The 72,089-nt window shown below is 36.9% G+C and overlaps 2 protein-coding genes across 2 annotated transcripts; one reads left to right on the top strand and one right to left on the bottom strand.

Moving 5' to 3' along the window:
• Nucleotides 1–27,849: 27,849 nt before the first annotated feature.
• LOC108203400 (uncharacterized) lies at nt 27,850–34,957 on the top strand. The gene is made up of 2 exons (XM_064091952.1): nt 27,850–29,041; nt 34,667–34,957. The coding sequence occupies exons 1-2, from the start codon at nt 27,850–27,852 to the stop codon at nt 34,678–34,680; spliced, it is 1,206 nt and encodes a 401-aa protein (XP_063948022.1). The 3' UTR covers nt 34,681–34,957.
• Nucleotides 34,958–40,833: 5,876 nt separating this feature from the next.
• Nucleotides 40,834–42,075, bottom strand: LOC135152117 (uncharacterized). Its single transcript, XM_064091953.1, has one exon. The coding sequence runs from the start codon at nt 42,073–42,075 to the stop codon at nt 40,834–40,836; it is 1,242 nt and encodes a 413-aa protein (XP_063948023.1).
• Between the last annotated feature and the right edge of the window lie 30,014 nt (nt 42,076–72,089).

Below are 72,089 nucleotides of genomic sequence, written 5' to 3' on the forward strand. Positions count from 1 at the left end.
ACTTCCCTTTTTCACAAGCATCGCAGAGTCCTTCTTGACAGAATTCTTTCTGCGGCAGTCTTCTCATAAGTTCTCTTTTGACTAAAGAATTCATAGTCTTAAAGTTCAAGTGTGAGAGCTTCCGATGCCATAACCAACTATCATCAGCAGAGGCCTTGCTGTAGAAACACTTGACTTCCCTCTTACTTGCTGAATCTATGTCGGCTATAAACTAACTTGATTTTCTTACACCACGGAGTGTAAGATCCTTATTCTTCCGGATCTAGATCAAGCAAACCTCTTTCTGAAAGATTACGTCATATCCTTTGTCACAGAACTGACTGATACTTAGTAAATTGTGCTTGAGTCCTTCTACCAGAGAAATATGTTCAATGATGACATTTCTAACTTTCAGCTTACCATATCCCATTGTGAATCCTTTGCTGTCATCTCCAAAGACTACAATCGGGCCGGTTCTCATAACCGCATCTGTGAGCAGGGACTTTTCGCCAGTCATGTGTCTTGAACAACCACTATCAAGAACCCACACAACTTTGCCTTTCTTTCATGTGCCCTGCATTCAAAAATGGATTAAACTTTCTTTAGTACCCAGACGTTCTTGGGTCCAAGTGGTTTAGTAGAAACAGGAGTATCAACAAAATCTGTTTTAACATATGCTTGTTCAGGAGTGACTGGACTCTTCTCCTTTTTAGTCTTAGCAGAAGTGCCTTTAGACTTGGAGTTTGGAGTCTCCTTCTTCTTAGAAGGAATAGCAGTCTTTGCCACAGGGGCAACAAAAGGTGCAGGTATATTCATATTCATAGCAGGTGATGCAGAAAAAGATGCATTTAACATGGTAAAACATGCAGACATCATATTCATAGCACATTGCATGCAACCTACTCTACCACATGGCAAATGAACAGCATTCATGTTAACAGTATTAGGCATGCTAGTAACATGAGTATCTACTCTAGTCATTTTACATGCATGAGTAAGATGATTAGTAGAATTGCAATTGTTACAAACCTTTCTAGCATTAGGAGTCCTAGAGTTGGTTTTCTTAGCTTCTAGCTTGCCATTCCTGTTGTTCTTCTTTTTGTTGGAACTAGTACTTCCTAATCCAGTTTTATCAGAATCTTCTCTAACTTGGGGATTAGAAGGTACGTCTTGTGTTTCCTGTTTTACTTGAGGCTCAACAACGTCCTCATTTTTCAACTCTTCCTTAATGACAAGGTTTTCTTCTATCAGAGGTTCTGTTTGTGCCTTTCTAAAGATATAGGTCTTGGTGTTCTTTAGAATTTTAGGTATATTTGTTCCTTCAAGAGCATTCTCAGTTCCAGCAGAAACAAATACACCTTCATTTTCTTTTCTCTTCTTTCTTTTAGAACTTTCCAAAGAACTATAGTCAAGGCCAATAGCAACCTTCTTATTGTAGGAACAATCGGACCTTGGCCCTGCGTTTTATGATACTAATTAAAAGTTCGAACGAGATATTAACCTTAATCGCTACGGCGCAAGCGATTCAAATCCACGTCTTCTACTGTATTCCTTGATTCTCCTTGGACGAAGTGTGGCCTTCAATCTCCCAAGGTGTGCCTCTCCTTAAAGCTCCGAAAACCCAAAACCCTAGCTGTCTCCTTGAGAAAAACGTCTGCCTCTCTCAAACTCTAGGATGAATTCGTTTGGTGTGTCTTTCAGCTTTAAGAGAACGAGAATATATATAGGCTACAGTAGGGATCATAGACATTAGGTCAGGCCTTCCAATGACATTCCGGGCCAGGCCCAATGTCATTAAATATTAATTCTATCCACTAAAGAACTAATATTTGCACTACCTTTTCTAATTTCGTAAATTAATTATTTAATTCGGTTCCCATATTAATTGCTTATAAATTCCCCATGTTTAAGATATCGCATGTCCATTAATTAAATTAATTTCTGACAATTAATTTAATCAATATCTTTTATCCTTGATCATCCACTCAACCTTATAATTATGCAAGAACAAATCTGCCTGCAGGACTAAAGCATAATTATCTTTATGAGCTTTCAAGAGGACATCATCACCCGAATATATTTTTCGGACACGGTTTCCTACTATAGTCAATATCCCACTCTGTATATAATGGGGATAAATATCAAGTTGGTGACTCGTTTCGTCCAAATATATCAATTGAGTCGCTGATTTCCAAATTAACTCAAATGAGACACCCATTAGAAAAATTTATATCAAAAATATCACTCTATCGTTAGTCGAAATTTTGAAAGTATTATATATTGAGTTTCGCACATTCTTTATCAATGGTATTACATCTAAATGAAAGATTATGAGTTCTAGTATTTTAGATAATATTTTTAGATTTTTAAAAATTTATCTCCTATTTATTTTTATTTAAATCAAATAAAACAATCAAAAAATTAAAAATAAATAGTTGATAAAATTTTAAAAATCTAAAAATATTAGCAAAAATAGTAGGACTCGGAATCTTTCGTTTGGATGTAATATCATTCATAAAAAATGTGCGAAACTCCATATATAATACTTTTAAAATTTCAACTAACGATAGAGTGATATTTCTGATACAAATTTTTCTAATGAGTGTCTCATTTGAGTCAAATTGGAAACCAGTGACTCAATTGATACATTTGGACGAAACGAGTCACCAACTTGATATTTATCCCGTATATAATGTCATTGCCCAATACATAAATTCGTAATTTAAAAAACATTACTTAATTTATGAGTCAAGGCATGTGCATTAAATACAAGTGTCAATCACTATATCGGGATTAAGAACTTAAGCATTAATAACATCATAGAATCTTAGTTCTTTATTGTCAGAATTAAAGAAACAGTTATTCTACTATTTTGATCCCATTCAATATACACAAAGTATATAAGTATTATTCAATAGTCAAGACAAACTATTTCCAAATAATACTTCAGCCGTTCCAGTGGTTTGTCTAACACCACCTCGGCTGTGAACCTTTATTATATTATATAAGGAGTTTGACAATCTAATCTTCTTCTATCCCATTTGATACTAGATTGTCTACAATATATAATATACAGACAATGTGAAAACATGCATTGAAGATTCTCAAATAATTGTTATATACTTCAAACGAATATTTCAGTATAACCCTAATAATCTCCCACTTATACTCAAGATTTTCTTTGAGTATATCAGTGTTTATTACAAGCAATCCACTACCAACTATAATAACTATGTGACCAAGTATTTGACTCCTATCACTTCCACGTGCTCCTGAAAAGCCTTAGCGGGTAAGCTCTTCGTGAAAGGATCTGCCCGATTATCCTTCGATGATATGTCAGCCACAATGATATCTCCTCGCTTAACGAACTGTTGTATGAGGTGATACTTACGCTCTATGTGTTCCGCTGCCTTATGGGCCCGTGGTTCCTTGGTATTTGCCACAGCACCAGTGTTATCACAATAAATCGTGATTTGCTGTGGCAGATTAGGAACCACATCCAAATCCAGCAGGAAGTTTCGGAACCATATAGCCTCTTTGGTTGCCTCAGAGGCTGCCACATATTCGGCTTCCATGGTTAAGGCTGCCACATATCAGGCCTCGTACATAACATTGCATACATTAGGCTCCTACATGCCGAAGCATAAGGAACTGCCTTCATGTTTTCAATCTCCTTAGGTGTCGAAGGACACTGCCTCTTTGATAGAGTAACTCCATTTCTGAAGGCTAAATTACCCTTCTCGCTGTCTTGTATGTTAAAACGAGCTAATACGTTATCTATGTAGGGCTCCTGAGATAAAGCCAACATCATTTTCTTGCGATCTCTTATAAGTTTGATCCCAAGGATGTATGCTGCTTCACCTAAGTCCTTCATTTCAAATTGTTTGAACAACCATGCCTTTATTGAAGACAACATCTTAATATTGTTTCCAATAAGTAAAATGTCATCAACATAAAGCACTAGAAAAACCACTGCATTTCCCTCACATCTCTTATACACGCATGCTTCGCTTGGACATTGATCAAATCCATTCGACTGGACTGCCTGATCAAAGCGAATGTTCCAATACCTAGAAGCAGGTTTAAGTCCATAAATAGACCTCTTCAGCTTACATACAAGATGCTCTTGGCCTTCTTTAATGAATCCCTCTGGTTGCGGCATATAGATGGTTTCCTCAAGATTTCCATTAAGGAAAGCTGTCTTGACATCCATTTGCTAAATCTCATAATCGAGATGAGCTGCTATAGATAAAAGAATACGGATTGACTTAAGCATGACTACTGGGGAAAAGGTTTCCTCATAATCGATACCTTCTTTCTGAGTATACCCTTTCGCAACAAGTCTTGCTTTCCAGGCTTTCACCTTTTTGTCTGATCCCCTCTTTTTCTTGTAGACCCACTTGCATCCAATAGGTTTTACACCTTTGCGTGGTTCCACGAGCTCCCAGACCTGATTAGAATACATTGATTCCATCTCAGAATCCATTGTCTTTTGCCAAAGACTTGCATCTTTGTCTTGTATTGCCTCTTCGTATGTCCGGGGATCATCATCATGTTCACCAGAGACAAAGTCCGAAGACTCCCCCAAAAATATGAATCTGTCGGGCTGTCGAACAACCCTCCCACTACGATGACGAACTGGTGCGGTATTAGTGACCGGTTGCACAGTCTGCTGTGGTTGTTCTACTTGTACTACAGGTTCATTATTCGTCCCTCCCACTAATTCCTCTAAAACGATACTACTCATGGGTTTGTGATTCATTATATAGTTTTCCTCTAAGAATCTTGCATTGGTGCTAACAGTGACATCCCGATCCTTAGGACTATAAAATAAATAACCTTTTGTTCCCATGGGGTAGCCTACAAACAGCTTTACTTCTGTACGAGATTCTAGCTTAGTCGTGTTCTTGTTCAGCACATGTGCTGGACAACCCCATATCCGAATGTGTCTCAGACTCGGTTTGTCCCCGGTCCACAATTCTAAAGGGGTTTTAGGAACCGACTTAGAAGGTACTAAGTTCAGAAGATAAGCTGCTGTCTCTAAGGCATGTCCCCAAAACGACTTGGGTAAATCCGAATAACTCATCATCGATCTAACACTCTCTAAAAGAGTCTGGTTCCTTCTCTCTGCTACACCGTTCTGCTGGGGTGTGCCTGGTGCAGTCAACTGGGATTCTATCCCATTCTCTGATAAATATTCCCTGAATTCCCCAAGCAAGTATTCGCCACCACGATCAGATCGTAGTGACTTTATACTTTTATTATGTTGCTTCTCCGTTTTAGCTTTGTACTCTTTGAATTTATCAAAGCACTCAGACTTACGGCGCAACAAATAAACGTACCCATATCTAGAATAATCATCAATAAAAGTGACGAAATACTCATAACCATCTCTTGCTTGGATATTCATAGGTCCACATAAATCAGAGTGAACCAATCCTAACACTTCTTTGGCTCTATTCCCCTTTGCCTTGAAAGGCCTATTCGTCATTTTACCTTCCAAGGAGGATTCACAAACTGGAAATGGCTCCACTGCCAATGAGCCTAAAGGCCCGTCTACTACCAGTCTTTGAATTCTCCTCAAGTTAATATGACCTAATCTCAAGTGCCAAAGATATGTTTGGTTCAAACTAGAAGGTTCTTTTCTTTTATTAGAGGTAGAAGATGTGTTGTTCAATACCCTATGTTGTAGTTGCAGTGCAGGTTGACCAAGATTAATTATATACAAATTGTCTTGCAATGTACCAAAACATATAATCCGTTTATTCATCATAATAGAAACATTACGATCCAAACAAACATTATAACCATCCAAAGCAAGTATAGAAACCGAAATCAAATTCCTTCTAAAAGAAGGTACATAAAGAATATTGTTCAAAACCAAAATCCTATCAGAACCAAAAGATAAATGAATAACTCCTACTGCAACTACTGCTACTATCGTAGCATCTCCCATGAACACGTATATCTCACCATCTCTAAGCATTCTGGATTGTTGGAACCCCTGCATAGAGTTACAAACATGATCAGTGGCTCCAGTATCTACACACCAAGTGCTCGTAGATATAGCCGCTATAAATGTTTCTGTAACTAGAGAAAGAGACATACCAGTATTGTTTGTCTTCTTAGGAAGAGGACAATCCTTTTTCCAGTGACCCGACTGCTTGCACCGGTAGCACTTCCCCTTAGGCTTTTTCACACCACCTTGAACTCCCACTGCCTTCACAACTTGCTGTGTCTGAGCCTTTTATTCTTCTTATTGCCTTTCGGCTTAGAGGAAGAACCTTTCTCAGCCACATTCACTTGAACACTCTGGCGAAATAATCCTTCAGCTGCCTGTAGTTCTGTCAGCAGTTCCGCAAGACTATACTGCCTCTTGTTCATGTTGTAATTCAAGCGGAACCCATAAGCAGTTCCAATATTCTTTGAATACCTTCCAATATTCTTTGAATAGAATACTTCAATTCAATATTCGTGTCTGGTTTGACTTCTAGGCAGTGGAGGAGTCACATCGGTCTCACTTAATACCCATAAGCCTTAGAAATCGCCCCAAATCAGAGATGAAGAAAATTCGTATCTATTCGTACTAATTTAAGAAGTTTGTTCCAGTAATATCTATAACATTCTAGACACCATAAATTACATGCCATGATGGGTGACGTATACATAATTTATATTCGTCTTTATGTTAAATTACATACAAACAATGATGGAGACCATGGGATTTAATGTCATATTAACTCCCTTTCCCACTTAGAATTTACTTTGAGGATTTTAATCTAGATGCATCGCCCTATGTTAGTTCTTCGAAGTCCACATGCGTACTATCATGGTCATAGCAACACAAAGAACACATAACATGGCATCATACTATCTTGATTAAAGCATTAATGAAAAACATCCCTATGTCCATGTCATACTAGCATGCGAAGGGTTAGTATCACATGGCATAACAACAAAGACAAGAAACACATAATAACAATAATCAAGGATTATGTAAATCATAATAAAACACATCCACTATTATGGCCCCAGAAAAACAGCTTCGAATTCATCCTTCGACAGAATCCAGAAAACTTCGAGAGCCCGTTTGAAGGCCTAAACGGCCTCAGAATGCCTCAAAAAATTCCGAAAACAGCCTCGAAAAAAATTGGATCGGGCTCCGTCTTGTTCTGCGGTTTCCGAAAAGTGCTCGTTCGCCCAAATCGGACACTGCAGCACCCCCGAAACCCTAATCGCAGCAGCGGAAGATCTCTGTTTCTTGCAGCCCCGTTGATCAAACAATTACATACAAATTGTACAGACGAACCAACCTATTCTATTACATCAGATCATAATCTAAAACAATTAAAAATTGAATTACAAGATTAAACTATCACGATCAACCCTCGTGATTTACAATAGCCACGATAAACCACGTGGAATCCAAACATAACAGAATAATTAAAACACGGCCATAATAGTGGACAACGACCTGCATCACAGAACCACTACATACGTGCATATGTAATCATGACATGGACTTTATATCATAAATCGCAGAACTTAATCGCTACGGCGCAAGCGATTCAAATCCACCTCTTCTACTGTATTCCTTGATTCTCCTTGGACGAAGTGTGGCCTTCGATCTCCCAAGGTGTGCCTCTCCTTAAAGCTCCGAAAACCCAAAACCCTAGCTGTCTCCTTGAGAAAAACGTCTGCCTCTCTCAAACTCTAGGATGAATTCGTTTTGGTGTGTCTTTCAGCTTTAGGTGAACGAGAATATATATAGGCTACAGTAGGGATCATGGACCATTAGGTCAGGCCTTCCAATGACATTCTGGGCCAGGCCCAATGTCATTAAATATTAATTCTATCCACTAAAGAACTAATATTTGCAGTACCTTTCCTAATTCCGTAACTTAATTATTTAATTCGGTTCCAATATTAATTGCTTATAAATTCCCCATGTTTAAGATATCGCATGTCCATTAATTAAATTAATTTCTGACAATTAATTTAATCAATATCTTTTATCCTTGATCATCCACTCAACCTTATAATTATGCAAGAACAAATCTGCCTGCAGGACTAAAGCATAATTATCTTTATGAGCTTTCAAGAGGACATCATCACCCGAATATATTTTTCGGACACGGTTTCCTTCTATAGTCAATATCCCACTCTGTATATAATGTCATTGCCCAATACATAAATTCGTAATTTAAAATAAATTACTTAATTTATGAGTCAAGGCATGTGCATTAAATACAAGTGTCAATCACTATATCTGGATTAAGAACTTAAGCATTAATAACATCATAGAATCTTAGTTCTTTATTGTTAGAATTAAAAAAACAGTTATTCTACTATTTTGATCCCGTTCAATATACACAAAGTATATATGTATTATTCAATAGTCAAGACAAACTATTTCCAAATAATACTTCAGCCGTTCCAGTGGTTTGTCTAACACCACCTCGGCTGTGAACCTTTATTATATTATATAAGGAGTCTGACAATCTAATCTTCTGCTATCCCATTTGATACTAGATTGTCTACAATATATAATATACAGACAATGTGAAAACATGCATTGAAGATTCTCAAATAATTGTTATATACTTCAAACGAATATTTCAGTATAACCCTAACACCAACGACCCTTTGACTATCCAAGATCTCTTTTTGTAGAAAAGCAGAATTCCGATAGGCCTTAAGCTTAGTTTCTAGGTCAGCTACTTGGGACCTAAGGGACTCCTCAATTTCTGCACTACACTTTTCCTTATTCTCTATATATTCAATTCCTTTCTTAAGTTTAGTGTTTAAGAGTTTCTCTAAAGCTAACTCGTCTATCCGTTCTTCAAGTTTAGCTATCTTTAGAGAGAGATTACAGTTATCTGATTCTGAAGCTAATAAACTAGTGTGCAAGTTATACATCTCTTGACCTAGTTCATTTATAGTCTTTTTATAATCAGCAGTAGTCATGTCATCAACAGAAATTTCAGGAGATACCTGAGATGGAGATTCCTCGATTGTGTCAGTCATTAATGCAAATGCATAGTTGCTTTGAACAGGTTCATCATCAGAATCCGTGTCATCCCAGCTTTTTCCCTCAGCAATGTATGCCCTTCCTTTATGTTTGGCAACCATTGCTTCCAACTTAGCTTTCAACTTTTCATTCTCTTTCTTTAGATCCTTATAAGAATTCTTCTTATCATATGAGTTGCTTCTTTCTTTTACAGGAGCCGCTTTGGGTTTCCTGCACTATGTTGCAAAGTGCCCTAAGTCATTGCAGTTGTAGCATCTGACTTTGAAAGGCATATGTTAAGCCTATTTGTATTTAAGAGGAATCAACCTAACTCTGATAAGCAAGCAAGTAAATAGCAAGTACTGTTATCCAGAATCCGTACGAAGAACGTCAAATGATTTATTGAAGATTTTATGTCAGAAGAATTTCAGGATGCTGCTGCAAACCAATGGAAGAAGTTCATTAATATGATCAAGCCTCAGTGTACAAATAATCTTTTGTAGCACGTCCATAAGATCAGAAGGTATAAAGTTTCAATACTTTATTTATTCAGAAGATTCCATCATTGTGTCTACAAATGAAGAAGAACTCAGAAGACGAAGAATCGACGAACAAGTCACAGCTTAATTGTTTAAATGACAAGGAATATTTAATTGAGCTAGTTACAGATGAACTAGATAGTACATTTGTGTATCAGCTCATCAGATTAAATATTCTACGTCAAAAGAAAGTGGCCGTTCAATCAAGTCGAAGATCTTAATTATTTATAGAAGACTGAAGACTCTGAAGAAGAAGAAAAGGGATAATTGATTATCTAATTATTTAATCCACTTCTCAAAATAATTATACAGGATGTGTAATTTATTTATTAAATTAATTCTATATCGAATTAATTTAATTTATGAATTTATGCATTTAATATAATTAAGTGGATATTAATTGGTTAATTAATTAAAGGAAAATAAGCAATTGTCTTGTTGGAATACAAGGTAAGACAATCAGGATGATTGTCTTGCAAAAACAACAAGGTAAGACAATCCTCCAGATTGTCTTACCGTGTTATTACACTTCCAACACACGGTAAGACAATCTGGCAGATTGTCTTACCGTCCCCTACAATTGTCTTGCCGCTTGTAGCTTCCAAGACAATCTTCCTGATTGTCTTACCGTGTGGCTTGTAAGACAATCTTGAAGATTGTCTTACCGTGTCCAGATTGTCTTACCGTGCCTTATAGATTGTCTTACCGCTTCTGATTGTCTTACTAGGCTATTGCTTAAGATTGTCTTGCCTTGAATTTTTCAGCAAGACAAAGTGCTTAATTGTCTTAGCAACCTATAGATTGTCTTTGCCACCATTGTCTTGCCTAGTTCTTGAGATTTGCCTATAAATATGGCTCATTCTCATTCATTTGAAAGTGTTCAAAGTTCTTGTAAGCTTTCAAGTTGTGCTAAACTTGCTATTCGTTAAATCCACAGTTTACTGTGCTTTGATCATTCGGTTGTTTTGTTCCGCTGAGTTAGAATACTTTCTGTCAAATTTATTCTACGAACTAGTGGACATTAAAACGAACCATATTAATTATATAACGACTTTCACATTGTTATATTAGTTAATTAAAATCCGATTAACAAATTTATATTCAATCAGATTATTCCGCCGCGATTATTTTTAAGTGACGATTGTATTCAACCCCCCCTTCTACAATCGTTCCAGGACCTAACAATTCGTATCAGAGCGGTTGATACCATTTTACCGTATCAGATCCTATACATACTCTGTAACGTCCAAATATTTTTTATTCGAATTAATTTTATTCCAAAAATTAATTTTGATTTAAAATATTTTTCTTTCAAAAATCCAAATCTCATCCAAACACAATTCACTTCAAATTCAAATATTTTTAATTCGAATTAATTTTTTTTAAATTAGTTTTGATTTAATGATAAGCAAGAGATCAAGAGAACTGTTGGAATGGGTTTTGACTATAACAAATCTGTAGGTAAGGCTAGTAACATTACTCCCTTTAAGAAGAGTGCTGAGGAGAGAGGAATTCCTTTTGTTTTGAAAGATTCCCCTCAACCATTGTTTAAATCCTCAGAAGCTGAACCTCTGTTAGAAACTCCTGTTGTCATTAGATATGAACTCAAACAGGAAGACCTTAAAATGAAAGAGAGTAATGAGAAGAGAGATGAGATCCTGACATCACTGAAACCAATCAAAGTGAAAGGCAATGTTAGGTTGCCTAAAGCTGGTTTAGGTGTCAACTCTGAGAGAACTAAATTTAACAAGCCTAATAACTTTGTGAATAGTAAGAACAGAGACAATAGATGTCATTCTACTGAGAACTTTAAATCTGTTAACAAGGTTATAGTAGAATCTATTGATGTTCCTACTACTATGACTGATATGCCTGTTGCTCCTGTTTTTGATGTATGTCATAAATGTTGTGGTGTTGATAACTGTATGCTTTGTGCTTTCAATACTATGTCTGCTTATTTTAGAAATTCGCATGCTAAAAATGAAAACACATCACCTAGACAACACACAATTAATAAGCATGCTAGATCAAAGACTGCTAGTCCTCCTCGTGTTAGGAAGAAGACTTATGTTCCAAAGCCTAAAACCAAGGTTTACAAGGCTGTTGTTAAGGAAGTAAGTTCAGTCAAGAGTGAGCCAAATATCAGTCCAAGAGGCTCTGTTGTATTACCTGATAGAAATCAATTCTTTAAGTTTGCTGGACCCAATCAAGTGTGGGTCCCAAAGAATGTTTAATCAAGGTGTCTTGTGCAGGGTGCCAGTGGAGTTGTTCGAGTTACTTGGGTGCTTGACAGTGGAGCGTCAATGAACATGACTGGCACAAGATCCCTGCTGGAAGACATAAGAGAAGGAGCTGGCCCAACAGTCAGTTTTGCTGATAATAGAAAAGGTCGTACTGTGGGATATGGCAAGTACAAAATTGGAAGGATCATCATAGAGGATGTTTCTTTAGTTGAAGGACTTCAACATAATCTTCCGAGTGTCATTCAATTTTGTGACAAGGGATATTATGTTCACTTTGAAAAGGAGATATGTATCATTAAACATATCAAGGATAAGCGTCCTTCACTATAACATATACGTAGCTGATTTGTCTTCAGGACCAGGAAACGAAGTTCACTGTTTCCACACCAAAACGTCTGCTGAAGATAGTTGGCTATGGCATAAGAAGCTCTCACACCTCAACTTCAAAACCATGAACTCTCTAGTCAAGAGAGATCTAGTGAGAGGCCTGCCTTCACTGGAGTTCTCAACTGATGATCTCTGTGAAGCTTGTTAGAACGGAAAAGCGAAGAGAGCATCTCACAAAGGCAAGACCATCAATACCATTACAGATCCACTCCATTTACTGCATATGGATCTGTTTGGCCCCGTGAATGTTGCATCAATTGATGGAGGAAGATATGCCTTGGTTATTGTGGATGACTTCTCGAAATTTACTTGGGTTTACTTCCTGGCTTCTAAGGATGAAACCCCGATGACAGTGATTGATCATATAAAGTTAGTTGAATTGGATAAGGGTGTGCCAGTGGAAGCTGTAAGGTCAGATAATGGCACAGAATTCAAGAATCAAACCCTAATCAACTTTTACTCTGAAAAGGGAATTAGAAGGCAGTATTCAGCAGCAAGGACTCCTCAGCAGAATGGAGTCATCAAAAGAAAGAAATCGTACACTGATTGAAGCTGCAAGGACTATGATTGCTGAAGCAAAGCTTCCACTATACTTTTGGGCTGAAGTTGTGTCTACTGCTTGGTATACCCAGAATAGAACTTTGATCAACAAGGATCATATGAAAACTCCATTTCATCTGTATAACAACAAGAAACCATATGTCAAACATCTTCACGTCTTTGGAGCCAAGTGCTATGTTCTCAAAGATGGAGAAGAGAACTTGAACAAGTTTGAGCCAAAGGCATCTGAAGCAATTTTCGTTGGTTATACAATTAATGCTTATAGAGTTTTTGTAATTGATACTCTGTTAGTGAAAGTTAGTGTCAATGTTACATTTGATGACACTAAACTCCCAAGTCTACAATCTGCTAATCCATCCGAGTCTATGAAGTTTGACAACTATCCAGATTCTGATTCAGATGATGATGTGCCACCTGAGGTTGCAACAGGTGATGACAACAATGATGATAATGATCCAAGCAATGGTGGAGGAAATGGCAATAATGCTGGAGATTCCACTGATGCTAGTGGTGGATCATCAAGTCAACCTGGCAACAACTCAGGGGGAGCTGGTGGATCAACTAGTCATACACATCAACCTATTGACAATACAGCTGAATCTTCAAGGACACAACTTCCAAGGGAAAGGATTTGGAGTGGAGATCATCCCTTTGATCTTATTATTGGTGATCCTGATGTTGGTGTAAAGACTAGAAGTGTTACGACAAATGAATGTCTATTCTCTAGTTTTCTATCACAAGTAGAACCAAAGAAAGTAGATGAAGCACTTGCTGATCCCGATTGGGTTCTTGCCATGCAAGAAGAACTTAATCAATTTGAGAGACAACAAGTCTGGGCCCTGGTTCCAAGACCAAAAGGAAAGTCTACAATTGGAACTAGATTGGTCTTCCGTAACAAGTTAGATGGTGATGGCATTGTTGTAAGAAACAAAGTCAGACTGGTCGCAAAGGGTTATTCTCAAGAAGAAGGAATTGATTATGATGAAACCTATGCTCCAGTTACTCGTCTTGAAGCCATCAGAATATTCCTTGCATTTGCTGCACATTCCAACTTCAAAGTTTATCAGATGGATGTGAAGAGTGCATTTCTGAATGGAAAGCTAGAAGAAGTATATCTGGAACAGCCCCCTGACTTTGAAAATCCAGAATTTGCTGATTTTGTTTACTTCTTATTCAAAGCTGTCAATGGGCTCAAGCAGTCACCAAGGACATGGTATGACACTCTCTCTGAGTTTTTAATTGAAAACAATTTTACTAGAGGTGTCATAGACAAAACTCTCTTTTACAAATTGCATGATAATAATATGATATTTGTTCAAATATATGTTGATGATATTATATTTGGTTCTACTAACGATAACTTGTGCAAGAGATTTGCTAAGTTAATGTAGAGCAATTATGAAATGAGTATGATGGGTGAGCTATCCTACTTTCTTGGTCTTCAAGTAAGCCAAAAGGAAGATGGCATCTTCATTTGCCAGTCAAAGTATGTCAGAGATCTTCTACGAAAGTACAATCTGGAAGACTCTTGTCCGGCAAAGACACCCATGGCCACTGCCACAAAGCTTGACCAGGATAAATCTGGTAAGAAAGTTGATATCTCAAGCTATCGAGATATGATTGGATCATTACCCTATCTCACTGCTAGTAGACCAGATATTATGTTTGCAACATGTTTGTGTGCTAGGTTCCAAGCTGATCCTAAAGAATCACATCTTATAGTCGTCAAAAGAATCTTTAGATATCTTAAGGGTACACCTGGTTTAGGTACTTGGTACCCTAAGAATACTGGTTTTGACTTAATCGGCTATACAGATTCTGATTATGCAGGATGCAGGATTGATAGGAAAAGTACGTCTGGAAGCTGTCAATTTCTAGGACGTCGATTGGTTTCCTGGTATAGCAAGAAGCAGCACTCCGTGTCTACTTCTACTGCTGAAGCTGAGTATATAGCTGCTGGAAGCTGCTGTGCTCTGATACTGTGGATCAGAAACCAATTGAATGATTATGGTATTTCTGTCGACAAAATTCCAATATTTTGTGACAATACAAGTGCCATAGCCATTTCCAACAATCCGGTTCAACATTCCAGAACCAAGCACATAGATATCAGGTATCATTTTATTCGAGAACATGTCATGAATGGTACAGTGGTGTTACATTTTGCACCCACGGCTGATCAAATCGCTGACATCTTCACTAAACCACTTGATGAATCCACTTTCTCTAAGTTGGTTTGTGAGCTAGGGATGTTAAATATGACATGATTCTCATTGTATATATTTTTAATATGCTTTATATATTTTTATATAATTTTGTGAATTTTCTGTGTAATTATAGGTATTTTATTAGATTTTATATGATTGTTTGTATATTATTTGATAATTATCTGTGTAATTATGCATGTCCATATGTTTATTGTAATTTTCTAAATGCCTGCATACTCCCTTGTATTATTCTCTAAGCATTTAGATAATTATTTGTATTTATTTTGTATTTTTCAAAATTAATTAAGCATAAATATTTGAATTTAAGTTAATTCATTTTCATGAATTAAAGTTAACTTCATGTTAATTTCAAAAAAAAAAAGAGTTAAGTTCATGTTAGGTCCAGATACGATTGTAGAAGGGGGGGTTGAATATAATCGATACCAAATTATCGCGGAAGTGAATCTGATTTAAATATAACTATCAAGCAAGTTACGAACAACTTGAAAGCTTTACAAATGCTTTGAATTACAAAGTGATGAACACTTAGAAATGAAGAAACTAAGCCATATTCAAAGCTTTGTACATGAAAGACAATCACTAGACAAGACAATTACAAGCTAGGAAAGACAAATATAAAGAAGGTATGACAAACTAGGCTTGGGCAAGACAATATAAGGCAAGGAAAGACAATTTCAGATTGTCTATCAAGCCTTAAACTAGCCAGAAAGACAATTCAAGGGGAAGGGAAGACAATTCGAGTGGCAGAAAGACAATAAGAATTGTCTTGATCAACTAGTAGATTCGGCAAGACAATATAGATTGTCTTGAAGCCCTCCAAACTATCGGCAAGACAAATAGATTGTCTTGGCAGTGGTTAGACCCTCGGCAAGACAATTCATTTGAATTGTCTTGCTGCTTCATTAAACCATTCGGCAAGACAATCCATTTGAATTGTCTTGCACACCACTGATACATTCGGCAAGACAATTCAATAGAATTGTCTTGCACACCCCTTTCATCCCTTTTAGCAGGTTCAATAAGACAATTATGGATTGTCTTGCTGAGCTTGTTTTGGTGATTATAAAAGGAATATAATAGCATATATAAAATAGAAAATTATTCACTTAATTAAGTTAATCATATAAATTCATAAATTAAATTAATTCGAGAGTGAATTAATTTAATAAATAAATTACATAATTAATATAATTATTTGAGAAGTGAAATAATAGTCTATTAAATATTTAATCACCCAATCTTCAGTAGAACTACTTCCTGTCTTCTTTAAACAGTGATAGGGATGGTATAATTCCCATAAATCATTTGACGTTCTTCGTACGGATTCCGATGACTTGCTATTTACTGAACTTTCTTATCTGAGTTGAGTTGTACCTCTTTAAATACAAATAGGCTGAACATATGCCTTTCAATCTCCCCCTATTTGTTAGTTAACATAACATGCAAATTTCCTAGAGGATAACTTAACTAACAGATAAGACAAAGATTCAAACATTGGAATTTAAATAGCAAAAGTTTATGGTTTTGCATTAAACATTAAACCATGATCATTAAATAGATTACAAAAGGATGTTCCTCGAACATATCTAACAAATATCCTAATCAATCTATTTCACTCAGAACGAGAGACTTCTCCTTCTTCTATATCTGACACATGAATGATTGGAGTAGAAGGCTCATTCTGAGTAGGCTTTTCAGTTGCAGTGGATTCTCCACGCTTCTTTCTTTCACGAGCCATAGCCAGCTGGTGAAGTACTTCCAATTCTACAGGGTCTTCATGGAAGTCTGATGGCTGAGACTTTGTAACACCCTTCATCCTTCGAAAGTATTGAGAAATATTTCTTCGGGTGCAGTAGGATGAGATTACATCATCAACATCAGACTTGGCTTTAGAAGCAAAGCCCTTGGTCCTTAGTAAGGTGGATGCTAGAGCTAGACATTTGGCAGGGTACTTTGGCAAAGCCTCTTCGTTTAGATAAACAGTGCAGAAGATTTCCTTATGAACGAACTTGACACAGTATGGGTTCTTAACAACCTGAGGACTATTGAAAACAGCACAATCCAATAGTTTGTCACGAAGAAGTTCATTCAAGTTGGAGCAACGCTTGACTTTGTTGCGAAGTATCCAGAGCTCAGATACAGAGAATGATTTGAGAAATTCGACAGATAGTCTGAATGAACCATTCCTCTGAGTGTAGACAATCAGCTCCCATTCTTCTAGCAAACCCCTAACAGCAACAGTTACATATTCCAGCTCTAAAGCAAAGGCATGCATAAAAACATCCTCATCAGGGTTTACCTCTCGGAGATCATAGATCAGAGATTAGAACTTTCTATCATCGAAAGTTTCCCTTTGAGGTCCATTGAATATTCTTCTTGCAATGTCCCATCTTTTTCCTTCTTTTCTTTTAATCTCAAGATTCTTCTGCTTGATCGCAGCATCATAGATTTTCTGTTTTTCAATCTTGATTTGTTCCTCTGTGATCAACTTGTCCTCCAGAAGTTTCTGATAATCACGAAGCTTACGCTTCCTTGCCTCATTTTCTGCTTTGAACTTCCGGACATTCTCCTCGTGTTCAAGATCAACAGGTTCTTCCTGAAACAAGTAACTTTCGGCAAATTTACCTTCTTCTTCAGCCTGACGATAGGTAGCATCGAAGACGTCATCATCATCCATGTCTTTGGGATAATCATCATAATTGTCAGTGTTGAAGACATTATCAGATTGATGTAACGGTTCTTTGCCTTTAGACCTTTCATAGCTTTTATCATCTTTAGAAGATTCTTTGCCACTTGCTCCTTCTTCACCTTTGTCACTCCTATCAGCATCTCCATCCTTATCACTCCTATTTGCAGCATCAGCATTGCTGTTATCATCTTTGTCTTCCTTGTCCTTCTCCCCCTTAGTTGAGGGATCCTCTGGAGTAGACTGAGATGTAGACTGATTAATCTTCAAGTGTTGAACAACTTGAGCCAAAGTTTGCTCCAAGTTGTCAAGCTTTGTCATACAGAGCTCCTGGTTCTTGTCAAACTTGTCCATCCTAGAGTGAATACCCTGACATGATCGTCCAATTCCTTTTTCAGAGAAGTAAAGGAAGTATCAGCAACTTTCTCCTGTAGAGTCACCAGCTCTCCACTTCTGAATCTAGCATGTGTTTCACTCGGTGTTTGCCTGATTTCACTCGTATTTGTCACACCGTCACCAGTACCTGTATATACAACCATAGTTCCCTGAGATGGAACTGTATGATGTGAAGGAACAAAATGTCCTTCTGATGCCTGTGAAGGCGGATGTACATGCAGGTTGCCAAGTAGAGCCTGATCCAAAACGAAAGAGTGATCAGAAAAGTTTTCATATGACATGTTTTGAAAAACTGTGCTCTCTCTAAGTGTAGAATCAAAAGACAAAGGTTCAGTGTTTACTAGCGTGAGTGCTAGTTGTGTGCTTGACTCTTTACAGGATACCGCGGTCGGACGGCCAATTTCAATAAACGCATTCTGTGGAGAGAATGAATCTAGAGACTGTATATTTAACATTTCAGTGTCCAAATCCTTTTGGGAGGAAATGGATGCGGCTGCAGTTGTCTCTGGTTCTGCCACCCTTTTCTTCTTATGAGACAGAGCTGCGGGTTCTCTCAGAATTGCACTCCCACTCCTTTTCCGGGCTACCTTTCGAACAACTGGTGTATGAGTAGTATCGGTTGATGTATTTGCTGAAGAATCAGTTGTTGAAATGGAAACGTCAGCTTGGTTATGAACCTGGGTGTTTTCAGGTTCATTGCTGGGAGTCAGAGAGATTAGAAAGTACCTGAGCTACCTGTAAATCAGTCCTGAAGTTCTGTAGCTCTGGATTGATAGCAGAATCAGCAGGCAGTGGCTGAGAAGTAGATTGTGGTTGGGGAATGTTATGTGTATGTGTAGGTGAAGGTGTTGGTTCAGACTGAGAGGGAAAGATGGAGGCTTGTTGGTCATGAAAGAAGTTGTAATGTGGAGGAGATTGGTTTTGTGATAGGTGAGGAGAGTTGTATGATGATTGGTGAGGTGATTGATGTGGTGAGTTGTAAGGAGGGTTGTAAGGAGAGTAATGCGAGGATTGGCTGGAGGATTGATAATCTTGGAGAAGTTGAAGTGGTTGGAAGTTTTGTGGAGGTGATTGTTGTTGAGGTTCTTCTTCTTGAAATTCAGGTTGAGCCGGTTGCTGTTGATCAGGTTGATATTGTTGCCGCTGTAGAGGCTCAGGAACTTTGACAGGTTGAAGGGGAACATTAAACTGTTCCAGCATGTAGGGAGTCACAACAAGAGGTACATTCTCATGCTTCTTCTGATTAGCAAGCCTGGATTGCATCTTGGTGCAAGTCCTTAGAATAGGCACCACAATAGAATCAACGTACATGCCTCTATATGCATCATTCATTTTATCATTTAAGAACAGCATTAAGAATCGTGGAAAGTGGCACTCAACTTTGGCATTGTCATGAATGAATCTCTGAGTGACAGAACCCATTTTTCTGATAATCTCTATGAATGTTTATAGTGTGTGCACTTACAAAGTGTGTAGTTTTTGTTCCAAATGAAACAACCAAGCCCTATTTATAGACTTTGGGGGACAAACTCAGCTGGTGCTTGTTCTTGGCGCAACCAAGCTTTCAACCAATCAGAACACAGCTTCCTTGTTCCTTGCATTAGCGTCCTTGTTCCATTCTACCTTGTTCCACCGTTCAACTTGCGCCAAAACAATTCAATTGAATTGTTTTACTTGTTTATGCATGAATATGTGGCGCAAGGAAAGTAAAATGGTCAGTACTTCCTTCCTTGTTCCAACCAAATCAATTCACAAGAATTGTTTAAGTTGTTTTAACAATTCTCGGCGCAAGGAAACCTTTTGGTGGAACCAAAAGCTTCCTTGTTCCTTCTTACACAACATATGGCGCCAGGAAGGGTTTTGGCTCCATTTCTACCTTGTTTTAATTAAAACAAGCTAGCACACTTATACATATACATATATGTTACACATATATACATATAGGTGTTACTTGTTTATTTGGAGGTTGCTTTGCCTTGACTTGATCAAGTTATTCTTGATTGAATCTTTCGAATCCAATTTACACGGTACTGACGTCCTATGCACTGGTCTGGTTCACGGACGACTAATACAGAATTGATTCTCCGTCTTCTTTTCTTGACAACGTACTTAATCAGTCACACCAGACTTGAGTATTGCTTCAACAATTCTGATTACGAATAATCAGAGAGGGTGTACTTGAATCTTCCAAATTGAGAATCTTGATCTTCGGACAACCTTGATACCAGAAACCACTTAGATTTTATTCTTCACTGAGGCTTGAACATATTAATGAACTTCTATCAGTGATTTCCTGTACGTCTCAGATATCTTGATTGTCTTCAACTTCTTGAGTCATAACTTCAACTCTATAGATTCATGTACGATACTTAGTTATTATTTCATATTGTATTCTACTGTTGAGTTATCGACATTACATTACATATTACATTATGCTTTACAATCTCCCCCTATTTGTTTGTTAGAGTTCGACAAGCAAATCCTTTAAGAGGATAACTCAACTGATACAGAAAAAGCACTTATGCTTAAACAGGAAATAATACTAAGTACAATCTGGATTATATATTACAATTTCCAGAATTCAAAAATAAATACAAGTGGCCAATTGCTCCTCTAGACTGAGCTAATCTCTTCTTGCTTTCTTGGCTGTTGCATTTAGCAAGGCTTCTTCTGCCTTCTTCTTCGCTGCTTTCTCAGCTTTCAATTGAGCTAGCTTTGCCTCAATTTGTTTGATCCTGGATGTGATAATGTTATAAGCTCCAACCTCTAAAGCGTTTACTGGAGGAATCATTTCAAATCTTCTTTGCATTTTCTCCAGAGAGGTTAGGTGCTTCATTTTCTTTAGCCTTTTGAATGGAATATTCAAATTCATTTCTTCCACTTTCATCATTAGTCTTGATGGATGAGCACGAACTCTTTCGGTGTCTTGAGCAGTCTCAGTGCACTTCTTTACTCTCAACATTTCAAGTAGAGGAATGAGTTCAGCTTTGTCCTCTTTGATCACTGAGTACTTGACTTGTCGAATTGCACGAGAGATACACTTAGAGCTGCAATTACCAATTTCTTCAAGAGTTAGCTTTTCCGACTCAGAGTTCTTACTCTTTCTGAAAGTGATGGAAGTTGGATTGTATGACACAGAAGCTGGTTCCAAAACCTCAGGGGTTTCAGGATCAAGAGGAGGCAATGGATACGGTTGCTCACATTCAATGAATTTGAGGCTTCTGTTCTTCAGAGCCGCAAAGTTCAGACGATAAACATATAGAAGCTCTGCAGTAAGTCTTCCCTTCATGGTATCCGAGCACTTTCTTCTGACTTCTCCTTCCAGATAACTCAATATTCTTGGATGATATCCCGATAATGCTTCATCTTTCAAACCAATGCTTTGGATCATCTTATCCTTGAAGTACTTGATCACTGGAGGATTATCATGAATCTTCACGCTGATGTTAGCAAGCCATTCCACTACCTTATCTCTGAAGCCTTCGTTGCATTTCTCTCCAGTGGCAATAATCTTGTTTTTCACTAAGAACAGTTCTGTCAGAGACAAGTTCCTCAGTAACTCACAAGTCACATGTTTGAATCTTCTACTTTCACCATTGAGAACAAATGTTATATGCACGGACCATCCATGGCAGGAATAACCACGATAGATACAGATGTGATTGCCTTGTCCAACGCTGCGTGAAACTCATGAAGATTCTCATAGTTGCTCTTGAAGACGTCGAAAATTTCTTGAACTTCTCTGTCATGATTACCCTTTACCTCTTCAGGAAATTCAAACACTGATCTTGCAATATCCCATTCAACTCGTTGTTTCAGCCTTGCTGCTTCCACTTTCTCCCTTCGAATCCGTCTCTGGTTTTCAAGACTTTCCCTTACTCTGTTTCTTTCAAGCCTTTCCTGTCAGACAATAGGAATGTCCTGAGGATTAGTAATTTGAATCTCTTCTTCTGGAAACATATCATCATGATATGCAAGCTCGTCCACAAAGACTTCATCTACTTGCGGGATTTCCCCTTCTTCCACATCTTCTTCATTCATCACGTTTCCAGGAATGTAATTTGGCTCAATGTGTTCAGGAATGTATGGTTCATCATTGAGTGGAACTTCATAGAGTGCAGACTCAAAAACTTCTTCAGTTAAGCCTTCTAGCACGGTTTTGCCTTTACCTTTTACTGCTTTTTCTACTACTCTCTCCCCCTCAGTTGATTTATCCTCCTGAGATGTTCGAGAAGCGATAGATCGAGCTTCCAAAGTTGCTAATCGTTGCTCAAGCTGGCTGGAAAATGTCTTGACTTCCAGTAACTCTTCCCTTAGTACAAGATTCTCAGCCTTTAAGTGACGAACTTCAAATTCCAGAGCTTCAAATCGAGCAAGTGGTACAGTTGGTGGAGGTGAAGATATGGCTTTTGAAGGGTCCTCACTCTTTCGTTCTGTAGGTGTTTCTCTCGATTCACTCAAGTTTTGATCACTCGGTTGGGCTGTGGTGTACTGTTTAACAGGTTCTGTCGGTGTATCACTCGTACTCTCACTAGCTCCAGCTCTAAGTAATAGAGTTGTACCTGCAGAAGAGTTCTCCCTAGCCCCTTTTGAAGAGGTCAGTGGAGGTGCAATGAGGATTCGTAAGGCCTCGTCCTCGGTTTCCTCGTCAGACGAATCTGAGTCATTATAAACAAGTTGCCGACTACCCGAAGGCAGTGAGTCCTTAGTTGGATCTTGGATTGGAATTCCAAGGTGGGTAGACACATGGCTCGAAGGATGTGATCCTTGAGTTGGCGAAGCACCCTGGTTTCCCACAACTTCTGTTGACAGCGAATGACTTGTAGTCAAGTCCTCTACAAGTGGCTCACTTCTTGATATGAAGGGCACAATTGCAGATTGCTGTTCACCTTCCAGGGGTTAAGGGTACCGTGGGGGATCTGGGAATGTTCCTCCCAGGAGGGTAGACAGGGATGTAGAGGTTGGCAGAACATCCAAGTTTCCCTCATTTGCCTGTGAAGGCACTTGATCCTCGAAAGAATCGAAAACAACAGTGTCTGACCGTGACATGGTCGATAAAGTGTTTGCAACCGTCAATTCATCAAGTGTGTGCACCTTACTGTGCGTAGTAGTGATATTTGTTTGCAGTGGTGATGAAATTGGCGGAGTTACAGTTGCCTCATGTTCTAGATCTCCTGATGTGCTAAAAGACATAGTTGTAGTGTCAGAAACAACACCCTTAAGTGGTGCACTTAGGAAATTTTCTCCCTCTCTCTCAGAATTTGTAGTTGTATGGCTAGAGGGGTGTGAGGTTTCTGCTTCAGAGGTTTGTGAAAAAATGCCTTAGTTATGAGTTTCTGAAATTGCAAACGCACTGGCATTTAGTAGAATAGGATCATCTGTGTCTAGCAAATTTATCCACAAATCATCAGGATGAAAAGATAAATCATCAGGATTGAGTTCAGAAGAACCTGTTGGTTGCTCCGGAGTGTAGTTATCTGTGAACAGATCATCATAGTTCACAGTCCTTTCAGAGACGACATCATACACACCTTGAGGGACTATTGGATTAGCATCAACATCCATAGGAGCATGTCCCTCAGTGGCTTGAGTCACTAGCTCTGCAGCAGGATCAACTTCAGCAGCTTCTACATTAACCACTGCATCCTGGACTTCATGAACAGCTTGTCCATGTGGTACCTGTACCTATACATTCATATTCTCAAAGAATTTTTTTAGTGCTTGGGTTAGTACCACAGGATTATTATTTGGATAATTGGCTTTGTTATGAAGAATCATCAACTATTTGAGAGAAAGAAAAGAATGGTCAGTGGTTACACTACTGGCATATGCATCTTTCTCTGTTGTAGTCAGCTCATGATTGAAGACAAGTTAGAAGAATCGTGGATAAAACACGGAAGTACGAGCTCCCGACAGTGTCCTCTGGAACTCTTCCATGATCAGATGCCCAAAGTTGATTGACCGGTTCTCGGCAATGGCAATACCAATGTTCTGGTTGAGAGTTGTGAGACCATGAAATCCGGCAACCTTTGGTGCAAAGACATAGGACACACAGGTGAAGGAAAAGTTCCATTCTTTTGGGAGATTAGTGACATATAGCTTTTTAGGTAACCTCCCTGGTGGAAGAATGTTGTTCGTTCCTCTTCAGTAGGTACTGAGACAAAATTGGCAGTTGGAAGGCCCAGTACATCATTCAGCATTGTCTCGGTTATTGTGATAAACCGATTTTGAATCGTGCAACTTACACCTAAAACTTGATCAACATTGCTAACACTTGATGTGGTCATGAAATCTCGAAGTAAATCATTAGTCAGAAGTGTATGTTTAGTCATGGCAGTGCGTGCACTTGAAACTTCACTCAAGAAACGAACCCATCTTTTGAAATTTTGCGGTTTGATTAAATCATTATTCGCAACAATCGTGTAATTTATAACGACTGTGAATTTTATTTATAACTTAAATACAAAAAAATCCATATTATATATAAATTACGTATTATGTGGTTAAGTGCTGATTTAATATTTGCTCTTGTGTGCACTATTAATTGTTGTATCGAGTTAGTGTTTTAAAAATGATTTATTTACTTTTCAAATTTCGACGAATAAGAAATATCTCAAATTTGAATTTATAAGAAATACGAAACCATTCTTAAAAATCATTTTTATCGTTTCATAATTAAAATAATTATTTCTAGGAATTTACAAAATTGTCGAGATATTATTTTGATAAAAATCTGATTTTAAAATATTTTCCAAGTCCTGTTAACTTCTAAATCGCTTATAAATTTCAATAATGCTCTATAAATCCTGAGACTCTTATTTTATTCATTTTATAATATTCCGGGATTTATAAAAATATTTCAATAATTTTTCGAAGATATTTTATTACAAGTTATTCCGATAATTGATTAAAAGCAGGCTTAGATAAGTGATTATTCAGCTTAAAACAAATGTGGCCAAGCCACGTGCCCTTCTTTTTCCTCACCGCCATTCCTTTTCTTGCTTTTATTTACATCACCGTCTCTGTCTCTCTCGCTCATCTCCCTCAATCTCTCGACATCACCTCCCTCTCTCACCTTTTCTCTTTTTCTTTTCCCAGCCACTTTCGATCCCTTTTCTTTCTTCCTTTCTTATTTTCTCTCCTCTGTCCGCCGCAACGTCGTGTTCCGGCCAGCCTCCGTTCAGCGTTTTTCCGACCTTGCCGTACTGTTCCGCCAAGTTCCAGCCACCGAGCCCAGACGCCGATACTCTACTTCCGGCGAATAGAACAACCCTTGCTTGCTTCTATTTCGGTATACACCTGTTTCACTTTATTCAAATTAGTTGGGTCATGTGTATATAAGTGTGAGATGTCAAAGTTGAAGGTGGATTTTATTGTGATTAGTTCAGATAATTTTGTGTTTAATTAAAGACTGACTGGTTTGTTAATTTTATGATTAGTGTTAGTATATAATTTTGGGGTTGTATTTATTTAAATTGGGTGTTAAATATTGGATTGTTGTGTATGAAGATTAGTGATAATTATATGAGTATTGAGAAAGTAAAATTTTGATTATATATCTATGTATGCCTCGACTTTTCGGGTATATGTGTTTATATTATTAAAATTTATATTTTTATAAGGTAATAATTGATTATTAACTTTCCTTGCCTAGTTGTTCCTGTAAGTCTTATTAAACGTATTTTGTGTATAGTAAATTAGCAATCCTGCTGAAAGTTTTCTTATGTGTTTACTGCAAGTCAAGGCAGATTTTCTTATGTGTTATGTGTTTACTGCAAGTCAAGGCAGATTTTCTTATGTGTTATGTGTTTACTGCAAGTCAAGGCAGCTCTTTTCATGTATTAAGCAATATTAGTGGCTATTCTTGGTATTGAAAACAGGTGGATAGTCCTATAAACAGAGGAGGTGCTGCCGAAATTTCGTTAGAAATTATATGCATTTAGACTATTTAAAAGTGTTTAATAAATAATAAGTAGAGACAATAATACTGGTATACATGTCTACGTGATACGTGATCACCAGTAATCTTTAATAATTATAAAAGTATTACTTGGTTGACTAAATGCTATGTGTTTAGCTGAAATTTATGTTATATAAACGAAGGGTAGTGATTAAGTACTATTGAGGATATGAGTTTTGATTCAAATAGTTAAGACCCAGTCTTCCATCCTGTAGGTTCCGGTCAGAGAGCCTGACAGTGTAGTGCAGTCTTATCTTTAGCATTCTATCATCAAGGCAAGTATTTGTACCCTACTCCTCTAGTACCTATAGATACTAAAACCTTCTTTATATCATGATTCAAATTATTTGCAATTACTCTCTTGTGAAGCATATCTAGTACTTTCAAACTTTTTGGTTGAACGAATAACACTTTTGGTATCGACTCTACACTATGATATGCATAAAGAAATTGTTTTATCAAAATGTTATTTTGGTTCTTGAATTACATGATGGAACTGCAGATTGTTCTAAAAATTAAACTATTGGGTTGTTTTTGCGTAAGAGGCTCGAGCACCGGCCCAGCGTGAAAGGTGGCTCCTTAAGCCCGGATTACCGGAATTCGTAATATTTGTCAACCTTGCTGAATAAGCTTGGTTTATGGACTATAGCATGACTGATCATCTGTTATAGCCAGGTGTCAAATGATTTTTAAAGCCCAATGAAATTGTGAATAGTTTAAAGAGAAGTTATCCTGCCTTCAAGAGATATTTGCTTATACATTCATTTCTGCAGTTTTAAATATTTTCACTTCTTTATTATGGCATTGCTGTACAACAAATATAAATTTCATTCTGTTATACATGCTGAGAATTTCTTTGGCTCATACTTGTTTATTTTCAAACTAACCCCTTTCAGATGCCAAGGATTAGAGCAGCCGCTTATAAAGTTTCCCAGAGTTATCTTTTGTGCTAGGAAAATCGCAGGATGATGCTAGGAGTCTTGGACTAAGTGTGGATTAGTTAGTACGACTTGTTTCTTTGAAGTTGTATTATAGTGTCAGTATGGTTGTAGTGGAAAACTCATGTAGTAAGGAACCTATGGTGTTGTTCGTTTGCAGTAACAGTTTAAACCTTTCGCAGACTTAAACCTGGCAAGATCTTTGGTCAGGGGTGTAATGGTATATATTTATTATGTTAATCTATTCAGCTGTCATTAGTTTATTTTATTGTTTAGTTTATTCTTTTTAGTGACACCGAATCTGCACCCCGGATTCTGGGCTGTCACAGTTGGTATCAGAGCTACAGGTTTAAGTCACTGTGTTAGGTTAGGTTAGGTAGAGAGTCTACCCTTATTAGTGATATTTGGACTAGGTGATTGAGTCAGCAACTCATGTTGAGTTAAAAGTTAAGATTACAGAATGTAGTTTTAATAAATATTTGGTTAGGATATAGTGTTATAGTTTAGAGTCATTGTTTAGTTCTGAACTACGTGCTTGAGTTAGGACATAATATAGACTGTTGCAGAAAGGTCCAGGACTATTAGAACTATCCACATTGATACAACCAGGGGCAGCATGTATCAAAGTCTTGTGTATTGGTTAGCGCATGATAGGCTCGATAAGATCTTAATTATTGCTAAGGATTGTACTAGTATGTTATCCGTATTATGATATGTTGCTATTTGTTGAGAAATTGTGGTTACTTGATCTGTAGTTGGCATATTGTGAAGATCTATTTTGGATGACATTTTATGAATTTTTGGACTAGCAAACAATGTGTGATAGTGAATTTGCACTTTTCAGAGGACTACATATTTATATATTTTATCTCAAAAATAAATGAAGCAAATTGCTAAAACAGATTGTTTGTGGTAACAGAAAATGTCATCTGAAAGATCACCACCGAGCAATCCTGGAAATCAGGGTACTTCAAACCAACCAACTATGGATCAGATACTACAGTTGCTACAGCAACAAGCGACAAATATGGTTCAGCAACAACAACAATATATGCAGCAAAATCAACAGCCGCATCAAAATCGTCAAGTAGAGGCACCGATGTCGACGTTTAAGTCATTTCAAGCAATTAAGCCCCCAGACTTTGATGGATCAAAAGGACCTATTGAAGCAAGGTCTTGGTTGAAGGAAATTGAGAAAGCTTTCAAATTAGCAAAAGTAAGTGAGGATCAGAAGACTGATTATGCTAGTTACTTTCTGAAAAACGAAGCTAATTATTGGTGGGAATCGGTAAGAGCTCTAGAAGGAGATGATGTGATCTTGTGGGATAGGTTTGTTGAACTGTTCTTAGAGCAATATTTTCCGGAGCATGTACAAAGCCAACTAGAGTTGGACTTCTTGGAGTTAAAACAAGGAGATAAGAGTGTAGCGGAGTATGAGAAGAGGTTTATGGAGTTGCCAAGGTTTGTCACAGCCTACGTGGATAATGATTTGAAGAAAGCTAAAAGATTCCAACAAGGGCTGAGATCGGATATTAGAATTAGTGTGGCAGCTTTAAGATTGAAGACTTATGCTGATGTGGTTCAAACAGCAATGGTGATAGAAAGAGAGCACAATTTAGATAAAAAGGAGCAAGAGAGTAAGAAAAGGAAGGTGGAAGCAATTGAAGGAAGTCAAGGCCAAGGAAGTTCTCAACAAGGATTCCAGAAGAGGCAGAATTTCCAACAAAATAGGAATCAAGGATTTAAGAACCCGGGGCAGAATGTTAATAGGCAGTTTAATAGGCCCCCGAATCAGAATCAGCAAGGTGTAGTGAAACCTCCAACACCAGACTGCAAGAATTGTGGGAAGAAGCACTCAGGAATATGTGGAAAATTGAACATAGTATGTTTTAAATGTAATAAGAGGGGTCATTACGCTAATGAGTGTAGAAGTCAAGGGGCAATGAGGTGTGACAATTGTGGAAAAACTGGGCATTATACCTATAATTGCAAGAACCCGGCACTAGCAAGCGCAATGGTACGTGTGCAAGGATCAACATCAGGGAAGAGGCCTAATGCTAGGACTTTTAACATGACAAAGAAGACTTCGTCTAAGGATACAGATGTGGTAGCAGGTACGCTTTCTGTTAATTCCGTAGCTGCTAAAGTTTTAATGGACTTAGGAGCATCGAAATCTTTTATATCCGTGGAGTTAGTTGATAAATTAAATTGTAAGATAAATGATTTAGAGGAGGCGTTGATAATCGAAGTTGCAAATCGTGATAGAATACCAGTTAATCAAGTCTGCCCTCAATGTAAGATTGAGGTATCAGGAAATTGTTTCATGGCTGATTTAATACCCTTTAGGTTAGGAGAGTTTGATGTCATACTAGGAATGGACTGGTTATCTCAATATACAGCTAAGATAGATTGTAAGGGTAAGAAGGTAGTATTGTTCACTCCAGAGGGAAGTAAGGTAATTTTTAAAGGACAAAGGCAAGAAAAGAAGTTTTTAACGGTCATGCAAGCGAAGAAACTATTGAGACAAGGATGTGAGGCGTATTTGGCTCATGTAGTAGACACTAAGAAGAAGGCACCTAATCTGGAGGAGGTTCCGGTAGTAAATGAGTTTCCTGAAGTGTTTCCAGATGAGTTGCCAGGATTACCACCAGCTCGCGAGATAGAATTTTCTATTGAGTTAGTGCCAGGAGCTGAGCCAGTATCGAAAGCCCCGTATCGAATGGCTCCGGTGGAAATGAAGGAGTTAGCGAAGCAGTTACAAGAATTATTGGATAAGGGAGTGATTAGACCAAGTGTTTCACCTTGGGGAGCTCCAGTGTTGTTCGTTAAGAAAAAGGATGGGAGTATGAGATTATGTATAGATTATCGAGAGTTGAACAAGTTAACTATTAAGAATAAGTACCCATTGCCAAGGATCGATGATTTATTCGATCAACTTAAAGGAGCAGTTTGTTTCTCGAAGATTGACCTAAGGTCTGGTTACCACCAGTTGAAGATTAAACCTGAAGATATTCCGAAGACTGCATTCAGAACCAGATACGGGCACTATGAGTTTTTGGTGATGTCGTTTGGTTTGACTAACGCGCCAGCAGCATTTATGGATTTAATGAAGCGAGTGTTTAAGGAGTATTTGGATAAATTTGTGATTGTGTTTATTGACGATATTTTGATATATTCGAAGTCAAAGGAAGAACACGGAGAACATTTAAGGATTACTTTGCAAAGGCTAAAGGAGAAGCAATTGTACGCTAAGTTTTCAAAATGTGAATTTTGGCTGGAAGAGGTTCAATTTTTGGGTCACGTAGTTGGTAAGGAAGGTATTAAGGTGGATCCAGCAAAGATTGAAGCTGTGATGAATTGGGAACAACCAAAGACACCGACTGAAGTAAGAAGTTTCCTAGGATTAGCAGGATATTATAGGAGGTTTGTAAAAGATTTTGCGAAGATTGCAACCCCATTAACCAAGTTAACTAGGAAGACTGAGAAATTTGTTTGGAGGGATGAATGCGAAAGGAGTTTTCAGGAATTGAAAGAAAGATTAGTAACTGCTCCAGTGCTAGCATTGCCGGATGAAAAAGGAAATTTTGTGATTTATAGTGATGCTTCTTTGAAGGGTTTAGGTTGTGTATTAATGCAGCATGATAGAGTTATTGCCTACGCGTCTAGACAACTGAAACCACACGAGCAAAAGTATCCGACCCATGATCTAGAATTAGCAGCAATTGTATTTGCATTGAAACTATGGAGACATTACTTGTATGGAGAAAAGTGTGAGATTTTTACGGATCACAAGAGCTTGAAGTACATATTTACTCAAAAGGAGCTAAATATGAGGCAACGGAGATGGTTGGAATTAATTAAAGATTATGATTGTTCTATTAATTATCATCCTGGAAAGGCGAATGTAGTTGCAGATGCGCTAAGTAGGAAGGAAAGATTAAATATGATTGACATTGCGAAGGAATTGTCTGAGGAATTGGAAAAATTGGAGATTGAAGTATGTGTACCAGGAGTAGTTCAAGAAAGATTATATGAGATTACTTTTCAGCCAGAGTTACTGGAAAGAATCAAAAGAGGTCAAGAGGAGGTAATGAATCAAGATGGTCAATTAACAAAAGAAGAGATTTGTACTGAAAAAGGTAATGACGGGGTGTATAGATTTTCTTCACGGATATGGATTCCTAACGTGACTGAGTTGAAAAATGAGATCTTACGAGAAGCTCATAGTTCGAGATTTTCTATCCACCCAGGGAGTACCAAGATGTACCAGGATTTAAAGAGAAATTTTTGGTGGCCAGGGATGAAAAGTGAAATAGCTGATTGGGTGAGTAAGTGTCATACTTGTCAAAGAGTGAAAGCGGAGCATCAAAGACCAAGTGGATTACTACAACCCCTAGAGATTCCAAAGTGGAAGTGGGAGGATATTGCTATGGATTTTGTAGTTGGATTACCAAGGACCAAAACAAACCACGATGCCATATGGATTATTATTGATAGATTAACGAAGTCGGCGCATTTTCTCCCAATTAATGAAAAGTACCCGTTAAATAAGTTGGTTAAGTTGTATTTGGATGAAATCGTAGCTAGACATGGAGTTCCAGTTTCGATTGTATCCGACAGAGACCCGAGGTTTAACTCCGGATTTTGGACCAAATTTCAAGAATGTTTAGGAACACAGTTAAAGATGAGCACTGCGTACTACCCTCAGACGGATGGACAAAGTGAGAGGACAATTCAAACAATAGAAGATATGCTTAGGGTGTGTGCATTGGATTTCAAAGGAAATTGGGATGATCATTTACCATTCATTGAGTTTTCTTATAACAATAGCTATCATGTCAGTATTGGAATGCCACCTTATGAAGCTTTGTATGGAAGAAAGTGTCGATCTCCAGTTTGTTGGGAAGAAGTAGGAGAACGGAAGATATTAGGGTCAGAATTGGTGCAACAAACCAAGGATGTGATTCAACTTATTCAAAAGAGATTGGTGACTGCTCAGGATAGACAAAGAAAATATGCCGATTTGCATCGAAAAGATATGGAATTTGAAGTTGGAAGTTTAGTTTTGTTAAAAGTATCACCATGGAAAGGACTGATCCGATTTGGCCAAAAGGGAAAGCTTAGTCCACGTTTTATAGGTCTTTATGAAGTTCTGGAGAAAGTAGGGAACATTGCTTACGAAATAGCGCTACCTCCCCACAGGCAGCATATCCACAACGTCTTCCATGTATCAATGCTGAAGAAGTACATTCCAGATTCTAATCAAGTCATAGAATATGAGCAAGTAGAAATTCAGCCAGATCTCTCATATGTAGAGCAACCGATAGAGATCCTAGATAGAAAAGAGAAAGTTCTTAGAAATAGATCTGTACCTATTGTCAAAGTGTTATGGAGGAATCCTAGAGTAGAGGAAACTACTTGGGAACTAGAAAGTGATATGTTAGCCAAATATCCTCACTTATTTGCTTAGACTAGATTCTGAGGACAGAATCTTCTTAAGGGGGGGAGGCTATAACGACTGTGAATTTTATTTATAACTTAAATACAAAAAAACCCATATTATATATAAATTACGTATTATGTGGTTAAGTGCTGATTTAATATTTGCTCTTGTGTGCACTATTAATTGTTGTATCGAGTTAGTGTTTTAAAAATGATTTATTTACTTTTCAAATTTCGACGAATAAGAAATATCTCAAATTTGAATTTATAAGAAATACGAAACCATTCTTAAAAATCATTTTTATCGTTTCATAATTAAAATAATTATTCCTAGGAATTTACAAAATTGTCGAGATATTATTTTGATAAAAATCTGATTTTAAAATATTTTCCAAGTCCTGTTAACTTCTAAATCGCTTATAAATTTCAATAATGCTCTATAAATCCTGAGACTCTTATTTTATTCGTTTTATAATATTCCGGGATTTATAAAAATATTTCAATAATTTTTCGAAGATATTTTATTACAAGTTTTCGAAGATATTTCTATCCCTTTTCTTTCTTCCTTTCTTATTTTCTCTCCTCTGTCCGCCGCAACGTCGTGTTCCGGCCAGCCTCCGTTCAGCGTTTTTCCGTCCTTGCCGTACTGTTCCGCCGAGTTCCAGCCACCGAGCCCAGACGCCGATACTCTACTTCCGGCGAATAGAACAACCCTTGCTTGCTTCTATTTCGGTATACACCTGTTTCACTTTATTCAAATTAGTTGGGTCATGTGTATATAAGTGTGAGATGTCAAAGTTGAAGGTGGATTTTATTGTGATTAGTTCAGATAATTTTGTGTTTAATTAAAGACTGACTGGTTTGTTAATTTTATGATTAGTGTTAGTATATAATTTTGGGGTTGTATTTATTTAAATTGGGTGTTAAATATTGGATTGTTGTGTATGAAGATTAGTGATAATTATATGAGTATTGAGAAAGTAAAATTTTGATTATATATCTATGTATGCCTCGACTTTTCGGGTATATGTGTTTATATTATTAAAATTTATATTTTTATAAGGTCATAATTGATTATTAACTTTCCTTGCCTAGTTGTTCCTGTAAGTCTTATTAAACGTATTTTGTGTATAGTAAATTAGCAATCCTGCTAAAAGTTTTCTTATGTGTTTACTGCAAGTCAAGGCAGATTTTCTTATGTGTTATGTGTTTACTGCAAGTCAAGGCAGATTTTCTTATGTGTTATGTGTTTACTGCAAGTCAAGGCAGCTCTTTTCATGTATTAAGCAATATTAGTGGCTATTCTTGGTATTGAAAACAGGTGGATAGTCCTATAAACAGAGGAGGTGCTGCCGAAATTTCATTAGAAATTATATGCATTTAGACTATTTAAAAGTGTTTAATAAATAATAAGTAGAGACAATAATACTGGTATACATGTCTACGTGATACGTGATCACCAGTAATCTTTAATAATTATAAAAGTATTACTTGGTTGACTAAATGCTATGTGTTTAGCTGAAATTTATGTTATATAAACGAAGGGTAGTGATTAAGTACTATTGAGGATATGAGTTTTGATTCAAATAGTTAAGACCCAGTCTTCCATCCTGTAGGTTCCGGTCAGAGAGCCTGACAGTGTAGTGCAGTCTTATCTTTAGCATTCTATCATCAAGGCAAGTATTTGTACCCTACTCCTCTAGTACCTATAGATACTAAAACCTTCTTTATATCATGATTCAAATTATTTGCAATTACTCTCTTGTGAAGCATATCTAGTACTTTCAAACTTTTTGGTTGAACGAATAACACTTTTGGTATCGACTCTACACTATGATATGCATAAAGAAATTGTTTTATCAAAATGTTATTTTGGTTCTTGAATTACATGATGGACCTGCAGATTGTTCTAAAAATTAAACTATTGGGTTGTTTTTGCGTAAGAGGCTCGAGCACCGGCCCAGCGTGAAAGGTGGCTCCTTAAGCCCGGATTACCGGAATTCGTAATATTTGTCAACCTTGCTGAATAAGCTTGGTTTATGGACTATAGCATGACTGATCATCTGTTATAGCCAGGTGTCGAATGATTTTTAAAGCCCAATAAAATTGTGAATAGTTTAAAGAGAAGTTATCCTGCCTTCAAGAGATATTTGCTTATACATTCATTTCTGCAGTTTTAAATATTTTCACTTCTTTATTATGGCATTGCTGTACAACAAATATAAATTTCATTCTGTTATACATGCTGAGCATTTCTTTGGCTCATACTTGTTTATTTTCAAACTAACCCCTTTCAGATGCCAAGGATTAGAGCAGCCGCTTATAAAGTTTCCCAGAGTTATCTTTTGTGCTAGGAAAATCGCAGGATGATGCTAGGAGTCTTGGACTAAGTGTGGATTAGTTAGTACGACTTGTTTCTTTGAAGTTGTATTATAATGTCAGTATGGTTGTAGTGGAAAACTCATGTAGTAAGGAACCTATGTCGTTGTTCGTTTGCAGTAACAGTTTAAACCTTTCGCAGACTTAGACCTGGCAAGATCTTTGGTCAGGGGTGTAATGGTATATATTTATTATGTTAATCTATTCAGCTGTCATTAGTTTATTTTATTGTTTAGTTTATTCTTTTTAGTGACACCGAATCTGCACCCCGGATTCTGGGCTGTCACATAATTTGTCTTTGGAATTACAAAATTTGCAGCCATTTTCAATTTAAATAAATTAAAAATGAATGAAAATTTTGTTTGATCAGCAACGAGACAAATTGGTCACAATAGTACGAAAATAACAATTTAAACACGAGCCGAGAAGCCCTAATTTTTATAATTTCGATAGTCGATGAAATTAAAGAGAGTTGTTCCTTTCGAAATTCTAAGTATAATGGGATCGGAATCGCAAATTTCTAACAACAAAATCACATAGAAATCAAGCCCGGAAGGTGAAGAGTCTTGAAAAACCCCCAACGAAAAACGATAACAGATCGTTAAGTATTTTATATGAAAAGAACGAGCTTAGCGAGGATAATCCAAAAATACAATCCGGTTTAAAAAAGGGCAAGATTTCGAGGTGATTTTGGAGAAAAGTCGAGTGGCAGTTCTTGAGAGTTTTGGAACAATGGCGATGAAGGTATGTTAAAAACGAACAGTGTATATATGGTTTGCATGCGTTTAAATTGGAACGGACCAAAATGCCCTTGTAACAAGGAGGCAAAAGACGTATCAATGGCCTTGGCGCAAGTAACAAGCACAAATAACTGATATATAATATCAGTGAACGCAAGGAAAAAGGAACGAGGAGAAAAAACATTAAAAAAAATTAAAAAAAAATGTTACCTGGCGCAAGGAGACAAAAGGAGTAGCGCAAGGTAAGGTCTTGATGAATTTGTTTTAAAGAAGAAAGTTTGTGTGGCGCAACTTAGAAGCCTCGTCGTATTTTAATTTAAAAAATATTTTCTTAGCGCCAGTTGGGATAACTAGGCGCAAGGAACATAGTTAATAAATTAAAAATAAAACAGGATAAGATTGATAAACTAAGTTGGCACCAGGAACATTCTCACAATCAATTTAAGTTGAAAACTTAAACGAAATTGTGCTTCGGTTAAAACAAAAACAAATTCATAGTTAGTAATTTAAATCAAATTAAACTATATTAACGATAGTCAATTAAAGTTAAATTTTACTATGCTACAAGTAGAAAGATCATAGTTATTATTTAAATTAAACTAAGCTAAATTGACATTAGCAAATTCAATTTAAATATACTATCTTGTAGTTGATTCCTCATCCACAAGATTTGAGCGCAGCAACTTCTAGCAGCTATGTATTCAACTTCAGCTGTTGACGTAGATACGGAGTGTTGCTTCTTGTTGTACCATGACACCAACCTCCGTCCAAGAAACTGACAGCTTCCTGAAGTACTTTTCCTATCAATCTTACATCCTCCAAAGTCAGAGTCTGTATAGCCAATCAGATTAAAACCTGTATCTTTAGGGTACCATATTCCTAAATTGGGGGTTCCCTTAAGATACCTAAAGATACGCTTAACAGCTATAAGATGAGACTCTTTAGGATCAGCCTGGAATCGAGCACATAAACAAGTTTTGAACATGATATCTGGCCTATTAGCAGTTAAGTACAAGAGAGAGCCAATCATACCTTGATACTTCGTGATGTCAACTGACTTACCAGATTTGTCCTGATCAAGTTTGACAGCAGTTGGCATAGGGGTTTTGGCAGGAGATGCTTCTTCCATTCCATATTTCTTCAGAAGATCCTTGATGTATTCTGATTGACAAATAAAAATACCGTCAGGCTTCTGAAGGACTTGAAGTCCTAGGAAGAAGGACAATTCTCCCATCATGCTCATCTCGTACTTGCTCTGCATAAGCTTAGCAAATCTCTCGCACAAAAGATCATTAGTAGAGCCAAATATAATGTCATCGACAAATACTTGTACAAGAATTATATCATCCTTATGCTTTTTATGGAAAAGAGTTTTATCGATGATACCTCTGGTGAAACCATTTTCAAGTAGGAACTTGGAAAGAGTGTCATACCATGTTCGAGGGGCTTGCTTCAAGCCATAGAGTGCTTTGAAGAGAAAGTACACAAAGTCCTCAAATTCTTTGTCTTCAAACCCATAGGGTTGTTCAACATAGACTTCCTCTTCTAGATCACCATTCAGGAATGCACTTTTCACATCCATCTGATATACTTTGAAGTTGGAGAGTATAGCAAATGCTAAGAACATTCTGATTGCTTCAAGCCTAGCAACTAGAGCATAGGTTTCATCATAGTCGATTCCTTCTTCTTGCGAATAACCCTTTGCTACCAGTCTTGCCTTATTCCTCGTAACAATACCATCTTCATCCAGCTTGTTTCTAAAAACCCATCTGGTGCCAATTATAGATTTTCCTTTAGGTCTTGGCACCAGCTTCCAAACTTTCTGCCTTTCAAATTAATTGAGTTCTTCCTGCATAGCAGAAACCCAATCTGGATCATTTAGAGCCTCTTCAACTTTCTTTGGTTCTGTCTGAGACAAGAATCCAGCAAAGTTGCACTCATTTTGAGTTGCTCGTCTAGTCTACACTCCTTTGTCTGGATCACCAATGATTTGTTCAATGGGATGGTCTCTACTCCATACCCTTTGTCTTGGCAGATTCAATCTTGATGATTCACCGTAATCATAGTTGTGTTGAGTGTGATGACTAGTAGATCCACTAATGTGACTTGCTCCCCCTGAACTGATGCTAATCCTATTTGATGATCCTCCACTTTGACCACTGTGATCATGATGATCATTTGTATTGTTACCAATACTTCCTCCAGATGGTTCAGGATCAGCAGTTCCTTCATTTGCATTAGGTTCTCTAGTATCAGCTTCAGGTTCATCTTCTCCTATTAGATGTCATCTAAATTCTCAAATTCTAGAGAATCAGATTCATTTTCCTTTTGATGACTTGGGAGCTTGGTAGCATCAAACCTTACATTGATGCTTTCAATCATCTTGTTGTCCTTGATCAGATAAACCCTGTAGGCCTTTGACTCTAAAGAATAACCCATAAAAATGCCTTCTTCAGCTTTAGCATCAAACTTACCCAGATGCTCTTCTTTTAGAACATAGCATTTTGCACCAAACACATGAAAGTAACTCAGTGATGATTTTCTGTTGGCCATTACTTCATAAGGAGTCTTATCCAAGTCTTTGTTAATCAGGGTACGATTTTGAGTGTAGCAAGCAGTATTCACAGCTTCAGCCCAGAAATAGATTGGAAGTCTTGATTGACTAATCATTGTCCTTGCTGCTTCAATCAAGGTCCTGTTCTTCCTTTCTACGACACCATTTTGTTGTGGAGTCCTTGGTGCTAAATACTGACGAGAAATACCCTTATCAGTACAGAATTCATTAAGAACAGCATTACGAAATTCTGTTCCATTATCTGATCTGATAGCCCTTACTGGCAAATTTGCTTCCTTTTCAATCTTCTTGATATGATCAATGATGACTTGTGCTGCTTCATCCTTTGTATGTAAGAATAATACCCATGTGTATCTTGAGTAGTCATTGTTAGGCCGAATTAACTCACTATATGAATCAATTATAGTGAACACAATCAATACTCAAGCAAGAGATTCAACAAAGTAAACTCTTATTCACAAAACTCAGTAGGTTACAAATACTCTCTTAGTGATTTATATCTTATCACTAAGAGCTGCTGGGTTACAAGAATAATGTTCTCGATGTTCTAACTCCTTTAGAGTAAACCCTAATCTGTGTTTATATACACAGTTACATGATATCTACTGATTGATTCATAATTATCTGCTTCCTAAAATAATCTAATCAGTAGCTATCCTTTTGCTGTCCTGATCTGCACAATCTCCCTTGATCTTTATCTTCCTTATTTAGCCAGATCTGCTCCTGAAAATCAGCCGCCTGCAAACTCTGATCATCGATAAACTCTGATCCAGCTAGCAGTCGTTAAACTCTGATTTCCAACTAAACTCTGATATTTGCTTCTGCACACTAAACAAGTTAGATACATGTGACATCATCAAATATGTAACAATCTCCCCAAACTTGTACATTAGACAGAATGAACAAGTTATATATATATATATATATATATATGTACTGATGATGTCAAAAACTGTCAAAACTATCAAGGTCAAATGCATAAGATAATCAATTTACAGGAATTAATTACAACTTACAGAACCAGCAGAACTATCTATCAAATCAACCTATATCCATAGCTTTCTCTGACAAACTGGTTGATCAGATTTTCTTCCTTCAGCTTTAAGGTCTGTATCATCTGGGCTTTAACATTTCTGAGTTCTTCAGTTTCATCCCCAGTCTGATAGATAGTTGCTCTCAAGGCATTCACCTTGCTTCTTTCCATTGCCTCTCCCAGCTGAATCACCCTTGGTCTGTCTGCCTCATTGTTATAACCCAAGATTCTGGTGTTTGCAATAGTCTCCATCACAGAGTTATTCTTCTCCATACATATTTCAGAACCTTCATCTTGAGCTATTTTTGGAATGTATTCTTCATCAGACTTTACCCCATAAAATCTTCTTTTCTCATTAGTAGTCCTTTTCATCAGATCAGACCATCTCTGAGTAGCTTCATTCTTGATTTCCAGCATATAATGAAAGTGTTCAAGCTCTCTCAGAGATTTCAGCAATAGATCAGCTTCTGAGACTCTGTAAACTCTGCCAGACTCCAGAAATATGGCAATCTTCTCTTTATCTCCTGTGCCATCATGTGTATCCATGAGAATCTGCACTGATTCTACTTTGTCTAAGTCCTTTTGAGTGACAGCTTCCCCCACTTTCTCAGTCAGAGGATAAGGATCTCTGAAGGTGGTTGCTGAACTTGTTTGTATCTTCTCCTTTCTGTGACCTAGACCAGTAGTATCATAAGCTTCCTTTCCTCTGGTTCCATGAGTTCTGATCCTGGTGAGCATTGGGCTTTCCTTGTACAGACTTGTACCAAGGCTTCCAAAGAGACTCTTCTTTTTCTGATCTTGAGTTTTCTCAGAGTTTATCTTCAGCCAAGAGACTTTAGCATCTTCAGTCTTAGTCTTTTCTTCTGTTACTGGAGCTTTAACTTGAGCATTGTCAGAGGTTATAGTTATATCAGAGATTGATCCACTTCACCCTTTCTTCTTCTGGTCAATCCAGCTTCTTCTTCTTCAATTTGATCAGATACATCAGTGATTATATTTGCATTCTTGCTTAGCTTTATCATCCTCTGAGAAGGATTCTCTGATGCTATCTTGACAATTGACTTCTTGATCACAGGAGGAACTCCATCAACAGGTTTCTTCCCTTTGTCTTTTGAATCAGTCTCAGGTTGAGTTTGAGACCTGGTTCTTGGTCTGTTGATGTCAGTGTAGTTCACCTCACTAATTACTATCCCTTTTTGCTTTGGATTCTTCTGTTTCTGTGAGGGATCAGTAATTTGTTTTTGCTCATCAGACTTTGTCCTGCTGATCTTCCTCTTCTCAGCCACTAGTCTTTCTTCCTCAAGTCTGATGGCTTCTATGTCCACTCCTGGATTTTCTTTTTCAAATATTTTCCTTGCTACAACTTCATCAATAGCTTGCAAAGAAGGAGATTTGTAGAATAGGGTAGTTTCTCTGCCTTTGAACTTCAGAGTTTGGCAGAACTTCTGAGATTCAGGATCTCCAGCTTCAATCAGCTTATCTGATTCAGGAATCAGATCTTCTTTCTTCTTCTTCTCAACCTCAGAGTTCACAACTGCAAGTTCTTTAGATATATCATCAGAAATTCTGACTGCTTCACTTATGCTCTGAACTTGAGACATAACAGTCAACTCCATAGACTTGTGTTTTTGTTGAGAATCCCTGGGTCTATCAGAGTTTGCTTCCTTATTACTCCTTTCCTTCTCTTTGATTTGTAGCAGCTTTAGCTGCTTGTCAGCAATCTCCCTATTACCTTCTTCATCTCCATCTGGCTTTTTTTTTTGTCATTTGCTGGTCAGATTTGCATTTGTCTTTAGATATCTTCTCCCCCTTTTTGACATCAGCAGAGGTAAGAACTTGAACCAGCTGAGCTATAGAGGAGCTAAAATCAGCCAGAGTATGCTGCATTGATGTTTGGGTGGCCTCAATGGAGGCCAGTCTGTCTTCCACAGATGGAGGTGGAGCTCTGAACATCCTCTTGAAATATGACATTGGACAGACTTTTCTCTGTGCAGAAATGGGATGTTGGATTGGAGATGCAAGAACTGGAGTAGGAGTAGAGTCTCTGACTGGTGATAGTGCCTGTACTGGAGAATCAATTTTGACTGGAGTTAATTCTCTGACTGGATCAGAGATTGGAGAAGCAGAAGCTTGAATTGGAACAGAGGTGACCTCTGTTGCATCATCATCATCATCATCCTCATTTACAAATATACTCAGAGTATGAGATGCCAGAGCTTCTGTAGCTGCATCAGACGTTGCAGCTATAGGAACCTCCTGAACAGGAGCTGCAACATTAGCCTCAGTTTGAATCAGAGAGTCTTGAATCATTTGCAGTACAACCTCTATATGTGCATCTTCTGATTGGCTTGGAATATCAGGAGTTTTATCTGACACATGGGTATCCGCTGCATTGATGTCTTCATGTTGAATCAGAGATTCCTGATTCAACTTTAACACTTCATCTGATTTGGCCACTGCTGGTTGATCATTACATGCAGATATTGATTCTGACATTTGAATGTCAGCTGCCATTGTATCAAGTGGAACTGCAGAGATAGGTTCAATCAGGACTGGCTCTGCACTTGAAGGTTGATCAGAGAATGGGATCAAGGCCTGTATGGGATCCTCTGACTGAGGTGGCTCAACAGTCAGGTCAGTTATATTAGTGGGCTTGATCTTCTTCCTTTGTTTCTTAGCTGGTGGAGGAGGTGGAGGTGCTTCATCAGAGTCAGAGTCTAATATATTCTGCAAGAATCTTCTTTTTCTTGGAGGAGGAGATGGTTTACTTGGAGACTTTGAAGATCTGAGAACCCTTTTTGGTGAAGTTGTTTCAACTGGCCCTTTTTGGGAAGGACCAGAGTTTAAGGTTTGAGCAGATTTTATAACTGGCCCTTGCTGAGAAGGACCAGAGGTTGGATGAGCATCTGGTTGAGCAGATGAAGAGGGAGGATGTGGTATATTCTCATCAGAGAATAATGGTCCATACTTATCTGGCATAGCTACCCTTAACTTATCCTGTACTGTTACAGGAATAGCAAACACTCATGCATTGGGTTTCTTGCTATCCTTTTTAATGAGATCAGTAAAGGCACGCTTAGTAATTTTAAATGGCAACTCATTTCCAGATTCAGGCATAGGAACATTAGGGAAGCAGTAAGAAAATATGAGCTGACAGAATCTAGCATAATAAATAACATTCATATTCTCTTGTCTCCTATCACCCATAAATCTTAAGATTGAAGTAGCAATATCAAATTTAAGATTGTGGATCAGAGAATACCCAATCTGTTGGCTGAAACTAGGAATGGCATCAAAGTTGCTGCATTTGTTGCCGAAGGCCCTGGTGATGCAGTCATAGAAGAAGCTCCACTCCTTGCATAGATGTGGACGCTTGAGTTCCCCCATCTTGTCTGTACTAGCTGAGTACCCAAGAAATATCATCATATCTCTCAGAGTTTGAGTGGGTACTGCGGAATCGAACTTATTGTGTTTAGGAAGATGAAGAGCCTTCCTGATTGTCGCTGGTGAGACAAAATATTCTTGAACCTCATAATCACAGGTCAAGGATGGAGAGCCATGGTCACCTCCATCATCATAGCGTGCCGTCCTCCAGAATGTGAGGACCTGTGAGGGAGAAATAGACTCTGGTTGAGTCAGAGCGTACATTAGCTCGCTGTGAGCCTAGAAAATCTTGAATCAGATGAAATTCCTTGGGAACTTCATCATTATCAAGGATGGCAGCATAATTGTTGGTGACAAAGTTCGCCCCATTGAACTCAAATGATGTTGTCGACATAATTTCTGAAAGAAAATGAGAGTTTGAGAGAGTGTATGTAAGGTGTTTGATGAAATGCGTAGGAGAAAATGAGAGTAAAGTGTGAGAGAGAGAGAGTAAAAAATCGTGTGTTAAAAAGTAAAAAAAACTTTTTAAAAACTGATATATATCTGTGTGTGCACGATTCACCGAGAGGAGACAGTAGTGGGACACGTGTCATGTGTCTAACGGTAACAAGAAAGATAGTGGGACGATAATTATTACTGGCGTGTGAATCTGCATGTTTGTGTAACAATTTCCGAGGAAACACAATTATTCACCGTGTTTTTCTCCACTCAGGAATTCAAATGGATTTTGTACCGTTTGACAATTAAATCTAATATTCACCTGACCAAAAATCATTTATTTTAAACTCCGACTTTGATCAGATGTTTGACCATTGACCAGAGTTTAATTAAATGGCAGACTATGAGACAAATCAGAGATTGTTCATAAAATCTCGTTACTGATGAGAGATAGACATTGAAAGTCTGAATAACAATTTTTCCTCAGAGTTTGCAAACGATTATTTAATCAAAAATCACTCGATGTCATAAAATTTGTTAATCACAAATGCGGAGTGAAAGGTGTGTGTTGACATGATTCCTCTATTGTCACAGAGATTGACAAATTTCTTAAGAAGCATTAGAAAGAATCAGATTAATAGAAAATGTTTTAACCACCTCATAAGCCGAGTTTCTCACAATATGGATCAGAGTATAAGTTTTCTTCTCTTTTGTAAGACATTTATCTTTTGAAAGGAAACTTCTCATGGTAAGTGAGTCATAACCTTCATCAGATTTTTATTTCTCAGTGTATTTCTCCAGTAATCAGAGAATGCGAAAGGTCTCCAAGAAAAATACGATTTTTCTGATGCATTTTGCTTAATACCAGCAGTGCACTTGGATCTTTCCGTTCACAGAATTTCTAAGATCTCAAAGGAGTACCTGAGATAACCTTTTCTTTCTTTTCTTTTGTTTTCTTTTCTTTTCTTTTCTAAAAAGAAACACATTTTTGTTGATCCATATTTGAGACTTATTCACTCTTAGCTCAAAAGGGGAGTAAAGCAAATTCCTCACTGAGTACATGTCTAATATTTAAGAAGTAAGGCAGTCTAGGTAACAGCTTTAAATCATGTTTTGTGTATCATAGATTTCCACATATGTAATATCACCAAAATCAGACTTTAGAGATGTTCATGACTGAATTCAAGTATTTGCAATATATTCTTCATAGGAATTTCTCTTGTCAGTGAAAATTCATGTCATCGGAGTTTGTCAGGTCAGAGTATAAATATCAGAGTTTGTCAAATCAGAGCATAATCATCAGAGTTCAGATCAGAGAATGACAGATGCAGATGTAGATCAAGTCTATAAAAGTGATTAATAACAGATAACTTATTATGAAATGTAACAGAGTTTAGAGAGGACCAGAGAGCATCCCTAATTCGTTTACAAGTCTTGTGAATGTTGCTTCAGCCAAAGGTTTGGTGAAGATATCTGCTAACTGCTGATCTGTTGGGACAAAGTGAAGTTCTACTGTCCCTTCCATCACATGTTCTCTGATGAAATGATATCTTATGCTGATATGCTTGGTCATGGAATGCTGTACTGGATTTCCTGTCATGGCAATAGCACTTTGGTTATCACAGTAAATAGGAATTTGAGTAAGGGATAACCCATAGTCCAACAGTTGATTTTTCATCTATAAAATTTGAGCACAGCAACTTCCTGCAGCAATATACTCTGCCTCCGCAGTAGATGTGGAAATTGATTTTTGTTTCTTACTGAACCAAGACACCAGTCTTCCTCCAAGAAATTGACAACTCCAACTTGTGCTTTTTCTGTCTATTTTGCACCCTGCAAAATCTGCATCAGAGTAACCAATCAGGGTAAAATCTGATTCTATGGGATACCATAGTCCCATCTCAACTGTACCCTTGAGATATTTGAAAATCCTTTTGACTGCTATCAGATGTGGTTCTCTTGGATCTGCTTGAAATTTTGCACAGAGACAGGTAGCAAACATGATATCAGGTCTACTAGCAGTTAGATATAGAAGTGTGTTGGAACAATCGGACCTTGGTCCTGCGTTTTATGATACTAATTAAAAGTTCGAACAGAATATTAACCTTAATCGCTACGGCGCAAGCGATTCAAATCCACGTCTTCACTGTATTCCTTGATTCTCCTTGGACGAAGTGTGGCCTTCGATCTCCCAAGGTGTGCCTCTCCTTAAAGCTCCGAAAACCAAAACCCTAGTTGTCTCCTTGAGAAAAACGTCTGCCTCTCTCAAACTCTAGGATCAATTCGTTTTTTGGTGTTTTTTTCAGCTTTAGGAGAACGAGAATATATATAGGCTACAGCAGGGATCATGGATCATTAGGTCAGGCCTTCTAATGACATTCCGGGCCAGGCCCAATGTCATTAAATATTAATTCTATCCACTAAAGAACTAAAATTTGCACTACCTTTCCTAATTCCGTAAATTAATTATTTAATTCGGCTCCCATATTAATTGCTTATAAATTCGCCATGTTTAAGATATCGCATGTCCATTAATTAAATTAATTTCTGACAATTAATTTAATCAATATCTTTTATCCTTGATCATCCACTCAACCTTATAATTATGCAAGAACAAATCTGCCTGCGGGACTAAAGCATAATTATCTTTATGAGCTTTCAAGAGGACATCATCACCTCGGACACGGTTTCCTTTTATAGTCAATATCCCACTCTGTATATAATGTCATTGCCCAATACATAAATTCGTAATTTAAAATAAATTACTTAATTTATGAGTCAAGGCATGTGCATTAAATACAAGTGTCAATCACTATATCCGGATTAAGAACTTAAGCATTAATAACATCATAGAATCTTAGTTCTTTATTGTCAGAATTAAGGAGACAATTATTCTACTATTTTGATCCCGTTCAATATACACAAAGTATATAAGTATTATTCAATAGTCAAGATAAACTATTTCCAAATAATACTTCAGCCGTTCCAGTGGTTTGTCTAACACCACCTCGACTGTGAACCCTTATTATATTATATAAGGAGTCTGACAATCTAATCTTCTGCTATCCCATTTGATACTAGATTGTCTACAATATATAATATACAGACAATGTGAAAACATGCATTCAAGATTCTCAAATAATTGTTATATACTTCAAATGAATATTTCAGTATAACCCTAACAAAGTGAGCCTATCATATCTCTGTAGTTGGTAATTTCTACTGGTGATCCAGTATCTTTATCTAACTTGGTGGCTGTTGCCATGGGAGTTGTAGCAGCTGAACTATCCTGCATACCAAATTTCTTTAGCAGGTTCCTGGTATACTTAGACTGATTAATTAATATACCCTCATCAGTCTGTTTCACTTGTAGTCCCAGAAAATAGCTCATCTCTCCCATCATGCTCATCTGATATCTAGACTGCATAAGCTTTGAGAATCTTTCACAGAGTTTAGGATTAGTAGATCCAAAAATGATATCATCTACATAAACTTGAACTAAAAGCAGGTCATTACCATGGTTGAGATAAAACAGAGTTTTGTCTATTGTACCTCTTTTGAAACCACTGTCCAAGAGGAATTGGGCCAGAGTTTCATACCATGCTCTTGGTGCTTGCTTTAGTCCATACAGTGCCTTATCCGGTCTGTAGACATGATCTGGAAATTTTGTGTCTACAAAGCCTGGAGGTTGTTCAACATATACTTCTTCCTCCAGCTCTCCATTTAGAAAGGCACTTTTCACATCCATTTGAAAAACCTTGAATTTCTTGTGTGCTGCATAGGCCAAGAAAATTCTGATTGCTTCTAATCTGGCAATTGGGGCAAAGGTCTCATCATAGTCAATTCCTTCTTGTTGAGAGTATCCCTTGGCTACCAGTCTGGCTTTATTTCTGGTGATTATACCATCACTGTCTGTTTTGTTTCTGAACACCCATTTGGTACCAACTATTGATCTGTTCTTTGGTCTTGGTACTAATTCCAGACTTTGTTTCTCTCAAATTCATTAAACTCCTCCTGCATTGATGTTACCCAATCAGCATCCTTTAAGGCTTCTTCCACTTTCTTTGGTTCTGTCTGAGATAAAAATGAGTGAAAGAGACATTCATTTGCTGTTGCAGTTCTGGTTTGCACTCCTGCATCTGGATCTCCAATTATTAGATCTGGTGTGTGAGACTTTGTCCATTTTCTTTCATGTGGCAGTTGATTTCTGGAATGTGATCCTCCCCCATAATCCATGCTGTTTCCAGTGTCATTCTGATTCTCTGATGCCTCTCCCCCATGATTCATGCTATCTTCATGAGCATTCTGAGTTTCTGATGCTCCCCCTGAAGATGTATTCTCAGGATCCTCTGATGTCGAATGATTAGAGTTTGATGAGTCAGTATCAGAGTTTGTGTTTTCTGCTGTGTCTCCAACATTTTCATCCAGATGTTCATTGTGAAAGTGCTCCCCCTCAACATGTGCTTGAGGTTGATAAGTTGGAGTGACATACTCTGCTATGATTTCAGAGTCAGAGTTTATTGAGTCAGAGAATGTATCTTCATCTTCAAATCTCAGTTGCTCATGATCATCAAAATCTTCCATTCCAGTTATTTTCTTATCATCAAAGGATACATGGATGGATTCCATGACTATCCTTGTTCTCATATTGTAAACTCTGAAGGCTTTTGTTGACAGAGGATAGCCAACAAAGATTCCTTCATCAGCTTTTAAATCAAATTTGGTCAACTGTCCAGGATGATTTTTCAGAACAAAACACTTACACCCAAATATGTGGAAGTATTTGAGATTTGGTTTCCTGCATTCTGTGTGAAGCAAGCAGTTTGCACAGCTTCAGCCCAGAAGTAGGTTGGCAACTTTGCTTCCTCCAACATGGTTCTAGCTGCTTCAATCAGAGTTCTATTCTTTCGTTCTACAACACCATTTTGCTGAGGTGTTCCAGGTGCTGAAAATTCTTGCTTAATTCCATTTGCTTTATAGAACTCTTCCATTTTAGAATTCTTGAACTCGGTGCCATTATCACTTCTGATGATCTTTACTGCATCTTTAGAAATTTTGTCCAGTTGTTTGACATGCTCAATTAAAAGAGAAGATGTCTCATCCTTGCTGTGTAGAAAATATACCCAAGTATATCTGGTAAATTCGTCAACAATGACCAGAGTATATCTTTTCTTTGCAATGGACATTATATTTACTGGTATAAAAAGATCAACATGAAGCAGATGATATGGCTCAAGAATTGAGGACTCAGTTTTACTTTTGAATGAAGATTTCCTCTGCTTTGCCTTCTGACAGGAGTCACAGAGTCCATCTGGAGTGAAAATTGATTTGGGAAGTCCTCTTACAAGATCTTTCTTCACTAACTCATTTATATTGTTGAAGTTCAGGTGAGAGAGTTTCTTGTGCCAGTTCCAGCTTTCTTCAATACTGGCTCTGCCAAATAGACAGATTGCAGAGCTTTCAGAGTTTAAAGAGAGCTTGGCTTCATAAATATTTCCATGTCTATATCCTTTCAGAACAACTTTCCCAGTGCTTTTGCTAATGACCTCACAGTGTTCTTCAGTGATTGAAGTTGAAAACAACTTGTAGCTTCATTTCAGACTCGTTTGAATTTGAAACCAACTTGAAGCTTCGTTTCAGACTTGTTTGAAGTTGAAAACAACTGGTAGCTTTATTTTCGGTTGTTTGAAGTCTGAAACAACTTTTAGTTTCAATTTTGACTCGTTTGAGTCCGGAAACAACTTGTAGCTTCATTATTGACTCGATTGAAGTAGATCTCAACTTGTAGCTTCATTTCCGACTCATTTGAAGTTGAAAACAACTTTAGTTTCATTTTCGATTTTTTGAAGTTGGAAATACCTTTTAGTTTCATTCTTCACTCGTTTGAGCCCGGAAACAACTCGTAGCTTCATTATTGACTCGATTAAAGTTGGAAACACCTTGTAGCTTCATTCCAGACTCGTTTGAATTTGGAAACAACTTGTAACTTCATTTTTGGTTGTTTGAAATTGAAATGAACTTGTAGTTTTATTCTTAATTCGTTTGAGCCTGGAAAAAACTTGTACCTTCATTATTGAGTCGATTGCAGTTGGAAACAACTTGTAGCTTCATTCCAAAGTCGTTTAAAGTTGAAAACAACTTGTAACTTCATTTTTGGTTGTTCAAAGTTGGAAGCAACTTTTAGTTTCATTCTTGACTCGTTTTAGTCTAGAAACAACTTGTAGCTTCATTATTGAGTCGATTGATGTTGGAAACAACATGTAGCTTCATTCCAGACTCATTTGAAGTTGGAAACAACTTTAGCTTGATTTCGGGTTATTTTAAATTGGAATGAAATTGAAGTTTCATTTTTGACTCGTTTGAGCTCGGAAACAACTTGTAGCTTAATTATTGAATCGATTGAAGTTGGAAACAACTTGTAGCTTCATTCACATTCGTTTGAAGTTGAAAACAACTTGTAACTCCATTTTTGGTTGCTAAAAGTTGGAAGTAACTTTTAGTTTCATTATTGACTCTTTGAGCCCGGAAACAACTTGTAGCTTCATTTAGCAGAAGAAAAACAACTTGTATCTTCATTATTTACTCGATTGAAGTTGAAAACAACTTGTAGCTTCATTCCCACTCGTTTGAAGTTGAAACCAACTTGTAACTCCATTTTTGGTTGTTCAAAGTTGGAAGCAACTTTTAGTTTCATTCTAGACTTGTTTGAGCCCGGAAACAACTTGTAGCTTCATTATTGACTCGATTGAAGTTGAAAACAACTTGTAGCTTCATTCCCACTCGTTTGAAGTTGAAACCAACTTGTAACTCCATTTTTGGTTGTTCAAAGTTGGAAGCAACTTTTAGTTTCATTCTTGACTCGTTTGAGCCAGGAAACAACTTGTAGATTCATTATTGACTCGATTGCAGTTGGAAACAACTTGTAGCTTCATTCCAGAGTCGTTTAAAGTTGAAAACAACTTGTAACTTCATTTTTGGTTGTTCAAATTTGGAAGCAACTTTTAAGTTCATTCTTGACTCGTTTGAGTCTGGAAACAACTTGTAGCTTCATTATTGAGTCTATTGATGTTGGAAACAACATGTAACTTCATTCTAGAGTCATTTGAAGTTGGAAACAACTTTAGCTTGATTTTTTGTTATTTGAAATTGGAATCAACTTGAAGTTTCATTTTTGACTTGTTTGAGCCCGGAGACAACTTGTAGCTTCATTATTGACTCGATTGATGTTGGAAACAACTTGTAGCTTCATTTCAGACTTGTATGAAGTTGAAAATAACTTGTAACTCCATTTTTGGTTGCTCAAAGTTGGAAGCAACTTTTAGTTTCATTATTTACTCTTTGAGCCCGGAAACAACTTGTCGCTTCATTTAGCAAAAAAAAACAACTTGTAGCTTCATTATTGACTCGATTGAAGTTGAAAACAACTTGTAGCTTCATTCCCACTCGTTTGAAGTTGAAACCAACTTGTAACTCCATTTTTGGTTGTTCAAAGTTGGAAGCAACTTTTAGTGTCATTCTTGACTCGTTTGAGCCTGGAAACAACTTGTAGCTTAATTATTGACTCGATTGAATTTGGAAACACCTTGTAGCTTCATTTTAGACTTGTTTGAAGTTGAAAACAACTTGTAGCTTCATTTTTTATTGTTCAAAGTTGAAAACAACTTTTAGTTTCATTCTTGACTCGTTTGAGTCCGGAAACAACTTGTAGCTTCATTATTGACTCGATTGAAGTTGAAAACAACTTGTAGCTTCATTCCCACTCGTTTGAAGTTGAAACCAACTTGTAAATCCATTTTTGGTTGTTCAAAGTTGGAAGCAACTTTTAGTTTCATTCTTGAGTCGTTTGAGTCCGGAAACAACTTGTAGCTTCATTATTGACTCGATTGAAGTTGGAAACAACTTGTAGCTTCTTTTCAGACTTGTTTGAAGTTGAAAATAACTTGTAGCTTCATTTTCGGTTCTTTGAGGTTGTAAACAACTTTTAGTTTCATTCTTGACTCGTTTGAGTCTGGAAACAACTTGTAGCTTCATTATTCACTCGATTGAAGTTGGAAACAACTTGTAGCTTCATTTCAGACTCGTTTGAATTTGAAAACAACTTGTAGCTTCGTTTCAGACTTGTTTGAAGTTGAAAACAACTGGTAGCTTTATTTTCGGTTGTTTGAAGTCTGAAACAACTTTTAGTTTCAATTTTGACTCGTTTGAGTCCGGAAACAACTTGTAGCTTCATTATTGACTCGATTGAAGTAGAAAACAACTTGTAGCTTCATTTCAGACTCATTTGAAGTTGAAAACAACTTTAGCTTCATTTTCGGTTTTTTGAAGTTGGAAATACCTTTTAGTTCCATTCTTCACTCGTTTGAGCCCGGAAACAACTTGTAGCTTCATTATTGACTCGATTGAAGTTGGAAACACCTTGTAGCTTCATTCCAGACTCGTTTGAATTTGGAAACAACTTGTAGCTTCATTTTTGGTTGTTTGAAATTGAAATGAACTTGTAGTTTTATTCTTAATTCGTTTGAGCCCGGAAAAAACTTGTACCTTCATTATTGAGTCGATTGCAGTTGGAAACAACTTGTAGCTTCATTCCAGAGTCGTTTAAAGTTGAAAACAACTTGTAACTTCATTTTTGGTTGTTCAAAGTTGGAAGCAACTTTCAGTTTCATTCTTGACTCGTTTTAGTCTAGATACAACTTGTAGCTTCATTATTGAGTCGATTGATGTTGGAAACAACATGTAGCTTCATTCTAGACTCATTTGAAGTTGGAAACAACTTTAGCTTGATTTCGGGTTATTTGAAATTGGAATGAAATTGAAGTTTCATTTTTGACTCGTTTGAGCTCGGAAACAACTTGTAGCTTAATTATTGAATCGATTGAAGTTGGAAACAACTTGTAGCTTCATTCACATTCGTTTGAAGTTGAAAACAACTTGTAACTCCAATTTTGGTTGCTCAAAGTTGGAAGCAACTTTTAGTTTCATTATTGACTCTTTGAGCCCGGAAACAACTTGTAGCTTCATTTAGCAAATAAAAAAACAACTTGTAGCTTCATTATTGACTCGATTGAAGTTGAAAACAACTTGTAGCTTCATCCCACTCGTTTGAAGTCGACACCAACTTGAAACTCCATTTTTGGTTGTTCAAAGTTGGAAGCAACTTTTAGTTTCATTCTTGACTCGTTTGAGCCTGGAAACAACTTGTAGCCTAATTATTGACTCGGTTGAATTTGGAAACACCTTGTAGCTTCATTTCAGACTTGTTTGAAGTTGAAAACAACTTGTACCTTCATTTTTTATTGTTCAAAGTTGGAAACAACTTTTAGTTTCATTCTTGACTCGTTTGAGTCTAGAAACAACTTGTAGCTTCATTATTGACTCGATTGAAGTTGGAAACAACTTTAGCCTGATTTTGGGTTATTTGAAATTGGAATGAAATTGAAGTTTCATTTTTGACTCGTTTGAGCTCGGAAACAACTTGTAGCTTCATTATTGACTCGATTGAAGTTGGAAACAACTTGTAGCTTCATTCACATTCGTTTGAAGTTGAAAACAACTTGTAAATCCATTTTTGGTTGCTCAAAGTTGGAAGCAACTTTTAGTTTCATTATTTACTCTTTGAGCCCGGAAACAACTTGTCGCTTCATTTAGGGGAAAAAAAACAACTTGTAGCTTCATTATTGACTCGATTGAAGTTGAAAACAACTTGTAGCTTCATTCCCACTCGTTTGAAGTTGAAACCAACTTGTAACTCCATTTTTGGTTGTTCAAAGTTGGAAGCAACTTTTAGTGTCATTCTTGACTCGTTTGAGCCTGGAAACAACTTGTAGCTTAATTATTGACTCGATTGAATTTGGAAACACCTTGTAGCTTCATTTCAGACTTGTTTGAAGTTGAAAACAACTGGTAGCTTTATTTTCGGTTGTTTGAAGTCTGAAACAACTTTTAGTTTCAATTTTGACTCGTTTGAGTCCGGAAACAACTTGTAGCTTCATTATTGACTCGATTGAAGTAGAAAACAACTTGTAGCTTCATTTCAGACTCATTTGAAGTTGAAAACAACTTTAGCTTCATTTTCGGTTTTTTGAAGTTGGAAATACCTTTTAGTTCCATTCTTCACTCGTTTGAGCCCGGAAACAACTTGTAGCTTCATTATTGACTCGATTGAAGTTGGAAACACCTTGTAGCTTCATTCCAGACTCGTTTGAATTTGGAAACAACTTGTAGCTTCATTTTTGGTTGTTTGAAATTGAAATGAACTTGTAGTTTTATTCTTAATTCGTTTGAGCCCGGAAAAAACTTGTACCTTCATTATTGAGTCGATTGCAGTTGGAAACAACTTGTAGCTTCATTCCAGAGTCGTTTAAAGTTGAAAACAACTTGTAACTTCATTTTTGGTTGTTCAAAGTTGGAAGCAACTTTCAGTTTCATTCTTGACTCGTTTTAGTCTAGATACAACTTGTAGCTTCATTATTGAGTCGATTGATGTTGGAAACAACATGTAGCTTCATTCCAGACTCATTTGAAGTTGGAAACAACTTTAGCTTGATTTCGGGTTATTTGAAATTGGAATGAAATTGAAGTTTCATTTTTGACTCGTTTGAGCTCGGAAACAACTTGTAGCTTAATTATTGAATCGATTGAAGTTGGAAACAACTTGTAGCTTCATTCACATTCGTTTAAAGTTGAAAACAACTTGTAACTCCATTTTTGGTTGCTCAAAGTTGGAAGCAACTTTTAGTTTCATTATTGACTCTTTGAGCCCGGAAACAACTTGTAGCTTCATTTAGCAAATAAAAAAACAACTTGTAGCTTCATTATTAACTCGATTGAAGTTGAAAACAACTTGTAGCTTCATCCCACTCGTTTGAAGTCGACACCAACTTGAAACTCCATTTTTGGTTGTTCAAAGTTGGAAGCAACTTTTAGTTTCATTCTTGACTCGTTTGAGCCTGGAAACAACTTGTAGCCTAATTATTGACTCGGTTGAATTTGGAAACACCTTGTAGCTTCATTTCAGACTTGTTTGAAGTTGAAAACAACTTGTACCTTCATTTTTTATTGTTCAAAGTTGGAAACAACTTTTAGTTTCATTCTTGACTCGTTTGAGTCTAGAAACAACTTGTAGCTTCATTATTGACTCGATTGAAGTTGGAAACAACTTTAGCCTGATTTTGGGTTATTTGAAATTGGAATGAAATTGAAGTTTCATTTTTGACTCGTTTGAGCTCGGAAACAACTTGTAGCTTCATTATTGACTCGATTGAAGTTGGAAACAACTTGTAGCTTCATTCACATTCGTTTGAAGTTGAAAACAACTTGTAAATCCATTTTTGGTTGCTCAAAGTTGGAAGCAACTTTTAGTTTCATTATTTACTCTTTGAGCCCGGAAACAACTTGTCGCTTCATTTAGGGGAAAAAAACAACTTGTAGCTTCATTATTGACTCGATTGAAGTTGAAAACAACTTGTAGCTTCATTCCCACTCGTTTGAAGTTGAAACCAACTTGTAACTCCATTTTTGGTTGTTCAAAGTTGGAAGCAACTTTTAGTGTCATTCTTGACTCGTTTGAGCCTGGAAACAACTTGTAGCTTAATTATTGACTCGATTGAATTTGGAAACACCTTGTAGCTTCATTTCAGACTTGTTTGAAGTTGAAAACAACTTGTAGCTTCGTTTCAGACTTGTTTGAAGTTGAAAACAACTGGTAGCTTTATTTTCGGTTGTTTGAAGTCTTAAACAACTTTTAGTTTCAATTTTGACTCGTTTGAGTCCGGAAACAACTTGTAGCTTCATTATTGACTCGATTGAAGTAGAAAACAACTTGTAGCTTCATTTCAGACTCATTTGAAGTTGAAAACAACTTTAGCTTCATTTTCGGTTTTTTGAAGTTGGAAATACCTTTTAGTTCCATTCTTCACTCGTTTGAGCCCAGAAACAACTTGTAGCTTCATTATTGACTCGATTGAAGTTGGAAACACCTTGTAGCTTCATTCCAGACTCGTTTGAATTTGGAAACAACTTGTAGCTTCATTTTTGGTTGTTTGAAATTGAAATGAACTTGTAGTTTTATTCTTAATTCGTTTGAGCCCGGAAAAAACTTGTACCTTCATTATTGAGTCGATTGCAGTTGGAAACAACTTGTAGCTTCATTCCAGAGTCGTTTAAAGTTGAAAACAACTTGTAACTTCATTTTTGGTTGTTCAAAGTTGGAAGCAACTTTCAGTTTCATTCTTGACTCGTTTTAGTCTAGATACAACTTGTAGCTTCATTATTGAGTCGATTGATGTTGGAAACAACATGTAGCTTCATTCCAGACTCATCTGAAGTTGGAAACAACTTTAGCTTGATTTCGGGTTATTTTAAATTGGAATGAAATTGAAGTTTCATTTTTGACTCGTTTGAGCTCGGAAACAACTTGTAGCTTAATTATTAACTCGATTGAAGTTGGAAACAACTTGTAGCTTCATTCACATTCGTTTGAAGTTGAAAACAACTTGTAACTCCATTTTTGGTTGCTCAAAGTTGGAAGCAACTTTTAGTTTCATTATTGACTCTTTGAGCCCGGAAACAACTTGTAGCTTCATTTAGCAAAAAAAAAACAACTTGTAGCTTCATTATTGACTCGATTGAAGTTGAAAACAACTTGTAGCTGCATTCCCACTCGTTTGAAATTGAAACCAACTTGTAACTCCATTTTTGGTTGTTCAAAGTTGGAAGCAACTTTTAGTTTCATTCTTGACTCGTTTGAGTCCGGAAACAACTTGTATCTTCATTATTGACTCGATTGAAGTTGGATACAACTTGTAGCTTAATTTCAGACTTGTTTGAAGTTGAAAATAACTTGTAGCTTCATTTTCGGTTGTTTGAGGTTGTAAACAACTTTTAGTTTCAATATTGACTCGTTTGTGTCCGGAAACAACTTGTAACTTCATTATTCACTCGATTGAAGTTGGAAACAACTTGTAGCTTCATTTCAGACTCGTTTGAATTTGAAAACATCCTGTAGCTTCGTTTCAGACTTGTTTGAAGTTGAAAACAACTGGTAGCTTTATTTTCGGTTGTTTGAAGTCTGAAACAACTTTTAGTTTATATTTTGACTCGTTTGAGTCCGGAAACAACTTGTAGCTTCATTATTGACTCGATTGAAGTAGATCACAACTTGTAGCTTCATTTCAGACTCATTTGAAGTTGAAAACAACTTTAGTTTCATTTTCGGTTTTTTGAAGTTGGAAATACCTTTTAGTTTCATTCTTCACTCGTTTGAGCCCGGAAACAACTCGTAGCTTCATTATTGACTCGATTTAAGTTGGAAACACCTTGTAGCTTCATTCCAAACTCGTTTGAATTTGGAAACAACTTGTAGCTTCATTTTTGGTTGTTTGAAATTGAAATGAACTTGTAGTTTTATTCTTAATTCGTTTGAGCCCGGAAAAAACTTGTACCTTCATTATTGAGTCGATTGCAGTTCGAAACAACTTGTAGCTTCATTCCAGAGTCGTTTAAAGTTGAAAACAACTTGTAACTTCATTTTTGGTTGTTCAAAGTTGGAAGCAACTTTTAGTTTCATCCTTGACTCGTTTTAGTCTAGAAACAACTTGTAGCTTCATTATTGAGTCGATTGATGTTGGAAACAACATGTAGCTTCATTCCAGACTCATTTGAAGTTGGAAACAACTTTAGCTTGATTTCGGGTTATTTTAAATTGGAATGAAATTGAAGTTTCATTTTTGACTCGTTTGAGCTCGGAAACAACTTGTAGCTTAATTATTGAATCGATTGAAGTTGGAAACAACTTGTAGCTTCATTCACATTCGTTTGAAGTTGAAAACAACTTGTAACTCCATTTTTGGTTGCTCAAAGTTGGAAGCAACTTTTAGTTTCATTATTGACTCTTTGAGCCCGGAAACAACTTGTAGCTTCATTTAGCAAAAAAAAACAACTTGTAGCTTCATTATTGACTCGATTGAAGTTGAAAACAACTTGTAGCTGCATTCCCACTCGTTTGAAGTTGAAACCAACTTGTAACTCCATTTTTGGTTGTTCAAAGTTGGAAGCAACTTTTAGTTTCATTCTTGACTCGTTTGAGTCCGGAAACAACTTGTATCTTCATTATTGACTCGATTGAAGTTGGAAACAACTTGTAGCATAATTTCAGACTTGTTTGAAGTTGAAAATAACTTGTAGCTTCATTTTCGGTTGTTTGAGGTTGTAAACAACTTTTAGTTTCAATATTGACTCGTTTGTGTCCGGAAACAACTTGTAACTTCATTATTCACTCGATTAAAGTTGGAAACAACTTGTAGCTTCATTTCAGACTCGTTTGAATTTGAAAACATCTTGTAGCTTCGTTTCAGACTTGTTTGAAGTTGAAAACAACTGGTAGCTTTATTTTCGGTTGTTTGAAGTCTGAAACAACTTTTAGTTTCAATTTTGACTCGTTTGAGTCCGGAAACAACTTGTAGCTTCATTATTGACTCGATTGAAGTAGAAAACAACTTGTAGCTTCATTTCAGACTCATTTGAAGTTGAAAACAACTTTAGCTTCATTTTCGGTTTTTTGAAGTTGGAAATACCTTTTAGTTCCATTCTTCACTCGTTTGAGCCCAGAAACAACTTGTAGCTTCATTATTGACTCGATTGAAGTTGGAAACACCTTGTAGCTTCATTCCAGACTCGTTTGAATTTGGAAACAACTTGTAGCTTCATTTTTGGTTGTTTGAAATTGAAATGAACTTGTAGTTTTATTCTTAATTCGTTTGAGCCCGGAAAAAACTTGTACCTTCATTATTGAGTCGATTGCAGTTGGAAACAACTTGTAGCTTCATTCCAGAGTCGTTTAAAGTTGAAAACAACTTGTAACTTCATTTTTGGTTGTTCAAAGTTGGAAGCAACTTTCAGTTTCATTCTTGACTCGTTTTAGTCTAGATACAAATTGTAGCTTCATTATTGAGTCGATTGATGTTGGAAACAACATGTAGCTTCATTCCAGACTCATCTGAAGTTGGAAACAACTTTAGCTTGATTTCGGGTTATTTTAAATTGGAATGAAATTGAAGTTTCATTTTTGACTCGTTTGAGCTCGGAAACAACTTGTAGCTTAATTATTAACTCGATTGAAGTTGGAAACAACTTGTAGCTTCATTCACATTCGTTTGAAGTTGAAAACAACTTGTAACTCCATTTTTGGTTGCTCAAAGTTGGAAGCAACTTTTAGTTTCATTATTGACTCTTTGAGCCCGGAAACAACTTGTAGCTTCATTTAGCAAAAAAAAAACAACTTGTAGCTTCATTATTGACTCGATTGAAGTTGAAAACAACTTGTAGCTGCATTCCCACTCGTTTGAAATTGAAACCAACTTGTAACTCCATTTTTGGTTGTTCAAAGTTGGAAGCAACTTTTAGTTTCATTCTTGACTCGTTTGAGTCCGGAAACAACTTGTATCTTTATTATTGACTCGATTGAAGTTGGAAACAACTTGTAGCTTAATTTCAGACTTGTTTGAAGTTGAAAATAACTTGTAGCTTCATTTTCGGTTGTTTGAGGTTGTAAACAACTTTTAGTTTCAATATTGACTCGTTTGTGTCCGGAAACAACTTGTAACTTCATTATTCACTCGATTGAAGTTGGAAACAACTTGTAGCTTCATTTCAGACTCGTTTGAATTTGAAAACATCTTGTAGCTTCGTTTCAGACTTGTTTGAAGTTGAAAACAACTGGTAGCTTTATTTTCGGTTGTTTGAAGTCTGAAACAACTTTTAGTTTATATTTTGACTCGTTTGAGTCCGGAAACAACTTGTAGCTTCATTATTGACTCGATTGAAGTAGATCACAACTTGTAGCTTCATTTCAGACTCATTTGAAGTTGAAAACAACTTTAGTTTCATTTTCGGTTTTTTGAAGTTGGAAATACCTTTTAGTTTCATTCTTCACTCGTTTGAGCCCGGAAACAACTCGTAGCTTCATTATTGACTCGATTAAAGTTGGAAACACCTTGTAGCTTCATTCCAAACTCGTTTGAATTTGGAAACAACTTGTAGCTTCATTTTTGGTTGTTTGAAATTGAAATGAACTTGTAGTTTTATTCTTAATTCGTTTGAGCCCGGAAAAAACTTGTACCTTCATTATTGAGTCGATTGCAGTTGGAAACAACTTGTAGCTTCATTCCAGAGTCGTTTAAAGTTGAAAACAACTTGTAACTTCATTTTTGGTTGTTCAAAGTTGGAAGCAACTTTTAGTTTCATCCTTGACTCGTTTTAGTCTAGAAACAACTTGTAGCTTCATTATTGAGTCGATTGATGTTGGAAACAACATGTAGCTTCATTCCAGACTCATTTGAAGTTGGAAACAACTTTAGCTTGATTTCGGGTTATTTTAAATTGGAATGAAATTGCAGTTTCATTTTTGACTCGTTTGAGCTCGGAAACAACTTGTAGCTTAATTATTGAATCGATTGAAGTTGGAAACAACTTGTAGCTTCATTCACATTCGTTTGAAGTTGAAAACAACTTGTAACTCCATTTTTGGTTGCTCAAAGTTGGAAGCAACTTTTAGTTTCATTATTGACTCTTTGAGCCCGGAAACAACTTGTAGCTTCATTTAGCAAAAAAAAAACAACTTGTAGCTTCATTATTGACTCGATTGAAGTTGAAAACAACTTGTAGCTGCATTCCCACTCGTTTGAAGTTGAAACCAACTTGTAACTCCATTTTTGGTTGTTCAAAGTTGGAAGCAACTTTTAGTTTCATTCTTGACTCGTTTGAGTCCGGAAACAACTTGTATCTTCATTATTGACTCGATTGAAGTTGGAAACAACTTGTAGCATAATTTCAGACTTGTTTGAAGTTGAAAATAACTTGTAGCTTCATTTTCGGTTGTTTGAGGTTGTAAACAACTTTTAGTTTCAATATTGACTCGTTTGTGTCCGGAAACAACTTGTAACTTCATTATTCACTCGATTAAAGTTGGAAACAACTTGTAGCTTCATTTCAGACTCGTTTGAATTTGAAAACATCTTGTAGCTTCGTTTCAGACTTGTTTGAAGTTGAAAACAACTGGTAGCTTTATTTTCGGTTGTTTGAAGTCTGAAACAACTTTTAGTTTCAATTTTGACTCGTTTGAGTCCGGAAACAACTTGTAGCTTCATTATTGACTCGATTGAAGTAGATCACAACTTGTAGCTTCATTTCAGACTCATTTGAAGTTGAAAACAACTTTAGTTTCATTTTCGGTTTTTTGAAGTTGGAAATACCTTTTAGTTTCATTCTTCACTCGTTTGAGCCCGGAAACAACTCGTAGCTTCATTATTGACTTGATTAAAGTTGGAAACACCTTGTAGCTTCATTCCAAACTCGTTTGAATTTGGAAACAACTTGTAGCTTCATTTTTGGTTGTTTGAAATTGAAATGAACTTGTAGTTTTATTCTTAATTCGTTTGAGCCTGGAAAAAACTTGTACCTTTATTATTGAGTCGATTGCAGTTGGAAACAACTTGTAGCTTCATTCCAGAGTCGTTTAAAGTTGAAAACAACTTGTAACTTCATTTTTTGTTGTTCAAAGTTGGAAGCAACTTTTAGTTTCATCCTTGACTCGTTTTAGTCTAGAAACAACTTGTAGCTTCATTATTGAGTCGATTGATGTTGGAAACAACATGTAGCTTCATTCCAGACTCATTTGAAGTTGGAAACAACTTTAGCTTGATTTCGGGTTATTTTAAATTGGAATGAAATTGTAGTTTCATTTTTGACTCGTTTGAGCTCGGAAACAACTTGTAGCTTAATTATTGAATCGATTGAAGTTGGAAACAACTTGTAGCTTCATTCACATTCGTTTGAAGTTGAAAACAACTTGTAACTCCATTTTTGGTTGCTAAAAGTTGGAAGTAACTTTTAGTTTCATTATTGACTCTTTGAGCCCGGAAACAACTTGTAGCTTCATTTAGCAGAAGAAAAACAACTTGTATCTTCATTATTTACTCGATTGAAGTTGAAAACAACTTGTAGCTTCATTCCCACTCGTTTGAAGTTGAAACCAACTTGTAACTCCATTTTTGGTTGTTCAAAGTTGGAAGCAACTTTTAGTTTCATTCTAGACTTGTTTGAGCCCGGAAACAACTTGTAGCTTCATTATTGACTCGATTGAAGTTGAAAACAACTTGTAGCTTCATTCCAGACTCGTTTAAATTTGGAAACAACTTGTAGCTTCATTTTTGGTTGTTTGAAATTGAAATGAACTTGTAGTTTTATTCTTAATTCGTTTGAGCCCGGAAAAAACTTGTACATTCATTATTGAGTCGATTGTAGTTGGAAACAACTTGTAGCTTCATTCCAGAGTCGTTTAAAGTTGAAAAGAACTTGTAACTTCAGTTTTGGTTGTTCAAAGTTGGAAGCAACTTTCAGTTTCATTGTTGACTCGTTTTAGTCTAGAAACAACTTGTAGCTTCATTATTGAGTCGATTGATGTTGGAAACAACATGTAGCTTCATTCCATACTCATTTGAAGTTGGAAACAACTTTAGCTTGATTTTGGGTTATTTGAAATTGGAATGAAATTGAAGTTTCATTTTTGACTCGTTTGAGCTCGGAAACAACTTGTTGCTTAATTATTGAATCGTTTGAAGTTGGAAACAACTTTTAACTCCATTTTTGGTTGCTCAAAGTTGGAAGCAACTTTTAGTTTCATTATTGACTCTTTGAGCCCGGAAACAACTTGTAACTTCATTTAGAAAATAAAAAAACAACTTGTAGCTTCATTATTGACTCGATTGAAGTTGAAAACAACTTGTAGCTTCATCCCACTCGTTTGAAGTTGACACCAACTTGTAACTCCATTTTTGGTTGTTCAAAGTTGGAAGCAACTTTTAGTTTCATTCTTGACTCGTTTGAGCCTGGAAACAACTTGTAGCTTAATTATTGACTCGGTTGAATTTGGAAACACCTTGTAGCTTCATTTGAGACTTGTTTGAAGTTGAAAAAAACTTGTAGCTTCATTTTCTATTGTTCAAAGTTGGAATGAACTTTTAGTTTCATTCTTGACTCGTTTGAGTCCGGAAACAACTTGTAGCTTCATTATTGACTCGATTGAAATTGAAAACAACTTTTAGCTTCATTCCCACTCGTTTGAAGTTGAAACCAACTTGTAACTCCATTTTTGGTTGTTCAAAGTCGGAAGCAACTTTTAGTTTCATTCTTGACTCGTTTGAGTCCGGAAAGAACTTGTAGCTTCATTATTGACTCGATTGAAGTTGGAAACAACTTGTAGCTTCATTTCAGACTTGTTTGAAGTTGAAAATAACTTGTAGCTTCATTTTCGGTTGTTTGAGGTTGTAAACAACTTTTCGTTTCATTCTTGACTCGTTGAGTCCGGAAACAACTTGTAGCTTCATTATTCACTCGATTGAAGTTGGAAACAACTTGTAGCTTCATTTGAAACTCGTTTGAATTTGAAAACATATTGTAGCTTTGTTTCAGACTTGTTTGAAGTTGAAAACAACTTGTAGCTTTATTTTCGGTTGTTTGAAGTCTGAAACAACTTCTAGTTTCAATTTTGACTCTTTTGAGTCCGGAAACAACTTGTTGCTTCATTATTGACTCGATTGAAGTAGAAAAGAACTTGTACCTTCATTTCAGACTCATTTGAAGTTGAAAACAACTTTAGCTTCATTTTCGGTTTTTTGAAGTTGGAAATACCTTTTAGTTTCATTCTTCACTCGTTTGAGCCTGGAAACAACTTGTAGCTTCATTATTGACTCGATTGAAGTTGGAAACACCTTGTAGCTTCATTCCAGAGTCGTTTAAATTTGGAAACAACTTGTAGCTTCATTTTTGGTTGTTTGAAATTGAAATGAACTTGTAGTTTTATTCTTAATTCGTTTGAGCCCGGAAAAAACTTGTACCTTCATTATTGAGTCGATTGCAGTTGGAAACAACTTGTAGCTTCATTCCAGAGTCGTTTAAAGTTAAACAACTTGTAACTTTATTTTTGGTTGTTCAAATTTGGAAGCAACTTTTAGGTTCATTCTTGACTCGTTTGAGTCTGTAAACAACTTGTAGCTTCATTATTGAGTCTATTGATGTTGGAAACAACATGTAACTTCAATCTAGACTCATTAGAAGTTGGAAACAACTTTAGCTTGATTTTTGGTTATTTGAAATTGGAATGAACTTGAAGTTTCATTTTTGACTCGTTTGAGCCCCGAGACAACTTGTAACTTCATTATTGACTCGATTGAAGTTGGAAACGACTTGTAGCTTCATTCACATTCGTTTGAAGTTGAAAACAACTTGTAACTCCATTTTTTGTTGCTCAAAGTTAGAAGTAACTTTTAGGTTCATTATTGACTCTTTGAGCCCGGAAACAACTCGTAGCTTCATTTAGCAAAAAAAAAAACAACTTGTAGCTTCATTATTGACTCGATTGAAGTTGAAAACAACTTGTAGCTTCATTCCCACTCGTTTGAAATTGAAACCAACTTGTAACTCCATTTTTGGTTGTTCAAAGTTGGAAGCAACTTTTAGTTTCATTCTTGACTCGTTTGAGCCTGGAAACAACTTGTGGCTTAATTATTGACTCGATTGAATTTGGAAACACCTTGTAGCTTCATTTCAGACTTGTTTGAAGTTTTTTTTGCTAAGTAATGATTTTATAGAATGAAAAACGGATACAAATCTAGGGGCATACCCCGCGTAAAAAGAAAAGCTAGAGATCCGCATAGGCAGAGTACTTAACAAGCATCAAAGAAAAAACAACTCAAGTGTCTAATCAAGCATGAGATACAAATTTGAATAGTACAACTTTTAAGTTAGTATAAAAGTTGCAAAAGTCTCTGATTTCTCCGTAGATGATTCTGAAAAAGGCTACTCGTGAATAATTTATCTCTGACCATGCGCTTGATACAGTAAGAAAGCTGAGCAGTGCGTCTTGGGGGTGCAGAATTGTGGACCCTGTTGTTACGTTCCTGCCAAACAATATACATGACCACCGATAGATAAAGATAACCAACTTGCTGTTCTAATGCGGTGCATTGATCAGTAAAAAAAAGCCCCAATTGCCAGTCATTCCATCTTACACTAAGAGGTAAAGGACAATCACGTAATAAAAGATAAGTAGCGGGGCAAGAAGAAAACAGATGTTCACAGGATTCATTTTCACTGTAGCAGAGAATACAAGTCGGATTGACATTATATCCACAAATAATCATAAAATCCTTAGTAAACAGGCTCGAGCGAAAAGCAAGCCAAGTGAAAAAGGCACAGCGAGGGATTGCAAGTCTATGCCATATGGCAGAAATCCATGGGGGAGGAATATGTCTTTGTCGAATAGATTGCCAAATAACAGAGATGTTGACATGCTTCGCACCGTCCCAAAGAACAGCATCAGCAGGATGAATTCCAGTAGCAAGAATGTCATGGCGAATAGACCGGGCAGAAATATCATTAGACATAGAAGGATTCCAACTGCCATTATGAATGATGGTACCAACCAAAGCCAGAGGGTGAGAGTCCATTGTGAAGATGATCGAACGACCATATTTAGAAACCAGGGGTTCTGAGTATAGCCATGGATCATGCCAAAGAGAGATGCATGATTGAGAACCCACCTCATAACGGAGAAATTGCACCGCATAAGATCGAAGGTTTAGCATTTTCCGAACATTCCAGGGGCAAGCATAAGGAATAATGGAAGTCCAGAATTGATTCTTACCGAACATGCAAATTTTTAACCAATTTATCCATAAGGAATGGGACTTTGGTTGAGAGATTCTCCATATTTGATGCAAAATAGCCGCTTTGTTCCAAACAAAAAGATCACGAATACCGAGTCCACCTTCATCTTTAACAGCACAGCATTTGTTCCACCCTACTTTGTAATGGCAGTGATCATTAAGATTACCACCCCAAAGAAATTTAGCCAAGATGGATTGGATTTTCTTTAACACACCATGAGGAAGAAAAAGATACATAGACCAGTAGCCCTGGATGTTAAAAAGAATCGCCTTTAAGAGTTGGAGTCTGCCAGAGAATCGTAAAGATCGTGTCGTCCAACTATTAATGCGACAGCAAAGCCTGTTAATGAGAGGTAAACAATCTGAGAGCTTTAATCTACCAGTAATAAGAGGCAAACCCAGGTATTTTATTGGTAAAGTTCCTTCCGGAATATTTGACAAGGCAACAGCATAATGAACTATATCCATAGGAACATTACAGAAGAACCAGCTACTTTTCTGGGTGTTGGGTTGAAGACCAGATGTCACAGAAAATTTCACCAAGGTATCATTAAGCCTACTGATCGAGTGATACTCACCCCGACAAAACAAGAGGAGATCATCAGCAAAAACCAGATGGCTGAGTTTAATCTTAGAGGTTCTCCAGTGAAAGGCAAATTGAGGATCAGAATTAAGATCATGCTTAAGATAGGTGGATAAAACCTCCATACAAATGACGAAGAGATATGGAGATAGCGGGTCTCCCTGTCTCAGCCCACAATTACTCGGAAAAAAACCCTCAAGGGCGCCATTAATCTTTACTGAGAACATACAGGAGCTAATACATTTAGCAATCCAACCAATATACCTCGATGGAAAGTTCATGCGCCTCAAAGTCTCTAAGATGAAGTTCCAATCCATACTGTCAAAAGCCCTATGTATATCTAACTTGAGAGTACAATGGGGTGCACCTTTTCTGAGATGATAATCTTTGCAAATGGCCTGAGCAAGCATAACATTGTTACCAATACTACGATTCTTGATAAATGCAGACTGATTTGCAGAGATTAGAGAAGGGAGAATGCTTTTAAGTCGGGAAGCAAGCATCTTCGAAATACACTTGTAAAGTGTATTACAGCAAGATATCGGTCTGTAATGCATCATATTAGACGGACCATCAACCTTAGGGATAAGTGCAATAGCAGTGGAATTTATAATACGAGGCAAGTGCAAAGTTTCAAAGAAATGGAAAATACCAGCAATGACATCTTCCCCAATAATAGACCAAGCAGCCAGAAAGAATTCAGGAGATAGGCCATCCGGACCTGGACTTTTACCCTTCCCCATTTTTTGCAAGGTTTTAAGAACTTCAGCTGTAGAGAAATCCGCTTGAAGCAAAATTCTCTGAGTATCCGAAAGTCTAGGCAGAGTGATGTTTTCATCAAGATTGAGAGTAGCAGAGGAGCCCATGAATTTCTCTTCAAAGAAATCAACTGCCACTTTAGAGATGTTAGCATGACCTTGGACAAATTCACCACGACTATCCTGCAGATGAACAATTTTGTTCGTATTCCACCTATTCACACAGGATTTAAAGAAAAACTTGTTATTCGAATCCCCAACTTTAATCCAGTTAACTCGAGATTTTTGCTTTAAAAGCATCTCTTCATTCTTCAGAGCATCATTAAGTTGCTGACAAAGCTCAGCTTCTTCAAGAAGGAGCGGACCAGAAGGAATAGAAGGCATGTTATTCTGGAAATCACTTAAATTCATTCTGGCCAACGTCACAGCAGTATGAAGATTGCCACGTTGGTGGTTTAGGATTTTAAGGCTTGCTTTAACCCTTTTGAGCTTTGTGGTAAGCACAAACCAAGGATCCCCCAAAATATTCGTCGACCAAGCAGAAGACACAGTTGATAAAAACTCAGGATGCTTAATCATATGATCAAAGATTTGAAAAGGTTTCTTTATCCTCTCAGAATGCATCTCCAAATTAATCCTTACCGGGCAGTGGTCAGAGAGACCCCTCGTCATAAAAATACAATGACTGAGAGGATAGCAGTGCAACCATTCCTCATTGACCAAGGCTCTGTCAAGTTTTTTGAACAGAGGAGAATTTAAATTACAGTCCCACCAGGTGCATTGCTTACCAGAAAAATTTAACTCAGTGACTGAAAGCTGCTCGATACAAAGTTTAAAGTCTCTCATGCTGGTAGAAAACTGTAGATGCCTTGAAGAATCTTCCGGTTTTAGGCATGTATTAAAATCACCAAGAATAATCCAAGGGAAATTACCAGGGGAAACATAATCATTTTGAACTCGAACAAGGTCCAACCATAAAGTTCTGCGTTCACTAACAGAGTTAACAGCATATATAAAAGAGACAACAAAGTTTTGCTGAGAGGAGAAATTAGAGACAGAGCAAGTGATATGCTGAGTATGACTACAAAGCAGATTCACAGTCCAAAAACAGGGATCCCATCCCACCCAAATACGACCATTATGATGTGAATCATAGTTGAAGAGCCACTTAAAAGAAGGAGCTATATACGAAGAAATAGCCTTCGAATTTTCCTGTTGCACATGAGTTTCAGAGAGGGCAATAAAGCTCAATTTATTATTGCGAATGAAGTCTTTAACAAAATTCGACTTATTATTCAGCCCTCTAATATTGTAGGAACAAAATATCATTAAACCAAGAATTAAAGTTTAATGGAGGGGCCCTTACCCCCCGATTTCTTCGCTTTCTTCCTTTGACTCTTCGAAATAGTACGAGATAAGGCAGAATAGATAGGTAAGCTTGAGGCAGCAGTGGACTGTGGAGGAGGAACACTGGGAATAGAGTCACCAGGGGACGAGGAATGCTTTCTCTTGACCTCATGCCATACACCATCAGTAGTAGACACTGGAATTTCAAGAGGAACTGGGATTTTAGAATTATCAGCAGAGTGAGAGTCATCTTTGACTGCAGTATCATTGTTGGAGTTGGAACTCACTTCAACATTGGCAGATTTCTCAGGTTTTTCTTTACGGACCCATTGCCTTGTGACCTTAGGACATGCCCCAACTAAATGACCTAATGATTTGCAGGCAGAACAAACCAAAGGCCTCGAAGGATAGCTCACAAGAACTTTTTCAGTGATCAGAGATTCCGTGTAGGGATCAAGAACTTCAACTTCTAGTTCAGTAGGTAACGGATCACCAATATTGTAGTCAACACACATTTTTGCGAAGGGCAAAACTTCCAGCCTAGAAGTGTTGGCATCTGCACCAATGGGATGCCCAATACTACTAGCTAACCAACTAAGACCTTCTCTTGTCCAATATGAATCAGGCACCTTTTCAAACTTGACCCATAAAGGAAGATGGGATCTCACACATGGATTAACTCCCCAGTTGTGAATAATGAGTGGGCGACGCTCAATAAACCATGTTCCCCTAGCAAGAATGCTATTCATGTCATTTACTTCCTTAAAACGAAAGAGAAAGGTATGACTATCTTTCTGAGCCACATGAAGAAGACCTTTAGAGGACCACACATCCCGAGCAAAAGCTAAAACTTTAGCATAAGGAAGATGTCCCTTAGAGAACGTACCCACTAAACAAAACTTGTATTTATCATTGCCCTGTTTCAGAACTTCAATGGGAGGGGAAACCTTGGTATTACCCGCTGCCTTAGCAATAAAATCAAATTTCACAGGAGTAAATTTTGGAATAGAATCATTTAGAACTTGAGTCCAAGATTTTTTCTCACCAGTAGGATTTGCCGAAGCAGGATTCTCAGCAGAGGTGCTTTGAGTCTTTTTCTCGAACACCTGATCAACATGAGCATTTGTTTCACCTTCACTAACTTCCACAGCGGGTTGTTTCATCTTTTCCACAAAGGGGTTTGGATTCCTTTTATCAGAACCAACAGTGGGAGACCCCTTTGGGATGCCGAAATCATCCCTTAAAGGTGGTCGATTACAGAACCCATCCTTCTCCAGATCTTCAAAAATATTCGCGTCCGAAAAACCCTGTTTTCTCAAGAAATTAAGAGCATCATTGAGCTTCTTCCTAGTAGCATATAAAGCCTCACGCTCATGCTTAGAGGTCCTGAGCATAGCGTGTATAGTGGCACTAGTTTCATTTTTGCATAACTCCATAGCCGAATTGGGAGAGAGAGGTTCATCACTATCATATTCATCATCAAGATCCTCAATTTCTACTTTCTCAATCACAGTTATACCCCCTTTTAGTGCACTGGGATGAACCCAGGAACCTTCAAGATGATTTGTCTCAAGATGATTTTCAGAGACATCTTTGCCAGATCCGGAGCAGAGCTCGCGAAAGATGTCGCCTCGAATTGCAATTGGAGCTTCAGAAGTGAGGCAACCAAACTCAAGCTTTTGACCATCATGGTCAACAAGACAACCATCAGAATCACAATTGGAACTCATTGAAACAAAGAAGAACAATAAAATAGTAATAGTAGTAGATAAGAAATTTAGTGTTTAGGTGTAGAAAATTTGAGAAGGAAAAGGCTTTGGGTTTTGAGAAGAAGCGGCTGAAAAAAAGTTTAGGGTTAGGGTTTTGGGGTTCTATCCTAGAGAGAAGGGAGAGGAAATTTCTAGAGAGAGAAACATGTTTTGTGCTCAACTTGTTTGAAGTTGACAACAACTTGTAGCTTCATTTTTTATTGTTCAAAGTTGGAAACAACTTTTAGTTTCATTCTTGACTCGTTTGAGTCCGGAAACAATTTGTAGCTTCATTATTGACTCGATTGAAGTTGGAAACAACTTGTAGCTTCATTTTTGGTTGTTTGAAATTGAAATGAACTTGTAGTTATATTCTTAATTCGTTTGAGCCCAGAAAAAACTTATACCTTCATTATTGAGTCGATTGCAGTTGGAAACAACTTGTAGCTTCATTCCAGAGTCGTTTAAAGTTAAAAACAACTTGTAACTTCATTCTTGGGTTTCAAAGTTGGAAGCAAGTTTCAGTTTCATTCTTGACTCGTTTGACTCTGGAAATAACTTGTAGCTTCATTATTGACTCGATTGATGTTGGAAACAACATGTAGCTTCATTCCAGACTCATTTGAAGTTGAAAACAAGTTTAGCCTGATTTTGGGTTATTTGAAATTGGAATGGAATTGAAGTTTCATTTTTGACTCGTTTGAGCTCGGAAACAACTTGTAGCTTCATTATTGACTCGATTGAAGTTGGAAACAACTTGTAGCTTCATTCACATTCGTTTGAAGTTGAAAACAACTTGTAACTCCATTTTTGGTTGCTCAAAGTTGGAAGCAACTTTTAGTTTCATTATTTACTCTTTGAGCCCGGAAACAACTTTTAACTTCTTTTAGCAAAAAAAAACAACAACTTGTATCTTCATTATTGACTCGATTGAAGTTGAAAACAACTTGTAGCTTCATTCCCACTCGTTTGAAGTTAAAAACAATTTGTAACTCCATTTTTGGTTGTTCAACGTTGGAAGCAACTTTTAGTTTCATTCTTGACTCGTTTGAGCCCGGAAAGAACTTGTAGCTTCATTATTGACTCGATTGAAATTGAAAACAACTTGTAGCTTCATTCCCACTCGTTTGAACTTGAAACCAACTTGTAACTCCATTTTTGGTTGTTCAAAGTTGGAAGCAACTTTTAGTTTCATTCTTGACTCGTTTGAGCCCGGAAACACCTTTTAGCTTCATTATTGACTCGATTACAGTTGGAAACAACTTGTAGCTTCATTCCAGAGTCGTTAAAAGTTGAAAACAACTTGTAACTTCATATTTGGTTGTTCAAATTTGGAAGCAACTTTTAGGTTCATTCTTGACTCGTTTGAGTCTGGAAACAACTTGTAGCTTCATTATTGAGTCTATTGATGTTGGAAACAACATGTAACTTCATTCGAGACTTATTTGAAGTTGGAAACAACTTTAGCTTGATTTTTGGTTATTTGAAATTGGAATCAACTTGAAGTTTCATTTTTGACTCGTTTGAGCCCGGAGACAACTTGTAGCTTCATTATTGACTCGATTGATGTTGGAAACAGCATGTAGCTTCATTCCAGACTCATTTGAAGTTGGAAAAAACTTTAGCCTGATTTTGGGTTATTTGAAATTGAATGAAATTGAAGTTTCATTTTTGACTCGTTTGAGCTTGGAAACAACTTGTAGCTTCATTATTGACTCGATTCAAGTTGGAAACAACTTGTAGCTTCATTCACATTCGTTTGAAGTTGAAAACAACTTGTAACTCCATATTTGGTTGCTCAAAGTTGGAAGCAACTTTTAGTGTCATTATTGACTTTTTGAGCCCGGAAACAACTTGTAGCTTCATTTAGCAAAAAAACAACAACTTGTATCTTCATTATTGACTCGATTGAAGTTGAAAACAACTTGTAGCTTCATTCCCACTCGTTTGAAGTTAAAAACAACTTGTAACTCCATTTTTGGTTGTTCAAAGTTGGAAGCAACTTTTAGTTTCATTCTTGACTCGTTTGAGCCCGGAAACAACTTGTAGCTTCATTCTTGACTCGATTGCAGTTGGAAACAACTTGTAGCTTCATTCCAGAGTCGTTTAAAGTTGAAAACAACTTGTAACTTCATTTTTGGTTGTTCAAATTTGGAAGCAACTTTTAGGTTCATTCTTGACTCGTTTGAGTCTGTAAACAACTTGTAGCTTCATTATTGAGTCTATTGATGTTGGAAACAACATGTAACTTTATTCTAGAGTAATTTGAAGTTGGAAACAACTTTAGCTTGATTTTTGGTTATTTGAAATTGGAATCAACTTGAAGTTTCATTTTTGACTCGTTTGAGCCCGGAGACAACTTGTAGCTTCATTATTGACTCGATTGATGTTGGAAACGACTTGTAGCTTCATTCACATTCGTTTGAAGTTGAAAACAACTTGTAACTCCATTTTTTGTTGCTCAAAGTTAGAAGTAACGTTTAGGTTCATTATTGACTCTTTGAGCCCGGAAACAACTCGTAGCTTCATTTGGCAAAAAAAAAACAACTTGTAGCTTCATTATTGACTCGATTGAAGTTGAAAACAACTTGTAGCTTCATTCCCACTCGTTTGAAATTGAAACCAACTTGTAACTCCATTTTTGGTTGTTCAAAGTTGGAAGCAGCTTTTAGTTTCATTCTTGACTCGTTTGAGCCTGGAAACAACTTGTAGCTTAATTATTGACTCGATTGAATTTGGAAACACCTTGTAGCTTCATTTCAGACTTGTTTGAAGTTGACAACAACTTGTAGCTTCATTTTTTATTGTTCAAAGTTGGAAACAACTTTTAGTTTCATTCTTGACTCGTTTGAGTCCGGAAACAACTTGTAGCTTCATTATTGACTCGATTGAAGTTGGAAACAACTTGTAGCTTCATTTTTGGTTGTTTGAAATTGAAATGAACTTGTAGTTATATTCTTAAATCGTTTGAGCCCAGAAAAAACTTGTACCTTCATTATTGAGTCGATTGCAG

Source organism: Daucus carota, chromosome 4, assembly GCF_001625215.2.
Source record: "Daucus carota subsp. sativus chromosome 4, DH1 v3.0, whole genome shotgun sequence".
In the NCBI taxonomy this organism is placed as follows: Eukaryota; Viridiplantae; Streptophyta; class Magnoliopsida; order Apiales; family Apiaceae; genus Daucus; species Daucus carota.

Bases quoted from the DNA above. Each gene is read 5' to 3' on its own strand.
- LOC108203400 (XM_064091952.1), top strand. From the start codon at position 27,850: ATGTCATCTGAAAGATCACCACCGAGCAATCCTGGAAATCAGGGTACT.
- LOC135152117 (XM_064091953.1), bottom strand. From the start codon at position 42,075: ATGCCAGATAAGTATGGACCATTATTCTCTGATGAGAATATACCACAT.